The sequence below is a fragment of the Rutilus rutilus genome (assembly GCF_951802725.1).
Source record: "Rutilus rutilus genome assembly, chromosome: 12".
In the NCBI taxonomy this organism is placed as follows: Eukaryota; Metazoa; Chordata; class Actinopteri; order Cypriniformes; family Leuciscidae; genus Rutilus; species Rutilus rutilus.
The window spans coordinates 41,826,784-41,896,947 of NC_140217.1; the positions used below are offsets into that span (position 1 = coordinate 41,826,784).

Here is a 70,164-nt window from a genome sequence, read left to right on the forward strand (position 1 = left end):
TGTTCCAGCAACGGGAGTGTTCTCTGGCTAGAGCGCAGAACAGCGGAGTTTGTGTGAACCGAAGTGCATGCCTGAGCTTGTATTGCTGCTGTTGCTTTGACATTGTGGAAAATAGAATAATAGAAACAAAATGTATTAGACTTTTTACCCGTTATTATCAATCTAAATTAATCTAGTTTTTAATTTAGGCTAACTTAATTTCGTTTTTCTTTATTTAAATTTCGTTTTTTCTTTATTTAAATTTCGTTTTTCTTTAGGCCTATTTAAATTTCGTTTTTCTTTATTTAAATTTCATTTTTTCTGTATTTAAATTTAGTTTTTTTCTTTATTTAAATTTAGTTTTTCTTTATTTAAATTTAGTTTTTCTTTATTTAAATCTATCCTTTACTGTGTCAGTAATTTGTTGGTCAGAAAAATATTAGACTACCTTAAAAGTATTGCTTAATTAACAGACTGTGTGCGTTTTATATCACTAGGGCAGTGTCCGTTCTCGGAGAATATAGCCGCCCTGCTCGCGTGAGGTGCGCCGCTTCCCGCTCGCGCTGTTCTGTAGTCTACTATTAATTCTGAACGTGTCGCGTCTCGCGTGTCTGTCTATATTGCACCAAATGCGACACTGCACTCCCTTGTGAAGTCGATTGGATGAACGGTTCTCGAAATAATCAAAATGCAAATGGACAGACAGACACATAGAGATTACTACCTATCTATGTTCCTTACTGAGCGCGAAGCAGCAGTGCAGCCACAGGTGCGGTTCCCGAGTGTTCTACGTGGTGCGCTAAACTGTGGCGCTGTTACAAAATGGCCTAAATTAAAGCATTTAAAGTTGGGGATAAAACATAGGCTAATTATATTTAGAATACAGTAATATATAACTGCTTCTAAAGGAATAAATATCAAGGAGTAAATCAATGAAAATTTCTTTATTGGTGAATAAAAATAAAAATTCATGCGACTGGTCGACCAATGAGAATGTCAGTCGACCAAGACGGCATCGACCGATTAGTCGACTAAACGACTAAAGATGACAGCCCTACTTTCAAGCACAAGCGTTTTGCGAATCCTGCATTGAACTCCGAGATTTGAGAAGCAGTCGTCAGTGAAATAAAGGGAACACAGCAAAAGTTTAGGATTATACTGCTGTGATACCGTGGTAAAGATGAACTTTAACCTCTGATTCTTCACATGCTCGTCCTTGGGCGGTGAAAAGAAACTGGCTTAACCTTCACATTGTAGAGCACAGCGCCGTCTTCTCTACATGATGCTGTCCAGTGTCCACTTCAACCCTGCGCGCGCAATAAGTGGACGGGTAATATGCTAATGTTTCGTCTTGACGTCACAACGAAAGCGCTTAGGATTCGTTTTTAAAAACTATTCATTTAACTGAATCAGAGTTGACTCTTACTTTTGAAAGACGTGATTTTCTAGGTGTGATTTTCTTTCTTGAGAGAAATTAACATGTATCTACTGTACCTAATACGGATCCAATCTGAATCAAGATCGGAATAAAACCACAAGAATTTAATTGAAATTGTGAAATTTGTATCAAGCATATACCAACTATTGCAAAGAAACAAACTTTGTTGTAATATTTTCATGTTATCAATGTGAAGCTGCTTTGATACAATCTGTATTGTAAAAAGCGCTATATAAATAAAGGTGACTTGACTTGACTTGCACCATGCTGTCACCAAACTCAATAAAATAGTGTTTAGTTTGGCTACCAAATGTTCTGACAATCACAATATCCTATACTTATTGTTTGTGAGTTTCTAGTTAATACCACTCTTATTCATGTCTGTTTCAGCCTGATGTTTCTGATGTTAGCTTTAATTTTTCCTTAGGCTACATGCAGTTTGAAGGAATGGATAGCAGCAGTGCTCAACCATCGACCAGCGCTGATGCGTTATCACAGGAGTCTCCACAAATCACTGAAGAAGAGCCGACTGCAGCCACAGATGCACTTGAGCCAGTGGTGGATTGCGCTCAACCATCGACCAGCGCTGATGCGTTATCACAGGAGTCTCCACAAACATCCGAAGAAGAGCCGACTCCAGCCACCGATGCGCTTGAGCCAACGGTGGATTGCGCTCAACCATCGACCAGCGCCGCTGTGTTATCTGAGATCAAGCCGACAGGTAACTGTCTGAGGACATTAATACTAACCCTAACTCACATGTATGCAGAAATAACAGTGGGACACGATTACTGGGGGACTTCTCACTCAACTCAAACTTGGTAACAGTGTGAATGAACGTAAGAATGCAGATTTGTTATTTTAACTGAAATTAGGACTGGTGTTGAAATTAGGACATTGTCGGTCAGTGTTTCTGAAACAATAACAATAATACTGATAAGATAATATCTATATATCAATAAAATACAACTAACAATAATACTGATAAGATAATAATACTACTACGAATTCTGCTACTAATAAGAATATAAACCGCACTAAGGATTGATGAACTGCCGGGTTCATGAATATTAATCACTGCATTTCGCTAAACTTAACATGCTGTCACTAAACTTAATGAGATAGTGTTTAGTTTGGTTACCAAATGTTTTAACAATCACAGTAGCAATTACATACCCCCCCCCCCCCCCCCCCCCCCCCCCCCCCCCCCCCCCCCTCCGTTGGCAGCTCTGTGTTTATACAAATGGACATAAATACAGAAATTTAAAAGATAATGTCAGCATATCAGGACTGGTAATCTCTCTAGTGTTCTTGGAGATTGGCTGAGCTGGAACATGACCTTACATGCAAAACCTGCTAATTATTCATTTGTGTCAATGTCAGCCTGTGTCCTGATTTTATGTGTAATCCTTCCTAAAATCCTTCCTGATTTTATGCGTAATGTGTTCCTCGCCTGATCTACACAGGTGTGATTAGTCATAAGCAGTTCAGTCTCATGCTGTTGTGTGTTTTCCAGGATCCTTTGACTCTCTTTATGAAGTGGGAAAGAAACTGTCATCGGGATCCCATGGCATTGTCTATGAAGGAATTCGAAGATCAGATGGCACACAAGTATGTAGCTCTTTCTGGATACAGCAAACTTTTTGCCTCTTGTTTCCTTCTGTCTTTTTTATTCAAAACATGTTTTAAAAAAGATTGTAGATTATCATGTAAACAACAAAAATGAGTCAGGTCACTTTGCAAATATTTTATTTTATTTTTTAGGTGATCATCAGATTTTTTACGAAGTTCCAGTTGGATTTCCAGGTAAGTTGACACGATTTTGTTCTTTGTGAAGATTGCTATTAAGAATTATTTATTAAATTCTTATTCGGTAATTGATAATTCTGTATGTAGACAGCATAAGATGTGAAATAGACAATCAAAGAAGCATCAGTTGTAAAGTACATGTAAAGTTCATTGTTTTCTTATTGAAATTCCCTCACTTTTTAGTAAGGAGGTTTGAGGTTAGGAGTCAACTAACCTTTTGTCAATCTCTTCTTTCAGATTGGGGATTCCAAACCTTATTTTCGAGAAGCAGCTTTAATGCGGATAATGGGTCATAGCGACCATGTCGTAAAGTTATATGATTGGTTTGACATGAAAGATCACGGCATCTTAATTATGGAACATCCAGGTGTCAGCATAACCTTGTTTGATTTCATCAAAGTATACGGATGTAGTCTGTCTGAAACAGAAGCAAAAGACATCATGCAGAAACTCATCGCTGCATTACGGCACTGCAGTGAAAAGGGTGTTTATTATAAAGACATCAGACTGAGAGAAGTACTCATCAACCCACTCACCATGCAGATCAAGTTAGCTGGCTTTAACAGAGCACTGTCCATCAAAGAAACACGTGAGCTTGCTTTCTGCGCACAAGTCTCTGATTTATTATGCACAGGATATGGAAATAAGGGCGTTTTACTGAAAACTGAAAACTTACTGCTTACAGGAATAGGTGATAGTAAATCAATAGCAGAGAGGAGAATTCACGCTTTAATGGCAACAAACAAAGGATTATACAGAGCGCTGAAGGGGATGGTCGGAGGAAAGGGTCTTGTGAAACTTCTTCGGAAAAATAAACCGTTGCGCAAAGGTGAGACCAAAAACAAGAACGAAATGGAAATAGCATTGCTTGAAAACATGTAAAGTGACAGTAAAATTACCTTGATGACAAATAAGCAAAGTGTAAAACACAGCGGATTGACAGTGAATGTTTAGCCATGAATAAATGTTCTTGGGCATCCAGAGAATGCCATAGTAACAGCAACATTACCTCACATAAACTACATTTCTCAAAATCAAACAGCACGAGACAGCTTTAATCTGAGAACTTTTACTGAGTGCCTGGATCTACTTCGGAAACTTCGTGACAGAGAGTCAGGGATCACCTTACATAACATTTTAGATCATGACTGGTTTAAAGAAACACCAGACATAGATGCAGTCGCATCCGAGCCGGAAGAAGGTGAGTCTCTAGTTATTATCTCTCTGATTCATGTCCGCTTCAGCCTGATGTTTCTGATGTTAGGCAACATGCAGAAAGTAAACATCATGCATGCAACTTCCCCCGAAGGAATGGATCGCAGCAGCTCAACAGATGATTCGTTCACAATAATTCCTTCGTTAATAATTCGTTACACAGAACTTTATTATATTAAATATTAATCAAAAATGATTCACACCTTCACAAAATCCAAACATTCAGTGTAAGTGTAAAAAAAATGACATAACATTATTTATAATAAGTTTATTTGATTCACAGCTTATGTAGTGTTTTGACCTTGACAACCCAATTGCATTTTACCGCAAACTTGCAACTAGTTATCTTTCTAAAGAAGGCGTAATCGCTTGTTTGCTAAGGGGCCAAAATTCTTGTTTTTCCTGGATCAAAACTGGTCTTCGGCCGACGGACTCTCGTCCTTTCTTGCCCTCTTTCTTTTTTAGCTGTGATTTTACCACTGGATTTCATAGCTTTGTAAGATAAAAATCCTTCTTTGTTAGATCTAATAATTATTTTGGTATATAATCATATCAGTTTCAAAAATAGAATAAAAAAGTAGCATTAAAAAGTTTCTTTTAACTAATAGTCTAATTTTCTACCATATACAATTAGCAGTTAGCTAACAACAACTTGTTTTGCACTTTTTTTTCTTCTGGTTTCGCCTCACTCCAGTCGAAGCTAAAAGATATATATATATATATATATATATATATATATATATATTAGTGGTGGGCATAGATTAATTTTTTTAATCTAGATTAATCTCACTGTGATCTTGGAATTAATCTAGATTAAAATGGCTCATTTGAATTCTGCTGAAGGCATTCAGAATATGTGTGCTACCCAAATAATGACTAAAGGGCACGTGTTTCTTAAATACAAAGTGACATTTAAAAGAACTTGTGAAGAAATGCCAGAGATTTTTTTTTTATTATTAAAACTAACATAATAAAGTATGATTTTTTTTTTTTTTTACTTTGAGCAATGATGGAGATATAATAGACTCTTCTTATGAGCATATAAAACAAAACAGCTCCTTGGAAAAAATGAAATGTAGCCTAATATTGTAGTAGTTATAAACAAAGGTCTATTTTTAGTTCAGATTAACATTTGAGGGCAGCAATTGTATTCATAATGTCAAAATAAAACCAACCTAATGTTACTTGAAAGCATTATAGCCTACTATTCCTGCGAAACTTCCATGGTTGCAGTTAGTGTTACTACAGTAAATGCATGGTAAATGTTGCAGATCTGTGGACACTGGATAGTTCATTCATGGCACAATGTTTCTTCCTGGTTTCCACGAACTGTTTGATCCGTTAATAACGGAGAAATTATAATGTTTCTCACTAGATCTCGCAGCAATGTTATTACTTAAGTAGCGAATTCAAATTATTTATTTACTGGATCTCTTAGTCTTAACTCTGTGTAGTGTTGCTTGATCAAGATCACACTGCTTTGGTCCAAACTGATAAACAACGGTCCGTCAACCGCACAATAACGAGTAGCTCAGTTTCGTTCCGCTTACATTACGTTTGCCATTTGATGTCGGAGAATGTTGTGGTCATGTTGTCCGACCCGCCTACATTTGAAATAACGAAATTTTGGTCGGCAGGAAAAAATGGTCCAACGAACCGTTCGGTTTGAAAATGCGTACCGAACACCGAACCGAATCTGCGCTAAAATATCAAGGTGAAAGTCATCATAGCTTGCATAGTATAGACCCAGCTCCCAACCCAACTTTGAGAATAGATTAACGGTGATATTTTTTTCATCGCCCGATAAGAGTCTCACGTTAACGCAGCACATTAACGCCGATAACGGTCTATCGTTCTGTCTATCTATATTCAAACCCTTATCTATCTATCTATCTATCTATCTATCTATCTATCTATCTATCTATCTATCTATCTATCTATCTATCTATCTATCTATCTATCTATCTATCTATCTATCTATCTTCAAAACCTTTCCATCTATCTATCTATCTATCTATCTATCTATCTATCTATCTATCTATCTATCTATCTATCTATCTATCTTTCTATCTATCTATCCTTTATAACTAATGAATCTTTCTTTCTAAACAATCCATCTTTCTTTGTTTCTTTATTTATTTATTTATTTCTAACTAATCTTTCTTCTTTCTTTCTAACTAATCCATCTTTCTTTCTTTCTAACTAATCCATCTGTCTTTCTTTCTTTCTAACTAATCTATCTTTCTTTCTATTCTTTCTTTCTTTCTAACTAATATATCGATCTATCTATCTATCTATCTATCTTACTAATAATCTTTCTTTCTATTATTTCTAACTAATTTATCTATCAATCTTTCTTTCTAACTAATTTATCTTTATTTCTTTCTAACTAATATATCTTTCTTTTTAACTAATCTATCTTTCTTTCTAACTAATCTATCTATCATTCTTTCTTTCTAACTAATCTATCATTCTTTCTAAATAATCTATCTTTCTTTCTAACTAATCTATCTTACTAATATTTCTAACTAATATATCTATCTTTCTTTCTAACTAATCTATCTATCATTCTTTATTTCTAACTCATCTATTTATCATTCTTTCTATCTTATATATATTTCTTTCTCTTTCTTTCTTTCTAACTAATCCATCTTTCTTTCTATCTAACTAACTTATCTAGCTTTCTTTCTTTCTAACTAATCTATCTTTCTAACTAACTTATCTTTCTTTTTCTTTCTTTCTTTCTCTTTCTTTCTTTCTTTCTTTCTTTCTTTCTTTCTTTCTTTCTTTCTTTCTTTCTTTCTTTCTTTCTTTCTAACTAATCCATTTTTCTTTTTCTAACTAATCCATCTTTCTTTCTTTCTAACTAATCTATCTTTCTAACTAACTTATCTTTCTTTCTTTCTTTCTTTCTAACTTATCCATCTTTCTTTCTTTCTTTCTAACTAATCTATCTATCTTTCTAACTTATCTATCTTTCTTTCTTTCTTTCTAACTAATCTATCTTTCTTTCTATCGATCTAACTAACCCATCTTCCTTCCTTCCTTCCTTTCCAACTAATCTTTTTCTTTCTTTCTTTCTTTCTTTCTTTCTTTCTTTCTTTCTTTCTTTCTTTCTTTCTTTCTTTCTTTCTTTCTTTCTTTCTAACCCATCTTTCTGTCTTTCTTTCTAATCCATCTTTCTGTCTTTCTTTCTTTCTTTCTTTCTAACTAATCTATATATCTTTCTAATTAACTTTATCTATCTATCTATCTATCTATCTTTTTAACTAATCTATCTATCTTTCTAACTAACTTATCTATCTTTCTTTATGACTAATCAATCTAGCTTTCTAACTAATAACTAACTTATCTATCTTTATTTCTTACGAATCTATCTATCTTTCTAACCAACCTATCTATATCTTTCATTATAACTAATCTATATTTCTAACTAACTTATCTATCTTTCTTTCTTACTAATCTATCTTTCTTTCTAACTAATCTTTCTTTCTAACTAATCTATCTATCTCTCTTTCTAACTAATCTATCTTTCTTTCTAACTAATCTTTCTTTCTAACTTATATTTATTTATTTCTAACTAATCTTTCTTTATAACTAATCCATCTTTCTTTCTTTCTTTCTTTCTTTCTTTCTTTCTTTCTTTCTTTCTTTCTTTCTTTCTTTCTTTCTTTCTTTCTTTCTTTCTTTCTTTCTTTCTTTCTAACTAATCTTTAAACTTTAAGAACTACTTTAAACTTCTCCAAACTCTTTGGTCCGGCTTTCTCAAGCCAACTTAAAGTTTGTCTCAACAAACTTTTTTTTCTAGTTATTAAGTTGGCTTGAGAGAGCCAACTTACTGAAATCCTATTTAAACTTATTATTCTTCTTCTTATTCTTCTGACCCAAAAATTTTAGACACTAACTCCTCCTAGAGATTTAACTCTACAAACTCCAAACTAAGGTCAGACCTTCAGACTATTTTGACTCGAGTTGCTATATCTTTTCAGACTGATTTGACTTTTAGTTTTCTTAAAAATTAATATTAAAAACCACAAAAATCCCATTGACTTTCATTGCAGAATGCTCAAATTGAGCCAAGACTACGGTGGCCCATTAGTGCACAAACACAAAGACTAAAATCTAAACTCCCTGAAGCCCTAGACTCAATTAAACTACTATTCTATGTACTAATAAACTTTATCTATCTATCTATCTATCTATCTATCTTCAAACATTTTCTATCTATCTATCTATCTATCTATCAAACTAATCTTTCTTTTTCTTTCTAACTAATCTTTCTTTTTTTCTAACTAATCTGTTTCTTTTTTTCTAACTAATCTTTCTTTCTTTTGAACTAATCTTTCTATCAAACTTTAACCTACTTTAAACATCAAACTACTTTAAACTTCTTCAAACTCACTGGTCCGGCTTTCTCAAGCCAACTTAACCCTTAAAGACCTAGAACATTTTTGGGGCGCCTGACTCACCTGTACTTTTCTTTGTTTTTCTAACCCATTCTAGCAGCAAGCATCAAGTGCCATATATCATTTTAAACAGGAGAACCTAAAGTTTCCAGCTAGCTCATTTAAAGTCCCAGTTTTACATTTCTTTTGTCAGAGAATTTATGAAATTAACAGGATTTTAAGAAAACATGTGGTGTTTTCAGTGTGAACTCAAACAAAACTTCCTGAAGTTTTGTTTTTTTTCTTTTGGAAAGTTAGACTTGGTTGTTTTAGACTTCCAGATGAAATTTTGTCTACATGTAACAATCCCTCAGCAAGTTATAGCCATTTATTATAATATTATTCTAGGCGTTTTTGAGTAAAAACAGGTGTATTACATTTACTGACAATGTAGATGTGTCCAAATAAGTTCAGGAAGTAAAGTAAATAGAAAAGTTGTTATATTACAACAGAACACTGAAGCAAACATTTTTCTTCAGAAAATTATATTATAATTTGAACATGAACAACAAATGCAAACAATATAACAAGTAGTGACAACTGTGCAATATAAATACTAACAATACAATATACAGAGTGTAAATGAACAAATGGTTCAAATAATCTTCACAAACTAAATACAAAAAGAAATAAACAGTGCAAATGAAGAAATGGTTCATTGAGGGTAATATACTGAGTGCTAATGAACAAATAGTGCAAATAATCTTCACAAACTAAATACAAATAGATAAATAAACAGTGCAAATGATTCAAACAATCTTCTGAATCGGAAGGTTCCACCAGGTCTAACGACTCGTTTAAAAAAATGAATTCAAACACATCCTCCGATTTGTACTGCTGTTTTTTTTTTACATACTCATGCTCTTTCGTGTTTTATGCTCTTTCATGTTTTGCGCTCTTTCGTGTTTTGCGCTATGGTCAAAAACTTTGCATCCATTAGTTTTCATGCGTAGTTTTCAATGCATTGCGTTTGTTAAAAATGTATAAAGAAACGTGATTGGTTGTTAAAATCACCAATCACTATATTTGTTGGTTGAGTTGATGACCGTTTGGACGAATCTGGGCATGGGGGTGGGACTAAGCATCAACAATCGTTCCTGTTTGGCTCAGAGAAAGAAACCACGTGTTTCCTTGACGAATCACTGCTGCAGATTTTGATGACGCAATCACCGGCACTACGCAGCCTATGAATGACCAATAGAGACAGCCGTGATAACACGGGAAAGCTGTGAATCTCATCTTTACGGTGCATTTTAAAGCATACAGATTGGATTAGCGACTCAAAAGTTATTAAACATTTTAGAACGATAGTTATTTTATGCCGCGGGCGGCCGTATCGGTCTTTAAGGGTTAAAGCTTGTCTCAACAAACTTTTTTTTCTTGTTGTTTAATAAAATTATAGGCCTTTTATTTTTAGTTTATTAACCCTCTGGGGTCTAAGCTGTTTTTGGGGCCCTTGGGATGTTTTGACATGCCCTAACATTTGTGTTTTTTTCAGTTATTTATAAACTTAGAAAAGGTGTAAATTCACTCTATATAGCACAAACAGGGCTACCATAATATGTGAGCAACAGGAATGTAGATGTTTGTATTTTTAAGAGAATAATGTTTATGCGTGGTTATTGGAAAAAATAAAAATGAAAGTTGCTGAAATAAGACCACAAAACTCATACTAAATATGTGTCAATAAGACTTTTGACTAATGGATGTTGTCGCTTCGAGTTCTGGCTTCAAAATTATGTGAAAATAGTCTTGCTTTATCATTCACATAAAACAATACATTGATTTAAATTGTGTAAAACAGGTTTTGCTTGGAAAGCCAATATGCAAGGGGGTGTAAAGGGGGAGTAGTTTACACCTGAGAATACAAGGTCCCACCCACTCTGCATAATTAGCCATTCATTCAGGTGTGACACTGACTGAGCCACAATGCAAGGACAAAAGATATATTTAGAAGAAGACTTATATTGACCATTTAAGATTTTGCTTACATCTATCTTGTAAATTTGTTTTGCTATTTTATTAAAAAGCTGTTGTTACAATTACAACAATAATTACAATTTCAACAATATTTCAAGTGTACTCTTTCTTTGTAAAAAAAATGATTATAGGCCTACATTTTATCATATGTATTCATTAGTTTGAATATAGCCAACATTGGAACATATGAGCAGAAATTGCTAAACAAAAGCTTATTTGATGTGGCAGTATATTCTACAGTAAAAACTGTACCCAAATCTAGTCAACAAAATGTTGTCTTTCATATTTCGCCTGACTGTAACGTTGTTTTTATGAAATATTAGGGCATATAAATGTTAATTTGCAGTTAAATACGTTGCTTATACAAATAGCCTACATTTTATTTCTTCATATATTTTAGTCGATTTTTACTCATCTCAGTATAGCAATACAGTTTGCTCAGGGTTCGAATTATGATTTCATCTTTGTGGGGGTCTCTTAAAAAAAAAAAAAAAGAGTAGCCTATGAGCAGGCGCGGCGTAGCTTATAAAAATATAAAAATTTGTAAATATAATACAAATTTAATAAAAAAAAAAGCGTTGGTAACAATGTCAATTAAATAGTACATTTGGTTTAATTTGTCGTTTAATGAGGTCTAAGATGTTGTAAGTTGTAGAATTTTCACGTGAGTAAATAAATAGATCCGACAAATTTAAACGTATACTTAAGTGGTCCAGTGGTAGAACTTTTGCCAAGCGTGTCAGAGGTTCAGGGTTCGAATCCGTACTCATATAGTAGTTTTTTTTCTTTTTATCAAATCCGATTATGTTTATCAGTGGTTGTATATCAGGCAGAGACACGTTTGTGTGCATTTTGTTTTGTAATTTCACTGGAACGAATAGAGAGTCTCCACAACGGATTGAAGCGAGTGAAGACTGTGCGCGAGCCACAAACAAACATAGTATCCTCGCCACTGATCGCAGCGGCAACGAGCACTTTGATCACTTGATTTAAGCATAAGGATGTAGTGTGATGACGATCCGAGATCCCGTGAGATCCATGTGTTTGGCATCTTGTCCTATCTTTTAATTCACGCTACAGTAGTCCGAAGGAAAAAGTGCTTTATTTGTAATTTAAAATAATGGTGCTGATGATTTTTAGAGACCCCAACAGGTGTATGATTTTACTGCTTTCATGGGAGCTCATCCTCTCTCTATGGGAGCTCAGCTCCCACTGGCTCTCACGTAATTCGAACCCTGAGTTTGCTAAAACATCATCATTCAATCACACACAGAAAGCGATTTAAATTTAAACGGTCTTTTTGCGAGCTGTGGTAAACAGCGCGCATCCCTGCCGTTCAGTCATTCACAAAACAGAAACGCGATTCACTTGAAAAGGAAAAAAACGTACTACAGTATTCCTCAGCTCAGTCACTTCTGAGGTACATTTTCCATTATTATTCCTCACAGCGCTGCGAGACTGTGTAAACAAGTAATGATCTGAATAAACTTGTGTTTTCTCGAGCTGATATGGGGGCGTTCACAGGTTTGCGTGGATTGCCTCAGTCATTTGCGTTTGAATAGCGCGCGCTCTCCGGGGCATGGTCACATTACATTTGAATGAGCTCTAATGAGCTATTTGTTTTTTATATAAATTACTTAATTTAAAAGAAGAGAATTCAAGCTTCATGCCTGTGTGTCTGTATGCCTGTTTGACTGAGTATTCGCTGAGTTACAGTTCATTTTCGGACGCGTTTCAGAATGGACTTAACCCCCTGAGGTCGGCTATCGCGCCGGCGCGATAGGCTCGTTTTTTTCCTTATCAGTGAAAAAAAAAAAAAAAAAAAAAAAATTACTTTTTATCTTATATGCTTGTGTTATACATCAATCGATCCTGTCAAGTGTGTATTATTTTTGTGCATACTCACAATAAAAACAAAGTGTTGTGCTTTTCGCCAAATAAAGAAAAATAAACATGATGCGAGTTCTGCCTCCTCTCTGTCAGTGTAGTCCATTCTGAAACGCGTCCGAAAATGAACCATAACTCAGCGAATACTCAGTCAAACAGACATACAGACACACAGGCATGAAACTTGAATTCTCTTCTTTTAAATGAAGTAATTTCTATTATAAAAAAATATTCTCTGTTTATGTAATCTTTATGAAAAGAGAGAGATTTCAGTCATTCTCATCTCAGCTAATTACGTTTTAATCTGCCCCGCCCACGGAGAGCGCACGCTATTCAAACGCAAATGAATGAGGCAATCCATGCAAACCTGTGAATGCCCCCATATCAGCTCGAGAAAACACATCAAGTTTATTCAGATCATGGTACTTGTTTACACTGTCTCGCAGCGCTGTGAGGAATAATAATAATGGAAAATGTAACTCAGAAGTGCTGGTATTTCGAGGAGCAACGGATGGAATACTTTAGTAAGTTTTTTTCATTCTCAAGTAAATCGCGTTTCTGTGTGTGAATGAATGAACGGCAGAGATGCGCGCTGTTTACTACAGCTCGCAAAAAGACGGTTTAAATTTTAATTGCGTTTCTGTTTGTGAATGAATGTTTCGCTTTTAGCAAACTATATTGCTATACTGAGTAAAAATCGACTGAAATATGTTGAAATAAAATGTATTTGTATAAGCAACGTATTAAACTGCAAATTAACATTTATATTCCTTATAATAAAAACGAAAGACCTATGTTACAGACATATGAAAGACAACATTTCGTTGACTAGTTTTGGATAGATTACACATTTTTACTGTAAAATATCTGCCACCTCAAATAAGCTTTTGTTTGCCAATTTTTGCTAATATGTTAAAAATAGTATGTTTTGTCAACGTAGGCTGTAATCAAAGTAATGAATCCTTAACTTTGAAATATGTATGATAAAATGTATACTTTAGTTTTTACAAAGAAAGATTACACTTGAATTGTTGTTGTAATTGTAAACTTTTTAATAAAAAATATATATTTACAAGGTAGATGTAAACAAATTTTAAAAGGTAAATATAAGCCTTTTCTTTAAATAATTTTTATTGTATTTTATTATTGACAAATTTGGGGAGAAGATACATATTCCAAAACTGAAAATACAGTATGAGAATAAACTGCACAATTACTAGACATGTTTTCCTTGGATATTATACAATTTGCAAGCACAATTTGTGAAATAAATAAATAAATAATTGAGATGCTTCCAACTGTGAACCAATTTGGTAGAATATATATATATTGCTCTTGCATTCTTTCTTGTGGCTATAGGTGACACACCTGAATTAATGGCTCATTAAGTATGCGGGCCCCATTGTCTCCTCAGGTGTGAATCACTAAATATGCATGATGGTGTTGGATTGTTGATGCCCCTTGCGCATGTTGCCTTTACAAACAAAAAGTGTTTTACAAGATTTAAATCAATGTATTGTGTTATGTGAATGATTAGGCAGGATGATTTTCACATTATTTTGAAGAAAAAACTCTAGGCAACGACATCCATTAGTCAAAAGTCTTATTGGCACATATTTAGTATGTGTTTTGTGGCCTTATTTCAGAAACTTTAGTTTTTTGTTTTTTCAAAAACTATGCATAAACATTATTCTCTCAAAAATACAAACATGTACATGCAAGTTTTTCACATATTATGGTAGCCCTGTTTGTGCTAAATAGAGTGAATTTACACCTTTGCCATTAATATGTTTATAAGCAACTGAAAAAAGCACAAATGTCAGGGCATGTCAGAACATCTCAAGGACCCCAAAAACCCCTCAGACCCCAGAGGGTTAACTGACAGAGAAGGCAGAACTCGCATCATGTTTATTTTTCTTTATTTGGCAAAAAGCACAACACTTTGTTTTTATTGTGAGTATACACAAAAATAATACACATTTAACAGAATCGATTGATGTATGAAACTTGTTTGTAATATCAAAGTCAACAGAGCAAAATTAATCTCTTTTGAACTGATAAAAAAAAAAGCGAGCTGGTATCGCCGGCGATACCGCCGACCCCAGGGGGTTAACAGCAACAACAACAACACATACTTCTCTGCATATCTTCAGACGAAATAAAGATATCTGATGAAACAAGGAAGATATTTTACAAACCAACTGCCAGGGACGTACAGATAGTTCCTCAGAGCCAGGCGCTGGGGCTCAAAAGTACAAATCCATCACTATAATTAATTTATATAATTCAAATTCAAAATATAAATGCACAATATCAGTTTCTGAAGACAAGAGTTCTGGTGCAAGCATACCGATGCGTTTCTTGTTGAATTTAAATGAAAACAAGCTGCTTTGCGTTTCATATTAGTTAGCTACCGTCTGTGTCTGTCTCATTGAGCTTGCTTGAAAAGCTTGCGCGCCAACGTCATTCATTTCATTGGATCACTTGCTGGTGACGATGCAGCCTGTGGGCAGGCTTAAGAGTCCACACGTGGGGTAGAAGCCGCTGATTGGCTGAGGAGCTTTCGCTCAAAGCTTTCCTCGGCTGCTTATTGGATGAACGGCTAGAATGAAAATCACTCACTACTCACTATAGGCCTGGGTCAAAATGGACGGGCTTGGACCTAAAATGGGCGGGCCCAGTGGTAGCGCCGTGGCTGCCCATAAGCATCAAGGGACCCCCATAAGGACCAAAAAAATGACCTTGGGGGTCTTTCAAGCACAAGCTTTTTGCGAATCCTGCATTGAACTCCGAGATTTGAGAAGCAGTCGTCAGTGAAATAAAGGGAACACAGCAAAAGTTTAGCATTATACTGCTGTGATACCGTGGTAAAGATGAACTTTAACCTCTGATTCTTCACATGCTTGTCCTTGGGCGGTGAAAAGAAACTGGCTTTACCTTCACATTGTAGAGCACAGTGCTGTCTTCTCCACATGATGCTGTCCAGTGTCCACTTCAAGTTCTCCCTGGTGTCTCTGCACGCACAATAAGTGGACGGGTAATATGCTAATGTTTCGTCTTGACGTCACAACGAAAGCGCTTAGGATTCGTTTTTAAAAACGATTCATTTAACTGAATGAGAGTTGACTCTTACTTTTGAAAGACGTGATTTTCTAGGTGTGATTTTCTTTCTTGAGAGAAATTAACATGTATCTACTGTACCTAATACGGATCCAATCGGAATCAAGATCGGAATAAAACCACAAGAATTTAATTGAAATTGTAAAATTTGTATCAAGCATATACCAACTATTGCAAAGAAACAAACTTTGTTGTAATATTTTCATGTTAATGAAAATATTACAACAATTTATTGGTTGTAATAACCCCCCCCCCCCCCCCCCCCCAAATGGACATAAATACAGAACTTTTAAAGATAATGTCAGCATATCAGGACTGGTGATCTCTCTAGTGTTCTTGGAGATTGGCTGAGCAGGAACATGAACTTACATGCGAAACCTGCTTATTATTCATTTGTGTCAATGTCAGCCTGTGTCCTGATTTTATGTGTAATCCTCACACTGGTTGGTTCCTCACCTGATCTACACAGGTGTGATTAGTCATAAGCAGTTCAGTCTCATGCTGTTGTGTGTTTTCCAGGATCCTTTGACTCTCTTTATGAAGTGGGAAAGAAACTGTCATCGGGATCCCATGGCATTGTCTATGAAGGAATTCGAAGATCAGATGGCACACAAGTATGTAGCTCTTTCTGGATACAGCAAACTTTTTGCCTCTTGTTTCCTTCTGTCTTTTTTATTCAAAACATGTTTTAAAAAAGATTGTAGATTATCATGTAAACAACAAAAATGAGTCAGTTCACTTAAGTTTGCAAATATTTTCTTCATTTTTTTAGGTGATCATCAAATATGTTGATAAGATCCAGTCGGATTTTCAGGTAAGTTGACACGATTTTGTTCTTCGTGAAAATTACTATTAAGAATTATTTATTAAATTCTTATTCAGTAATTGATAATTCTGTATGTAGACAGCATAAGATGTTAAATAGACAATCAAAGAAGCATCAGTTGTAAAGTACATGTAAAGTTCAATGTTTTCTTCTTAAAATTCCCTCACTTTTTAGTAAGGAGGTTTGAGGTAAGGAGTCAACTAACCTTTTGTCAATCTCTTCTTTCAGATTGGGGATTCCAAAGCTTGGTGTCGAGAGGGAATTATAATGCGGCTAATGGCTCATAGCGACCATGTTGTAAAGTTATATGATTGGTTTTACACGGAAGATCACGAGGTCTTAATTATGGAACATCCAGGTGTCAGCATAACCTTGTTTGATCTCATCAAAGTATACGGAGGTAGTCTGACTGAAGCAGAAGCAAAAGACATCATGCAGAAACTCATCGCTGCATTACGGCAGTGCAGTGAAAAGGGTGTTTATTATAAAGACATCAGACTGAGAGAAGTACTCATCAACCCATTCACCATGCAAATCAAGTTAGCTGGCTTTAACAGAGCACTGTCCATCAAAGAAAGACGTGAGCTTGCTTTCTGAGCACAAGTCTCTGATTTTGTTATGCACAGGATATGGAAATAAGGGCGTTTTACTGAAAACTGAAAACTTACTGCTTACAGGAAGAGGCTGTAAATCAATAGTAGAGAGGGCAATTCACTCTTTCATGGAAACAAATGAAGGCTTATACAGAGTGCTGAAGGGGATGGTCGGAGGAAAAGGTCTTGTGAAACTTCGTAGGAAAAATAAACCGTTGTGCAAAGGTGAGACCAAAAACAAGAACGAAATGGAAATAGCATTGCTTGAAAACATGTAAAGCTCTTACACAAGTGACAGTAAAATTACCTTGATGACAAATAAGCAAAGTGTGAAACACAGCAGATTGACAGTGAATGTTTAGCCATGAATAAATGTTCTTGGGCATCCAGAGAATGCCATAGTAACAGCAACATTACCTCACATAAGGACTAATCAGCTCTCTTCTGAAAACTTTTACAGAATGCCTGGATCTACTTCGGGAACTTTGTGACAGAGAGTCAGAGATCACCTTATTTAACATTTTAGATCATGACTGGTTTAAAGAAACACCAGACACAGATGCAATCGCGTCCGAGTCGTCAGACGGTGAGTCTCTAGATATAACCTCTCTGATTCATGTCCGCTTCAGCCTGATGTTTCTGATGTTAGGCAACATGCAGAAAGTAAACATCATGCATGCAACTTTCCCCGAAGGAATGGATCGCAGCAGCAGGGACGTGTTCGAATATGGGTATATCCCAGAAGGAATGGATCGCAGTAGCTCAATAGATGAATCTGCGCAAAACATCCCGACAGGTAACATTAATACAAATCAATACTCACCTGTATGAAATAACAGTGGGACACATGGGGGTGTGCGATATCACAATATTCGATCGCGGACGATTAAAATGTCTCCACAATCTGCTTTTGAAGAAATGTCGTAGTATTGTGTTACTGCACACATTCTATCAGCATGCTACTTTAAAGGACACAGTTTTAGGTAATAGTGGCCCACAGCTGATTAGCAGAATATTTCAGTAAGAATAATAACATGAGTTAGCCAGTTAACCCTCTGGGGTCTGGGGTGTTTTTGGGGTCCTTGAGATGTTCTGACATGCCCTGACATTTGTGCTTTTTTCAGTTGCTTATAAACATATTAATGGCAAAAAAAAATTACACACTATTTAGCACAAACAGGGCTACCATAATATGTGAGCAACAAGAATGTACATGTCTGCATTTTTGAGAGAATAATGTTTATGCGTGGTTATTGAAAAAACTAAAAACTAAAGTTTCTGAAATAAGACCACAAAACACATACTAAATATGTGCCAATAAGACTTTTGTCTAATGGATGTCATCGCCTAGTGTTTTTTCTTCAAAATGATGTGAAAATCACCCTGCCTAATCATTCACATAACACAATACATTGATTTGAATTTTGCAAAGCACTTTCTGTTTGGAAAGGCAATATGCGGAGTGGGCGTCAACAATCATGCATATTTAGTGGTTCACACCTGAGGAGACAATGGGGCCTGCATACTTAATTAGCCATTCATTCAGGTGAGTCACTGAGCCACAAGAATGCAAGAGCAACAGTTGGAAGTATCTCAATTCTTTTTTATTTTTCCACATATTGTGCTTGCAATTTGGCCTATAATATCCAAGGAAAACATGTCTAGTAATTGTGCAGTTAATTCTCATACTGTATTTTCAGTTTTGGAATATTTATCCTCTCCCCAAATTTGTCACTAATAAAACACAATAAAAATTATTTAAAGAAAAGGCTTATTACCATTTAATAGTTTGTTTACATCTACCTTGTAAATATATTTTTTTATTAAAAAGGTTACAATTACAACAACAATTCAAGTGTAATCTTTCTTTGTAAAAACTAAAGTATACATTTTATCATACATATTTCAAATTTAAGGATTTGATTGATTATTTGATTACTTTATTTTTGACAAAACATACTATATTTAACATGAGCAAATATTGGCAAACAAAAGCTTATTTGAGGTGGCAGATATTTTACAGTAAAAATGTATAATCTATCCAAAACTAATCAACGAAATGTTGTCTTTCATATGTCTGTAACATAGGTCTTTCATTTTTATTATAAGAAATATAAATGTTAATTTGCAGTTTAATACGTTGCTTATACAAATACATTTTATTTCAACATATTTCAGTAGATTTTTACTCAGTATAGCAATACAGTTTGCTAAAACCGAAACATTCATTCACAAACAGAAACGCCTGACTGTAACGTTGTTTTTATGAAATATTAGGGCATATAAATGTTAATTTTCAGTTTAATACGTTGCTTAACAAATAGCCTACATTTTATTTCAACATATTTCTGTCGATTTTTACTCAACTCAGTATAGCAATACAGTTTGCTAAAACATCATCATTCATTCACACAGAGACGCAATTTAAATTTAAACTGTCTTTTTGCGAGCTGTGATAAACAGCGCGCATCTCTGCGGCTGCCATTCATTCATTCACAGAAACGCGATTAACTTGAGAAGGAAAAAAAACTTACTACAGTATTCGGATCCTCTCTCCTGCAATACCCGCACTCTGAGGTAGATTTTCCATTATTATTATTCCTCACAGCACTGCCAGATGGTGTAAACACGTAGGCTACAATGATATGATTAAACTTGTGTTTTCTCGAGCTGATAAGGGGGCGTTCACAGGTTTCCTTGGATTGCCTCAGTAATTTGCGTTTGAATAGCACGCGCTCTCCGTGAGCGGAGTCACATTACATTTGAATGAGCTCTAATTAGCTCGACTGGAATCGCTCTCTTTTAATACAGATTTCACAAGATGAGACTATTTGTTTTTTATATAAATTACCTCATTTTAAAGAAGAGAATTCAAGCTTCATGCCTGTGTGTCTGTATGTCTGTTTGACTCAGTATTCGCTGAGTTATTGTTCATTTTCGGAGCCTTCGACAGAGAGAAGGCAGAACTCGCATCAAGTTTATTTTTCTTTATTTGGCAAAAAGCACAACAGTTTGTTTTTATTGTGAGTATACACAAAAATAATACACATTTAACAGAATCGATTGATGTATGAAACTTGCTTGTAATATCAAAGTCAACAGAGCAAAATTAATTTCTTTTGAACTGAACTGAAAAAAATCCAGCAAAACGCGCGGGCGCGTTTGTCGACCTCAGAGGGTTAACAGGAGACCTACACAATATAAAACTCAAAACTAAGTATTTTGAACACCGGTAGAAAATATATACATCAACAGGATTAGTCCTACTTACAGGTTGCCCTGGTGAAAAAAAAGAAAAGAAGCTAAGTATACTTGCAACCAGACTAATGATCAGTATACTCAAGTGTGTTAATGATTAGTTAACTTGAAGTGTGCTTTTTTTTAAAACAACTAATTTTGTACTAAGTATATTTTAGTAGTAATTGTAATTTGTAGTAAAGCATAACTTTAAGTTTATTCAGTGTACTTTTGTTTACTAAATTGGAACAACTATATTAGTATACTTAGTATACTTTAGGTATATGCCTATGTAGGGACTAATTACATGCTTGATTAGTGATATTAAAGTGTACTTTATATGTGTTACAACAAGTACATTACAAATTCATTATGAGTGTCTTCGAAACATACAAGAAAAATATACCCAGGTGAGAAAGAAATATATTTAAAGGTGTGGTTGATTTTGATTTTACTATTTTTCTTTAGTTAGTGTGTAATGTTGCTGTTTGTGCATAAACAAAATCTATTATTTTGGGGGTATTTTGAGCTAAAACTTCACATGCACGCTCTGGGGACACCAAAGACTTTTGAAAAGGCCATTATACCCCTTTGTAAATTGTACTATACTAAGTGTGTATTAAATCTGCAAAGATTTGTATGTATAATGCTGGGTACACACCAAAAGATAATCGGGCTGATTTTGGGCCGATTTCCCCCCTTCCGACAATCGTAGTTGTGTCCCGATTATCTTGATGGTTCTATAGATTATCTTATCAGATTTTCCCTTGGTGTGAGGTGTGTTAAGAGCGTCTGAACCTGATCGGAAGAACGTTGGAACCGCCCTGATCTCGAATCGTAAATATTCAGTATGTTTAATATTTACGATCAGAAATCATGATGTGTAGGGGGAACCCCGAGAACAAACGCGCTCACGCTCTGGAGGTTATCACGTGAAACGAAACAATATCCAATCGGAAAGCGAGATGATGGAAGACGGAAGCATAACAAATGCAGTCATGGCGCAGCACAAAGTGAAATTGATGTGGACAGCAGAGATGGAGGATCAGCTTGTTGATTTGTGGCAACAGCACGAATGTTTATACAGCGTGTTCTGTGAAAATCATTCCAAACACTATCATCGCAATTTCTTCCTGCATATCGTCCGCCACGCTTATTCTGAGGTCTCGCAAGATTTATCGAGATTTCCTGTGTTCACAGTCGAGACTCTGGTTTAACATCTGTTCGTCTGTGCTGTCTTTGTCACATCATGGCACACCACACATTATAGGAGCAAAACGCTTAAATCTAGGATTTTTTGTCCTCATGTTTGTGATCTATCACATTTTGTAAAAAATCTTTTGGTGTACCCAGCATTACATGTATTATTTTGAAACCACATCAAGTATATTAAGTGTATTTCAAGATATTTGAATATATTTTAAGCTATTTGCACTATATTTAGTTAAACTGTGCTAAAATGGAACCACTTCAAGTACATTTAGTGCATTTAAGTGTATTTCTTTACAGTTCATTACAAATATACTTTCATATGTCTTAAACTAGTTATAATATATTTGAAGCTTAATTGTAATTTTCCTCAAGAACACTTAAATAGCATTTCAGCTCATTAAAAAATTTATTATCTTTACACTAATAGTTTATTATAAAGTTTTATTCAGTATTCAAAATGCTATATTAAAAGTGCAAAAATAAATCCAAATGTTAAGACACACAGACTTTGAAATCAAGAAAACTTTAATATAGTATCTTGTTTAAGTTGCAAAATAAAACAGGAGAACATTAAAAAAGTATAACAGCATATATAATCTCTTGAACAAAATACTTAACAAAGATCAGTGAAATGCTATGGCAGAGCTATATTTATACTTTTTGCAGAACATTTCAGTTATACCTGTATTACTGAAAAGTACACTGAATATTACATCACTAAATAAATAAGCATCACAATGCAATTTTCTGGAAAAAAAAACAAAAAAACAAAGTTACGGAAAAACAATGTGCAGAAGTGAATAATGCATTATGTACAAACTCAGGCCTACAAACGGCTGAACCAAAGAAACAGAGGAGTTAGAGTGTCACATCTCCATCTTCAAGTGGACGATCACTTCTCTGAGTTCGACTCATTTTCCACAACTGAGGGCTTGTGGCTCAGACTAGGGGTGTAAATCGGACAGTTCATTACGATACGATACAATATCGATTCTCTCAGCCAGCAATACGATATATGTTTAGGGTTCAGTCAGTCTTGTCAGGCGTCTATTTCAGATGAGGAGATTAACGTTATAAAGACACACCGGCAGACAGTATGGTTGGTGAGTAAACGAAAATGTTGTGTTCAACTTCACAATGCAATGCAAGCGAACGCGGCGCATCGGAGCCTCCATGTCACGGTTATTGTCTCCTATATTTGCTTTTTATTTATTAAATACATGCAATTGGTTTTTATTAAATACATTTATTTATTAAATACATGCAAATGCATTTATTAAAATTAAGATACAATTTGTACATAACGAAATTCGCTTTAAAGAAAGGCTTTCTACAAAGCAAAACTTAATGAAGTGGTAAAAATAATGTCTGATGATTTACAAAGCAAAACTTCATTACGTGGTAAAAACCATGTCTCCCGATTGCAAATGTTCATTGCTAATGTTTATTATTGCAAATGTTTTTCATTTGTTTAATAAATCTCATAATGATGTCACATCACTATATCATAGCTTTTATTTCTATCTATCTATTTTATTTTCTATCTCAAATGATCGGTCGGTCAAGGGGTAGGCCTACTTAGCAAAGAAAAGAATCAAATACAGTTGGAAACGACGTAGACCATTAATAACACAGACGGTTAACAATTGTTTTTAATTAGTATTTAAACATTCTCTATGATAAAAAATGTTTGTAAAAAAATATTTTAATAACACGGTTTTGGCGGTTATAGAGTTGTAATGACGGTGTTCAACTATAACCGTCGGTCTCACGGTTATATACTAACCGTCACACCCCTATTGTATACCAGGACTAGGACTAGTGACTTGCAGCTTTACCAAAAAAAAACAATTGATTTTAACATGAATGACCCAAAGGCAGCACACATTAGACACCTGAAATGGACACGTTGCTAACATTTTCCTAACTGTCAATCACCTTTCAATAGGCCTCAAAAATCTCTATACCAGAGGTGATATGAGATTAAACCAGACTTACTACTCTCTTCTTGACTCGTCTCTGCACTCAGACTTCAGTTTTTCCTTCTATAGCAGTGGGGCTGAAAAACAGCAAATGTGAAAAAAGAGAAATTGTATATACACATATAAGGCAGGCAAGTTATGACAAATGATTTGTTTTCTTTTTAAGAATGACAGCACGCTGAGTACAATGTACTTGGTGGGTGATATAATCTAAACCCTTCAGACTCAGCAGTTTCAGATGTATACTCTCTTATAAGCATCCCTTTTAACAATGTAATCTGGAAAGTAATCAAAAAGGCAATAAGGTTGTCAAGCTTGAACAGATATAAACACCAATCAACACACACTATATTTAACAATATAACAATATAATGACATTCCAAATGTCACACACCATGCAAACCTGAAGAAGCTGGGTAAAATAAAAAATTAAAAAAATTAATAAAAACAAACAAAAAAAATTATATTAAAATCTGTCATTATTTGCTCTAATGTTGTTCCAGACCTGTATTCATTTCTTTCTTGTGCTGAACACAAAATAAGATGTTTTGAGTAATGTGGCGATCCAAACAGTTGCTGGTCTTCTGGGAAAAACTATACTATGGAAGTCACCGGTGACCAGCAACTGTTTGGTTACCCACATTCTTCAACATAACTTTTATTTTCAATAATCACTGCCAACTTTGTTTGCTTGTGTTATTGCTCTTGTTTTCTGACCTGATATTAAGGATGAAAACACATCAAAATAACATTAAGCACGTGACTACTTGTATCGTGTGGCAGAGCAGTGTAGCGAAAGGATAATCATATTATCCTTACTTGTAGTAACATACAAAAATAGAAAAAGGGAAAACCGCGCTCAGACGGGAACCGGTTCTCACCGTTCTTTTAAAGCAGTCGCTCATTGAGTCGAACGACACGCAGCACTACTGTTTCGGTGACGGTGTTTCATTTACTGTTGGTTACTAGGTTACCAATACCACGTCGTCCGCTCAAACAGCCTGATGGAAACGCACCTAATTTACATTTTTTGTTTGAAAAAGATTTGCTTCACGTTTGGATGGAAACCCAGCTACTAAAAAAAAAATAAATAAAAAAATAATAAAAATAAAATAAAATAATTTACACGAAGTCTATAACCGATGCTTCTAGGCTTTGGCTGTGTAATTCAGTTATATCTCATACTATCTACATACCCAATTTAACAAATCAATTCTTACTAGAGAATTTCATGAAGAATAAAGTCTTGTCAACTTACCTTTCTTGCCAAACGTCTCTCCCATCTTTTTTCTTTGACACTATAATCAGAGACACTATCATCATCTCCCTGTTTCACCTAAGGACACAGCGTTTGGATGCCACTCTTTACAGCAGCCAAACAAGAACGGCCTTCCCTCCCTTGTGTGTGTTTTTCTGAAAGCAAAGAATATTGATTAGAAACATCTTTTTTATTAGCACAGGTTACAGCTGAATGATTAACGTAAAACTGTCCTGCAGGTTTAGCATTGAAGTTCACGTGACTAGAAGAGGCACGGAGCTGATGCTGGGCTGCACAGAAGCCACAGTAATCGAGTCCCTAGTGGTGGGCCATATGGCAAAAATATCATATCACCATTTTTATCTAGAAAATCATGATTCACGATTTAATCACGATTCTATTTTGCATGTTGGTTTTATTATTTTGCCAGTGACTGAGCACAACAGCCAAACTAATGTCCCTATTTTAAAAACAGAGTCTTAAAAGGTAACAACATATAAAATAAAAAAAGAATGGCAGACATTTGGCCCAAAGTAGCAAAGATAGTAACTTTGACGAATGAGCAAAGTGTAAAACACAGGGGACTGATAATGAATGTTAGCAGTGATTAAATGTTCATTTGACACAACAAATGCTTTGTATGTCATGGTAACATTCACCTTACGTATAGTCTACTACAGAAAGGTCAAAGGTTATTAATCCGCTCTCTTCACAGAAATATTCACAGAACATCGGCTTGATGCAAAAGACTACTTGACTTCAGAGAACCTGTTAGATCATCCCTGAGATTGAAGAAGAAAGAAGCCAAAAAAGTAAGAAAAATAGATGTTTTTTCTTTTTTTTATCAATTCAGGCCTTTAAATCAAAAAGTCATTATTTGAGATAAAACAGACTCAGACCTGCCAACCTGTACGTATTTTGAGCTCAAAGTACGCTGGTATGATTTGTCATTCTAAACTACGCAAAAACCTGGTGCACATACTGTACTCGAATCAGTTAGACCGATCATAGTGCTGGTTCATTCCCCAAATAGCAAGCCAGGATGATTGACAAATGCGTAAGGCTCATGACTGAAAAGAGACAGCAATACAGAATCCGGCTCGATCCCCCTTCCACCCCCGCCGTCGGGTGGATTTCTGAAGCGAGGACAGGACAGTAGTCTCGGTGCTTCTGACTCCTTATGGTAAACAGGCTGGGGGAGATTTGTTGAAATATAGAATTGAGTTTACTTAATCCTCTGCGTGATCGCATGGATTGACTCTAAATTACTCTCTGTCATTCATAGTCACTTTGAACAATATAATCTAAATAAACTTGAAATTGCTATGGCTTTATGACAGTGCTCTGACTTGTGGATGACCGACAAGCATTTATTTGTTCATTCTCAGTGTTGAGAAATGTAGCATGAATGTGTAATGTCATTGTGTTAAAAATAACTAAAGTACCTAATTTCTTTACATATTCATTTAGTATGAAAACTAGCGTGGGTCACAGAGAGTGATGAAGCAGACAGGGTGAATATATAGTAACTGAAGTTTGAACAGAAGCACGGAAACCAGCAGATGTAAATGATGAGTTGAACACAATGAAGATAGTTGAATGGAACTTAGCTGATGAATAACAGTATTGTCCTTCACAGGTAGAGAACGGAACAAGGCTGATGGCAGACGTGGATGAGAGTCACTGACGATGATAGCAGGTTCGTGGATCGGACGACGAGGATGACAGGTAAGGATGACAGGTAAGTATGACAGGTAAGTGGAACAGGTAAGTCCATGGAAAGACGAGATCAGACAATGAAGAGTGGTGCAAGTGAGTGTATATAGTGAACAGGTGACGAGGTACAGGTGTGGTTATTAGTAATCAGGGGAGAGTGAACAAGTGGGTGGAGTCTGTAGATCTGGTGGAGCCGTGACAGCGTGTTAATTACTTATGGATTTAAAAGTGCCATTGTCTCAGTGCTGTGCAAGCTCTCTCTCACAAACGCGCACACAGAGAGAGAAGACGGGCAACTGGAAGTCTAAATTTTGTTCTTGCTTGTGTTTTTTTTCTGTCAAAATGTTAGAAAGCATTTTGTATTATCCATCATCCATCATTATCCATTTTAAAAAATCGTTAAAATACTGTTAACAGAATCCCTCATTATATAGGCCTACTAGATATTCTTTTTAGAATAAGTGATTCGTTTTGCTACTATTGGTCCTGTCTATTCATTGTCAACAGTTTTCTATAAATATGCAACCCTCAACAAACCACCTGTCTGGTCTTAATTTTCACCGCTTCCGCATAGCCACGCGAACTGGAATTATCCCTACAATGTTTTATCTGTAGAGAGGTAAAGGGAAGAAGGCCTTCTCAGGGGAGAGACTAGTGACACTTCAGGACTGCGCTGTCGTCACCTCCAGGCGCAGGTCCTTCATCAGGTCTGGATTGTGGTAAACCTCGGGATAAACAGAGAGACTAAAATTAGCGTAGATGCCATTCTTCTTATGATGTAACGAGTACATCAGGATTTGTGGAAAGTGTTCCCGGTTCCGGCTGACCTGATCTATGCAGCCTAACATTGAACTATAGAAGTCTGTAATGTGTTATGTGTATGCTAGCTCAAAGAGATGTGTTTTTAGTCTAGCTTTGAACTGACAGAGTGTGTCTGCTTCCCGGACAATGTTAGGAAGACTGTTCCAGAGTTTTGGTGCTAAATAGGAAAAGGATCTACCGCCAGCAGTCGATTTTGGTATTCTAGGTATTATCAACTGGCCGGAAGGTAAATTGGCCTAGGCAATACCAGCTTTTAGAAAGAAATGATATCTGCGAGGATTTCCAGTCTCTGGATTTAGACCGTACCATAGTACTGAGACTGCTCTCATTAGAGTTACAAATGATTTGCTCTTATCATCCGATCGTGGTTTTATCTCTCTATTAGTGTTACTTGATCTTAGTGCTGCATTTCATACTATTGACCACAACATTCTTTTAAATAGACTCGAAAATTATGTTGGCATTAGTGGAATCGCATTAGCATGGTTTAAATCATACTTATCTGACCGTTATCAGTTTGTAGCAGTAAATGAAGAGATGTCTTATCGATTGCAAGTTCAGTATGGCATACCACAAGGCTCAGTACTAGGACCGCTGCTGTTCACTCTGTACATGCTACCCTTGGGAGATATCATTAGGAAGCATGGAATTAGCTTTCACTGTTATGCTGACGATACTCGGCTCTATATTTCTTCACGCCCTGACGAAACTTACCAATTCACAAAATGAACGGAATGTATAGCTGATATAAAAAATTGGATGACTAGTAATTTCCTACTACTTAATTCTGAAAAAACTGAGATTCTAATTATTGGACAAAAAATGTCCTCAAGTAATAATCCAGAATACTGTCTAACACTTGATGGCTGCTCTATTAAGTCTTCGTCGTCGTTTAGGAACCTGGGTGTGCTCTTTGATACCAGTCTTTCATTTGAAAGTCACATGTCTAGTATCTGTAAAATCTGTTAAAAGAAAAAAAAGGCCCTTAAGAGAGCATCCAGAAAAATGGAGCGCAAACTGGAGGAAAACAAAACTAGAGGTATTTCGCATTTCATGGAAAGAGAGCTCGACTGCATACAGAGAGGCCTTAAAAGCTGCTAGATCTGCTTATTTTTCAACCCTATTAGAAGAAAATAAACAAAAGCCTAGGTATTTATTTGAAACAGTGGCTAAACTAAAAACGAAAAATAAAGCTTCAAGCCTAGAAGTTTCCAAGCAGCACAGCAGTAATGACTTTATGAACTTCTTCACTTATAAGATTGATAATATCAGGGACAAAATTATAACTATGCGACCGTCTACTACAGTATCGCATCAGGCAGAGCATTGTAGTGTCCCTAAGGAAAAATTCGATTCATTCATTGCTACAGGAGAGGAAGAATTCGTCAAACTCGTTAAACCATTTAAATCGACAACATGTATGTTAGACCCTATACCGACTAAGCTACAGTAGTTACTCATCCAAACTGCCTATTACCGCCGCGTCAGGCACCGCGGCGAAATCACCGCGGCAGAATTATTCAAGTGGGATTTCAAAGTTGTTCGCGAAATGACCACCAGGTGGCGCAAAGGGATACTGTGGGATACAGCGGGATTTTGAAAGCAACTGCGTTTCGAAACGTAAGTGGGCTTAATATCCATTAACACTAAGGATGAAATACTACAAATGAATTAAACAAACATTTTAGGACAGAAAAAAATAAAATCAAAAGTTATAATCAAGAAGAGAATAATGGACCTATTAGCTAGTAGCCTAGTTCATATTGTAGGCCTGTAGACGTTGGCAACATACAGTACGCTTATTCCCAACATAAGCCTATTGAATGAAAAAAAAAAAGAGAAATAAATGAGGTGCAATGATAGCTGATTATTTTTACTATTCTAAAAATACAGCGTGTTCACACGTAGGTTATATGCGAAATCAAACGGTGCTCGCTGTAGAAATCAACGTTTGGGCATTTATCAATTGAGTACACTCGTAGCCGAGTGGTAGAATTTACGTTGTAATCATTTAGATAACATGGGTTCGAAACCCGCACAATCAAGGAGTTAATTTATATGAACCTATTAATGCATTTAGCCTATTATTAATGCAGAGAGATTTGGGTCTAAAACTGTTAAAACATAGGCCTATAGATTCTATTTGTACAAATTGCTGCACATTAATTTAATTAAATGAAACCTTGTAACGAATTCACACTGTAGGGTAGACTGTGTACAGCTGAGACACCTTAAATAACTTGCGTTCGCAGCAAGCACAAGTTGTGATTTTTGCTGTGCACTTGCATATTAGTGTCAGCTTGGGAAGGAAATATAGAGACCAGACCTCTTGGAACTTTAATTGAATACATAGCGTTGGTAAAGCATACTGAAATTACATCCCTACAAATTTATTAGGCCCTACTGAAAATAAATGTATCGAATTTAAGCAAAGTAGCCTAAATGTTAAGACATAAGCCCTTTGCTTTTTTACGTAGCCTATAAAGGACTCTTATAGCCGACTTTGTGTTAATTTAATTTGTAGAGGATTTTTTTTTAACTCAAACATTAACACTGAAATAAATTAAACTAAATTATTGTAAAAAAAAATTGGCACACAACGACGAGTGGCGCTATGTATTGTTCTAAAGCCAGGTTTTATTCTGGCATGTTGAAAAAGGCTGTGTTAAAGGCCAGTGTTCAAGGCTAGTGTTCGACAAACGCGGCGGCGCGTTCATTTGAATGAAGAGACACTGGAACGTTAGGCCGTGTCGCATCGAGTGAAGCGTGGCCGAGTGGTTGAACTTACGTTACGATCATTTAGATGACACGGGTTCGAATCCCGAACTAACTTGGACTACTGATAATTTTATATTAGCCTATGAATGCATTTTATAGTCTATTGTTGATGCAGAGAGATTTGTCTAGTTCTAAACCATATTTTTTTTGCTTATAGCCTATTTACAAAATAAAATCACCACGCATTCCATTTTAAGGAACAAATATTATACAATGACTTTACTTCTGTAGCCTATCATAATTCCAATCGTATTTCAAAAGCAGTTCTGTTAAAACAAATGATAATATATATATATGACGTTTAAACGACAAACAATAAAATCAGAACCAGTATTCTGTTGCGTTCATGGTTCCAGTGGCAGTAATGCATCCACGGCTTTTCAAAATGTCAAAGCGTTTTGAGATTGTTTTGAATGAAATATTGAAGTTAATAATGAAGTGTTTTGGCACACCACGATGAGTGGCAAACTCTTTGTTTTGTTTTGCAAACTCAGCTAGCCTGTGGGGGGTTTGGAGAAGTTGCTTTATCGTGGGGGTGCAGAGGTGTTAATGTTCCGTCTTTCATATGTAGAGTGTCGGAGCCATAGACTGTAAAAAATAGGTCGGAGCAGGCAAAGGAGTCTTGCGAGAGGGGCAAAGAAAAATACATGTTTTGTTGCTTTGAAGTATTTTCGTGTTGTACTGTTTTATTTGTTTAATTTAGCTGCAATTTCTTTGGCTAGTTTCCATCGCAAAGAAAATGAACTGCAACTCTGTTTTTTAGCCTAAATAAATAACCTGTTCAGGCGCTTTATTTAAACCTTGAAATGTTCCGATTTTTTCAATGTATGGATCTGTTTTGAAAAATACCGTCCATGTCCGGGTACCACTGTCAGTCATCTCAATTTCGTGAATGATTCATAAAAAAATAATTTAGAGGAGCTTCTTCATCTTCTTCGCAATCGGCTGACAATCATCATCAGTTTACTGGAATTTAGCAAATGTATGTTGTAATGTGACATAGGCCTGACGCTTGACTTTAATAAAGAGTTATAAGCCACGAGAACGGTAAGATATAAACTCTATTGGCCACCGATTCGATCACGGGTCTCTTGAAGACCCGTAAGGCTCGTGTCATTGCCTTATCCATTGAGCTAACTGTCTGACTGCTGTAAAGTAAACATCTGACGCGCATGTAAAGCTTCATAGATTAGCCTAATATGTTTCCATTGCAATGTTCTATGTTGAAAGGTTTTCATTGATTTTTCGATTTAATTTTAGTATTGTGATTATAAATCAGTTTAACTAGAGTCTTTCACTTGAATTTATCTGTTACCAGCTTTCAATCGCTCTCAATGAGCTGTGATGCCGCGGCAGATTACGCAACAGAGAGAATAAACGGACACTTTTCAAAGTCTGCTAGTGTAGCGCCTCTTAGCGGTAAAAGGCAGCAAATACACCCCCGAAAACTGCCGCAATAAAAATACCGCGGCAGCGGCGGCGGTAAAAGTATTATTCTGGTTGAGTACCTACTGTACTGAAAGAGATGCTTCCAGAGGTCATAGATCCTCTTCTCAATATCATTAATTCATCTTTGTGATTAGGATACGTACCAAAAACTTATTTAGCTGGCTATGATTAAATCGTTTGTTAAAAACCGCAATTTGATCGTACAGAATTAGTCAATTACAGGCCGATCTCGAATCTTCCTTTTCTGTCAAAGATACTAGACAAGGCGGTATCCTCACAACTATGTTCCTTTTCAGTCCAGTCAAGTCAAGTCATCTTCATTTATATAGCGGTTTTAACAATGTAGATTGTTCCAAAGCGGCTTTACAGAGATTCAAGGATAGTTTAAAGTAACAGAGATTGTTTTGGCTTTATAGCAGTTCTTGAATAAACTTATTTTCCAGCTAAAGTTAATTTGATTGATTCACTTCGGTCGCAACGATCATTAGTTATTAACTTGGGGGGCCGCTGAGACGACACCGTTTTAACAGGAAACTCTACACAGACTTTAAACGCGAAACCTGTGAGAACGCTGATGGCGTGCACATGCGTATTACGTGTTCAGTCTATTGGTATGCGCGTTTGAATATATGTGCGCAGGTTTGTAATTCCCTACAAACCAAGCCTTAAAAAACGACTTGTCTGGCCTTAACATTTTGATACAGAATTATATCACTTCGGGGTAGATAAGCGAACCGAATTTTCCCGACAACGCTTTATCTGTAGAGTGGTAAAGGGATCCTCCATAAGGAGAAACTAGTTGGCACTTTAGCACCCCACTATGACATCGGGTCCAGGCGCAGGTCCTTCATCAGATCTGGATACGGCCTGGATCCGGCAGGCTGCGGGAAAACCTTGAGATAAACAAAGACACTAAAATTAGCGTAGATGCCATTCTTCTTATGATGTAACGAGTACATCAGGATTTGTGGAAAGTGTTCCCGGTTCCGGCTGACCTGATCTATGCAGCCTAACATTGAATTATAGAAGTCTGTAATGTGTTATGTGTATGCTAGCTCAAAGAGATGTGTTTTTAGTCTAGCTTTGAACTGACAGAGTGTGTCTGCTTCCTGGACAATGTTAGGAAGACTGTTCCAGAGTTTTGGTGCTAAATAGGAAAAGGAACTACCGCCAGCAGTCGATTTTGGTATTCTAGGTATTATCAACTGGCCGGAAGGTCAATTGGCCTAGGCAATACCAGCTTTTAGAAAGAAATGATATCTGCGAGGATTTCCAGTCTCAGGATTTAGACCGTACCATAGTACTGAGACTGCTCTCATTAGAGTTACAAATAATTTGCTCTTATCATCCGATCGTGGTTGTATCTCTCTATTAGTGTTACTCGATCTTAGTGCTGCATTTCATACTATTGACCACAACATTCTTTTAAATAGATTCGAAAATTATGTTGGCATTAGTGGAATTACATTAGCATGGTTTAAATCATACTTATCTGACCGTTATCATTTTGTAGCAGTAAATGAAGAGATGTCTTATCGATTGCAAGTTCAGTATGGCATACCACAAGGCTCAGTACTAGGACCGCTGCTGTTCACTCTGTACATGCTACCCTTGGGAGATATCATTAGGAAGCATGGAATTAGCTTTCACTGTTATGCTGACGATACTCGGCTCTATATTTCTTCACGCCCTGACGAAACTTACCAATTCACAAAATGAACGGAATGTATAGCTGATAAAAAAAATTGGATGACTAGTAATTTCCTACTACTTAATTCTGAAAAAACTGAGATTCTAATTATTGGACAAAAAACTTCCTCAAGTAATAATCCAGAATACTGTCTAACACTTGATGGCTGCTCTGTCAAGTCTTCGTCGTCGGTTAGGAACCTGGGTGTGCTCTTTGATACCAGTCTTTCATTTGAAAGTCACATGTCTAGTATCTGTAAAATCTGTAAAAAAAAAGAAAAAAGAAAAAAGGCCCTTAAGAGAGCAGCCAGAAAAATGGAGCGCAAACTGGAAGAAAACAAGCCTAGAGGTATTTCGCATTTCATGGAAAGAGAGCTCGACTGCATACAGAGAGGCCTTAAAAGCTGCTAGATCTGCTTATTTTTCAACCATATTAGAAGAAAATAAACAAAAGCCTAGGTATTTATCTGAAACGGTGGCTAAACTAAAAACGAAAAATAAAGCTTCAAGCCCAGAAGTTTCCAAGCAGCACAGCAGTAATGACTTTATGAACTTCTTCACTTATAAGATTGATAATATCAGGGACAAAATTATAACTATGCGACCGTCTACTACAGTATCGCATCAGGCAGAGCATTGTAGTGTCCCTAAGGAAAAATTCGATTCATTCATTGCTACAGGAGAGGAAGAATTCGTCAAACTCGTTAAATCATCTAAATCGACAACATGTACTGTATGTTAGACCCTATACCGACTAAGCTACTGAAAGAGCTGCTTCCAGAGGTCATAGATCCTCTTCTCAATATCATTAATTCATCTTTGTCATTAGGATACGTACCAAAAACTTATTTAGCTGGCTATGATTAAACCGTTTGTTAAAAAACGCAATTTGATCGTACAGAATTAGTCAATTACAGGCCGATCTCGAATCTTCCTTTTCTGTCAAAGATACTAGACAAGGTGGTATCCTCACAACTATGTTCCTTTTCAGTCAAGTCAAGTCATCTTCATTTATATAGCGCTTTTAACAATGTAGATTGTTCCAACACGGCTTTACAGAGATACAAGGATAGTTTAAAGTAACAGAGATTGTTTTGGCTTTATAGCAGTTCTTGAATAGAGTTATTTTCCAGCTAAAGTTAATTTGATTGATTCACTTCGGTCCCAACGATCAGTAGTTATTAACTTGGGGGGCCGCTAACACGACACCGTTTTAACAGGTAACTCTACACAGACTTTAAACACGAAACCTGTGAGAACGCTGATGGCGTGCACATGCGTATTACGTGTTCAGTCTATTGGTATGCGCGTTTGAATATATTTACATTTACATTTACATTTAGTCATTTAGCAGACGCTTTTATCCAAAGCGACTTACAAATCAGGACTAAATTAAGCGAGTCATCATGAAGAGGCAAAAAACAACAACAACGCAAGAAGTGTTCAGAATACGAAGTTTAGGCATTATTCAGAGTAGCATAAGCATGATAAGTGGGGTTTTAAGGGAAAGGTTTTTTTTATTTTTTTTTATGAGTTTAGGTGCTCATGGAAGAGATGGGTTTTCAGCTGTTTTTTGAATGTTGTCAGGGATTCAGCATTCCGGATGAGGGTGGGGAGAGTGTTCCACCAGCATGGAACTGTGAATGAGAATGATCTGGAAAGTGATTTTGTGGCTTTCTGTGATGGAACCACGAGACGTCGCTCGTTGATTGATCGTAGGCGTCTGGTGGGGATGTAGGCTCGTAGGAGTGAGTGAAAGTAGGAGGGAGCTGAGCGTGTGATAGATCTGTAAGCAAGCGTCAATGCCTTGAACTTGATGCGAGCAGCGAGAGGTAGCCAGTGCAGAGAGATTAACAGAGGAGTGACGTGGGCCCTCTTGGGCTCGTTGAAGACAAGACGAGCTGCAGCATTCTGGATCATCTGAAGAGGTTTGGTAGCACATGCTGGAAGTCCGGCCAGAAGAGCATTGCAGTAGTCAAGCCTAGAAATGACCAGGGCCTGGACGAGGAGTTGTGTTGCGTGCTCAGTTAGGAAAGGCCTGATCTTCCTGATGTTGTGCAGCGCAAACCTGCATGATCGAGCTGTCTTTGAAATGTGATCTGTGAAGGTCAGCTGGTCATCAAACGTTACTCCCAGATTTCTGACCGACCTTGATGGGGTGATTGATGATGAATCAAGCTGGATGGTGAAGTCGTGCTGTAGAGACGGATTGGCAGGGAGGACGAGCAGCTCAGTCTTTGCCAGGTTGAGCTGCAGGTGATGTTCGTTCATCCATGTGGAGATGTCTGCCAGACAGCTCGAGACCCGTGCAGCTACTGTGGGATCATCTGGTCGAAATGAGAGGAAGAGTTGTGTGTCATCAGCATAGCAGTGGTAGGAAAAACCGTGTGCCTGTATGATGTGTCCCAGTGATGTAGTGTAGATGGAGAAGAGGAGGGGACCAAGAACTGAACCCTGGGGAACCCCTGTGGTCAGTTGATGTGCTCTGGATACCTCGCCTCTCCATGCGACTTTGAAGGACCTACCTGTGAGATAGGATTCAAACCAGTCGAGTGAAGTTCCTGTGATGCCCAGTGATGAGAGGCTGGACATTAGGATCTGATGGTTCACGGTGTCGAAGGCAGCAGACAGATCAAGGAGAATGAGGAGTGAAGATTTGGAAGCAGCTTTTGCAATCCGTAGGGCTTCTGTGACCGACAGTAATGCAGTCTCAGTTGAATGCCCTTTCTTGAAGCCAGATTGGTTGACATCCAGCTGGTTGTTTAGAGACAAGAAGGATGTTACTTGGTTGAAAACAGCTCTTTCAAGTGTTTTTGCAATGAATGGTAGGAGAGAGATGGGTCTGTAATTCTCTACAAAAGATGTGTTTAGCGTTGGTTTTTTAAGCAGTGGAGTGACCCGAGCCTGCTTGAATGCTGTAGGGAAGGTGCCAGTATGGAGGGATGAGTTGATGATGTGTGTGAGTGCTGGTAGAAGTGTGGGAGAGATGGCTTGTAGAAGGTGTGAGGGGATGGGGTCTAGAGGGCAGGTGGTAGGGTGACTGGAGAGGAGAAGTGTAGATACTTCTTCCTCTGTTAGCGGCGAAAAGGAGGACAGAGGGGTATTGGCTGTGGAAGGGGTCGGTCTGGGTTCCTGTGTGTGTGGAGCTGAGAATTGACTGCTGATAGTTGTTGTTTTGTTGGTGAAGAAGTTTGCAAAATCATCGGCAGTTAAGGAGGAGGAGGGCGGTGGTGGAGGTGGACAGAGGAGTGAGTTGAATGTCTTGAAGAGTAGTCGTGTGTTGGAGGAGCTGTTGATCTTGTTGTGGAAATATGAAGATTTTGCAGCATGAACATCAGCAGAAAAGGACGAGAGGAGAGATTTATACATACTCAGGTCAGATGAGTCTTTTGATTTGCGCCATTTCCTCTCTGCTGCCCTGAGTTCGGTCCGGTGTTCACGAAGAACCTCAGATAGCCAGGGGTTAGAAGGAATAGCGCGTGCTGGCCTGGAGGAGAGAGGGCAGATTTTGTCTAGAGTAGAGGTTAGTGTGGAGCATAGGGTATCCGTTGCAGTATTCACATCCAGAGATGAGAATTGTGAGGGTGGGGGAAGAGAAGATGACACGGCAGAGGAGAGATGGGAGGGGGAAAGTGAGCGTATGTTTCGCCTGAGGGTGACTGGTGGTGGGGTTGGTGGCGCAGGGGTAGCGAGTTGTAGACTGAAGGTGATGAGGAAATGATCTGAAACATGGAGAGGCCTCACCAAAATGTTGTCTGTGATGCAGTTGCGTGTGTAAACCAGGTCCAGTTGGTTGCCTGATTTGTGAGTACCTGTGGTGATGTGTCGTTTGAGATCGAAGGAGGCTAGTAGAGAGGTGAAGTCTGTTGCATGTTGTTTTTCGAGATGAATGTTGAAGTCACCGAAGACTAGAAGTGGGGTGCCGTCCTCAGGGAAAGAGGACAGCAGCACATCCAGCTCCTCTACGAAGTTACCCAGCTGACCTGGGGGGCGATAAATTACTACAATATGGATCTTACTGGGAGTTGTAAGTGTGATAGCATGATATTCAAATGAATTGTTGTTGCATAGAGAAGAGAGCGCTGAGTATTTCCAATTGTTGGAAACGAGAAGCCCTGTCCCGCCACCCCTCCCAGACTGGCGAGGGGAGTGAGAAAAGGAGAAATTGCTAGAGAGAGCAGCGGGGGTTGCTGAGTCTTCAGGACGAATCCAGGTCTCAGTCAAGCCCAGGATACTGAGAGTAGAATGAGATGCAAAGGCTGGAATGAAGTCAGCTTTGTTGACTGCTGACTGACAATTCCATAGACCCACGGAAAGAGAGAGAGGAGTGTGTGAGGATGAGAGAATGGGACGCAGATTACCAGTATCGCGCTGCCTTGTGCACGTGATGAAAGGGCGTTGTCGAACGATAACAGGAATGTGTTGAAAACACATGCTGATTCGGGAGAGAGATAAGATAAGAAGTGGAAAGGGAAAAGGCGAATTTTAAGTGCCTTTCTGGTGTCCTTGCTCGGTGGAGTCGCGCAGGTAGAGTCGATGGTCTTTACCCGAGTCGGTCTTCACACGAGGAGACTGAACACGAGAGCTGACGCTTCCGCTGACGCTTCCGCTGACGCTTCCGCGACAGCGCGCAAAATACACAGATATACAGAAAAATGCTTTCACCGCTTGAGTGAGTACAGCTGTTTCGGTCTTGCAATTAAGTGGATAACGCGATAATGGGCCAACTTTCGCTTTGAAAGTGCTAGGAGCAGAGGCTTAAAGTGCAAATTAGACTTTAACAATAATAATTTTCACTCGCGGCTGCTTGTTTAATGTGGCAACGCGTCTAACTAAAATACACAATTATGTGAAGTTAAAAATATAAGGGAAGCTGAGAATCGAAGATGGGCTTACCTTGACTACAAAGCAACGTTGAAAATAACAAGAGAACAGAGTATTCCAGAAAACACACAGTTGTGCGTTCCAGTCGAGCCTCTTGTTGCTCGCTTGTCCTACGGGAGTGAACTGAATCTCGTCTATTTAAAGGTATTCTTACAGATGCTGTTTCGGTCTTGCAATTAAGTGGATAACGCGATAATGGGCCAACTTTCGCTTTGAAAGTGCTAGGAGCAGAGGCTTAAAGTGCAAATTAGACTTTAACAATAATAATTTTCACTCGCGGCTGCTTGTTTAATGTGGCAACGCGTCTAACTAAAATACACAATTATGTGAAGTTAAAAATATAAGGGAAGCTGAGAATCGAAGATGGGCTTACCTTGACTACAAAGCAACGCTGAAAATAACAAGAGAACAGAGTATTCCAGAAAACACACAGTTGCGCGTTCCAGTCGAGCCTCTTGTTGCTCGCTTGTCCTACGGGAGTGAACTGAATCTCGTCTATTTAAAGGTATTCTTACAGATGCTGTTTCGGTCTTGCAATTAAGTGGATAACGCGATAATGGGCCAACTTTCGCTTTGAAAGTGCTAGGAGCAGAGGCTTGACTACAAAGCAACGCTGAAAATAACAAGAGAACAGAGTATTCCAGAAAACACACAGTTGTGCGTTCCAGTCGAGCCTCTTGTTGCTCGCTTGTCCTCGAGCTTGTTGCTCGCTTGTCCATATATGTGCGCAGGTTTGTAATTCCCTACAAACCAAGCCTTAAAAAACGACTTGTCTGGCCTTAACATTTTGATACAGAATTATATCACTTCGGGGTAGATAAGCGAACCGAATTTTCCCGACAACGCTTTATCTGTAGAGTGGTAAAGGGATCCTCCATAAGGAGAAACTAGTTGGCACTTTAGCACCCCACTATGACATCGGGTCCAGGCGCAGGTCCTTCATCAGATCTGGATACGGCCTGGATCCGGCAGGCTGCGGGAAAACCTCGAGATAAACAAAGACACTAAAATTAGCGTAGATGCCATTCTTCTTATGATGTAACGAGTACATCAGGATTTGTGGAAAGTGTTCCCGGTTCCGGCTGACCTGATCTATGCAGCCTAACATTAAACTATAGAAGTCTGTAATGTGTTATGTGTATGCTAGCTCAAAGAGATGTGTTTTTAGTCTAGCTTTGAACTGACAGAGTGTGTCTGCTTCCCGGACAATGTTAGGAAGACTGTTCCAGAGTTTTGGTGCTAAATAGGAAAAGGAACTACCGCCAGCAGTCGATTTTGGTATTCTAGGTATTATCAACTGGCCGGAAGGTAAATTGGCCTAGGCAATACCAGCTTTTAGAAAGAAATTATATCTGCAAGGATTTCCAGTCTCAGTACCGTACCATAGTACTGAGACTGCCCTCATTAGAGTTACAAATGATTTGCTCTTATCATCCGATCTTGGTTGTATCTCTCTATTAGTGTTACTCGATGTTAGTGCTGCATTTCATACTATTGACCACAACATTCTTTTAAATAGACTCGAAAATTATGTTGGCATTAGTGGAATCGCATTAGCATGGTTTAAATCATACTTATCTGACCGTTATCAGTTTGTAGCAGTAAATGAAGAGATGTCTTATCGATTGCAAGTTCAGTATGGCGTACCACAGGGCTCAGTACTAGGACCGCTGCTGTTCACTCTGTACATGCTACCCTTGGGAGATATCATTAGGAAGCCTGGAATTAGCTTTCACTGTTATGCTGACGATACTCGGCTCTATATTTCTTCACGCCCTGATGAAACTTACCAATTCACAAAATTAACGGAATGTATAGCTGATATAAAAAATTGGATGACTAGTAATTTCCTACTACTTAATTCTGAAAAAACTGAGATTCTAATTATTGGACAAAAAACGTCCTCACGTAATAACCTAGAATACTGTCTAACACTTGATGGCTGCTCTGTCAAGTCTTCGTCGTCGGTTAGGAACCTGGGTGTGCTCTTTGATACCAATCTTTCATTTGAAAGTCACGTGTCTAGTATCTGTAAAACCACATTTTTCCATCCATTTTCCAAATATATCTAAAATACGTCATATGCTCTCATTGACAAATGCGGAACAATTAGTTCATGCGTTCATGACATCAAGGCTAGATTATTGTAATGCTATTATGGGTGGTTGCCCTGCACGCTTAATAAACATATTACAGCTGGTCCAAAACGCAGCAGCTCGAGTTCTTACCAGAACCAGGAAACATGACCATATTAGCCCAGTTCTGTCAACACTGCATTGGCTGCCTATTAAACATTGTATAAATTTAAAAATATTGCTGATTACTTACAAAGCACTAAATGGTTTAGCTCCCCAGTACTTGAGCGAGCTCTTAACGCATTATAGTCCTTCACGTCTATTGCGATCTCAAAATTCCGGCCAGTTGATAATACCTAGAATATCAAAATCGACTGCTGGCGGTAGATCCTTTTCCTATTTAGCACCAAATCTTTGGAACAATCTTCCTAACATTTTCCGGGAAGAAGACACACTCTGTCAGTTCAAAGCTAGACTAAAAACACATCTCTTTAACCCTCTGGGGACCAAAAACGCGCCTGCGCGTTTTGCTCGTTTTTTTTTTTAGCAATGAAAAATAAACACAAAATGCTCTGTTAATTTTGATCTTTCATTTTCGTGTAATACATCAATCGATCCTGTTCAGTTTCTATTTTTTTTCTGTATACTCACAATAAAAATAAAGTGTTTTGCTTTTTGACAAATAAAGAAAAACTAACATGATGCTATTTCTGCCTTCTCTCTGTCAGTAAACTCCCATTTGAAATGCGTTCGAAAATGATCTATAACTCCGCGAAAATTCAGTCAAACAGGCAAACAGACCCACGGGCATAAAGCTTGAGATCGCAGCTTTTAAATGAAGTAATTTATATAAAAAACAAATATTATCAGCTTCTGTAATCTGTATAAAAAGAGAGCGACTCCAGTCGAGCTCATTACGAGCCATTCAAAAGTAATTTGACCACGCCCCGGAGAGCGCGTGCTATTCAAACGCAAATTCTGAGAACCATTTCAGTCTGTGAAACGCCCCCACATCAGCTGTAAACAAAGAGGCATAATATAGCCTAAGTTACCTTATGGAGAAAAGTTTCCGTGCTGATATGAGGAGCAATATGAGGAGCAGATCCCGCTGAGGAGTGAGGTAGGCTAAGTTATCCTTTCTCAAGTGTTAATGTGGAATAACGTTATGGAATAACGTAAACAAAAAGATGAATCGCGTTTCTATAATATGAATCGCGTTTCTGTGAGATGAATGAAGGGTACATATTTGTAAAGACTGTTTAGCCTAAATATGAATCGCGTTTCTGTGAGATGAATGAAGGGTACATATTTGTAAAGACTGTTTAGCCTAAATATGAATCGCGTTTCTGTGAGATGAATGAAGGGTACATATTTGTAAAGACTGTTTAGCCTAAATATGAATCGCGCGTCTGTGTGTGAAAGAATAAACTGCTTTGCTATTGTGCTAGAAATTTTACATTTAGATGTGTTCTTTTTTTACTTTTAGATGTGTTTTTACATTTAGATGTGTTTTTTACTTTTAGATGTGTTTTTTTACTTTTAGAAGTGTACAACTTGTATTAACATCTTTCATTTTATTTGTACTCATAAGCATTTGAAGAAATATATTCATATAAGCTAAAGCACGTTATTAAAAATATATTTAATCAAGTGTTTTAGAAGGCATAAGTTAAGACAAGCTTGCAGGGACAAATGTTCTAAGTAACGAAGAGACTATATGCACTTAAGTGACCCTTTGTACTTCGAGTGTCCTTTTGAGCTCCCAAGTGTGAAAGTATGTGCGTAGCTTTTGAGTTTCCAAGTGTAAAAGTATGTGCGTAGCTTAAGATCAAAAATAGAGATAAGCAAAATGTGTGAAGAGCTGCAGCTAAAAACAGGAACTTGTATCTAGCCACGATATTGTTTTCTGTCTAAGATATAACATACGGTAGACAAAGATTTTGAAGAAGACATATATTACCTTATAAGGAATTGATCCTTTGACACAGATGAAGCCTAATGCAGGATGTGTTTTAGGGGTATATAACGTGGGCAAGGGGATTAGCCCTTTGCCTTCTCATACCAGATGCGTTCTGTATGTGAATGTCAATTAGCTTGCAAGAAATAAACCTTTTTGATACTTTGACTTTTCAAAGGTCTCGACTTGTCTTCTTCCTCCTCTTGAATAGAATTATTTCCACAACAAATGGCGACGAGGATGGATCGCAAAACTGATGACCTCCGTGGATGAAAAGCAATTGACTGATCATCCCAAAAGACAAGAAGTCTATGGCTCCATACCCCGACGCTAAACTGCAAAGGGAGGGGAGAATTGTATACACCACGGCAGGCCTAGGTGGACGCGATCCCGAATAAAGAACCAAGCTGCAAAAGCACGGTGAGAGAGAATTATTTACGTGGTAAATAAGAAAATTATTTGCGTATTGAATATTTTTCCTAAAAGGGTCAGGATTTTTGGAATAAGCCTGAAAGTAAGTTTCCAAAAGGATTTTGAGAATAAGTTTGAATTCTTAAAATGCCAGTGTTAATTCTTTTTCCAGAAAGGCCAGAATTTTGAGAATAAGACTGAAAGTTTTTCTCAAAAGTCTAGACAAGTTTGCGTTTTTGGGAATAAGCCTGAAAGTAAGTGTCCCAAATATTTAATAAGGCACTTGTCTGGGAAAAAGACCTAGCATCGACGGATGTGGGCATTTTTGAAAGTCCTAGATTGACGGATTTAGGCAGGGCGTGTTGGCGACGCTAGGCAGGAGGATTAACACAGTAAATAGTACGTGGTGACCACGTGAGAGGAAAGATTTTAAATACGCAAATATAAATATTATAAAGTAGAATCAATGGGAAGTAAAAGTTCTAAAGGAGAGGAGGAACGGGTTAATTTCTCTAAAAGCTCGTACAAAGCCATGGATAGAATAATGGGAACTTGGTACCATGCTTATGTGCCGTTTTTAATAAAACAATATGGATTTAACGGGGGTTTAAGTGTGTCACAGTTGACTCAAACCAAAGTGAATTGGGTTACTCATATTGTTAAGAAAAAAGACAAAGAGAATTACAAGAAATGTGGTGAAATCATAGTAAAATGGTTAGAAGAGGCAACACGCAGACAACAAAAACAAGTCTGTCGAGCCATCGCACCATTATACTCTGATACAGAAAGACAGGATGCTTCAAAGAAAGCACTACAGAATCTTAAAAATGACTGTTGTGATATTGCTGACTCTTCTTCTCCCTTTTTCGGTCAATACGTGAAAATGACGGTGGAGGACGGGGCGTATCCGGCTCATCACCCACCTGCTCTCAATCCTACTCGGGACGGAGCTGCTGCAGGAGGAGTGCAAGCCAGTGAGCCAGCTGAACCGCCGCCCACATATGTTGCAACAGAGGAAAAGAGAGGTGACACATCGTCAACGCGCTCTGGGGCTCCATATCAAACAGGAAGGCGGCCGAGATGCAACAAAGACCTAGAAGAATTGCTAACTGCAAACATGAAAGACTTAACTTTGCACTCACGAAGACATACAAAAAGAAAACTTAACCAAAATTCGACCAGGTTGATGGGCAGACGGTATCAAGCGCCGCGACCGAACCTGCGAAATCAACGCAAGAGCCAGCAGACTGATGATTCAGAAACAGAGATAAAGAGTGAAAGTGATGATGACGATGGAGATTTTCAGGCACCGATGCTCGAAGTAGCCGGACCAGATGGAGCAGTTCTGGTAATGCGTCCATGGACCCAAGGGGAATTGAAGCAAGCTTCTGAACACCTGCCAAACATCGAAGCAGGTGGGGCAAAATTAGGTGCTGATTTAGTTGTTTTCTGCAAAGAATTCAGACCGACTCTTGGTGAGCTGTGGAGACTAATGGTTTTGAAATATGGACCAGTGCACATGGCTAAACTGTCAGACTATTGGCCAGAAGATTCCCGTCCGATACACGTCGAATACGACCATCAGATGAACAATGACTACGCAAAGAAAGTCGATGATATAGTCAAAGCTTTAAAGAAAGTATTTCCACGTACGATGGACATCCACCAAGTTCGTCAATGTACTCAAGGAAAAGATGAAACTACTGAAGCATATTTCTTACGACTGAAAGAGTGCTTTGACCGCCATGGTGGTATAGAGAAAAGACAACCGCCAGCGGACCCGACTACGGGGGCTGTGGGATCTGATCCTTATGACGACTATTTAAGAACTTTGTTCATGGATGGACTGGACAGAGAGATTTCGAAAGAAATTGAAAAAAGCTGTGTTGGATGGCAATTGGCTTCTACAACAGAAATCAGACGACATGCGAGACATCACGAGGGAATCATCAAGAAGCAAAAGACAGTCAAAACCACCAAACAAGAAAAAGATCTTTCTCTGGCTCTGATAGCGCTGCACATGAACGAAAACAACAACCCCAAACCAAACCACTACCAACAAAACCAAAGAGGTGGTGGAGGAAGAGGCAGAGGACGTGGCCGTGGAAGAGGTAGACATTTTCCGCAAAATCAACAACGCCCAGATCGAGACACTTGTTTCATCTGCGGACAAAAAGGACATTGGCGAGACACTTGTCCACAAGCAGCCTACAGACCAGAACAAGCAGATTGAGAGGAGGGGGGTGCGAGCAACGGGTCTCCTGTCTCTTCATCAGATGAGTATCATTTTCCTTTCGTTTTTGACTCTGCTCTCTGCAATGAAGAAGTGCTTGCTAATGTTTTCTATAAGGCTCATAATTCTTTACCTATGATAGAAGTAAATGTTCTTGACAAGACATTACTATTTTTGCTGGACACAGGAGCTAGTAACTCATTAATTAAAGAAACAGAATTGACAAAACCCATTCCACTTTCTGGAAAAACAACCTGTTCCAGAAGTGCAACGGGTCATGTGGTCACAGAACCATTCTCAACGCTGTTTGAGTGTTCAATTGATGAGAAAAAATTTGAGCATTGTTTTTTGATTACTCAGACGTGTCCAGTTAATCTTATGGGTAGAGATTTGCTCTGTAAGCTGGGTGTTTCTGTTCACTGTACTACTCAAGGGCTTTTTGCTGGCATGAGGATGTTGCATGTAGATACAGGGGAAACCCCTTTGTTTGTCTACGAATGGCAAGTTTCTAACACGTGTCTAACCACAAAGGCTCATGACAGGGTGTTGCCATCGTCTGAATTTATAAATGACACAGATTTGCACTGTACTTCACATGTCAGCACTGAACCGGATGATGAATATGCACAGCGTTGGTTTAATGTTGATGTGGAAAATGTAAAGACAGATTATCTGTATTGGACAAACCACTGGTGTGTTTTGAGTGTGAAACTGACTGACAAACAGGCAATGTTTTATGACGTGGAAAATGCACAGCCTCATATATCACTGGCCAAACCAGTGAAGGCTGAATGGCGTGACGCAGGTCCCTTCATGGCCAAATGCCATGAACTGACCGACTGGGTCATAATAGATCAAAAAAGACTGATCTGCCAAAGTGAAAGTACCGGATGGTTTAAACAACCATGTCATAAAACATTGAGAGGTTTGAGAGCAGTCACAGTGTGGGAAGAGGAAACAACACTTGATAGTCTGACCTTATCGCACCTCCCAGTCATCCCAGAGGGGTTGGAGGGAGTTCCGAGTTGTCTATGGGCTAAAGATAAATATGATGTGGGTCTGATTGCAGGCTGTGAACCGGTTCAAATTAAACCCAAATCTGACTATAGACCAAAAAAGATGCAATATCCATTGAAAAAGGAAGCGATTGAGGGCATTACTCCAGTGTTTAATTCTTTGTTGGAAAAAGGGGTCATTATTGAATGTCCGGACTTGCGTGTCCGTACACCTATTTTTCCAGTAAAGAAAATACGTGATTCAAACCAGGCCACTCAATATAGATTCGTTCAGGATCTCAAAGCTGTTAATGACGCAGTACAAGCCAGAACTCCGAACGTTCAAAATCCTTATACGATCTTATCTCAGATTCCGGCTGACACCAAATGTTACACGCTGGTTGACATTGCGAATGCATTCTTTAGTGTTCCAGTACATCCTGACTCACAATTTTGGTTCGCATTTAATTTCAATGGTAAAGCGTACACCTTCACACGTTTACCGCAGGGTTTCTGTGAAAGTCCGACCGTTTTTAGCGAAGCTTTAAAACGTAGTTTGGAAGATTTGGTACTTCCACCTGGCGTGGCTCTGTTGCAGTATGTTGATGACTTGTTACTTTGCTGTCCAAATGAACAGATCTGTAAGCAGGCTACCATCACATTGTTAACCTACTTAGCAGAGCGGGGACACAAGGTCAACCCGAGTAAAATAGCTGTAAATCAAACCAAAGTTACCTTTTTAGGTCACGTGTTGACAGCAAATGGGAAGTCATTATCTGACAAAAGAGTCACAGCCATACAAAACATTCCTAAACCGATCACAAAGAAACAAATGATGTCATTTTTAGGAATGACCTCGTATTGTAGAACATTCATTCCTAGCTACAGCGAAAAGGAAGGACCTTTGTCAGCGTTAATTTATGGTCAGGAAATGGCAGCCTCTGACAAACTGACATGGACCACAGAGGCAGAGAGTGCCTTTTGTGAAATGAAACAGGCATTGCTGAGTTCGCCTACCCTCGGTATTCCGAACCCAGATAAAAATTTTACACAGACAGTAGCTGAAAAAGATGGTTACATGTCCTCTGTTTTGTTACAAGAACACGGAGGAAAGTTGAGGCCCGTGGCGTTTTTCTCATCGAGATTAGACGCAGTAGCAAGAGGTTTCCCTGCTTGTCTAAGAGCTGTGGCTGCAGCAGAGCGAGCTGTGATAGCCTCTAGAGATTTTGTAGGTTTTAGCGACCTAACACTATTAGTACCACATGCAGTGTCACTAATTTTGTTAGAACAGAAGACTTCTCATTTATCTGCAGCCCGGTGGCTGAGATATAATTTTGTGCTGTTGGAAATGCCTAACGTTACTGTTAAACGTTGTAATGTTTTAAATCCAGCAAATCTGCTCCCAACGGAACAGGATGGTGAACCACACTGTTGTGTTTCAGCTTTGGAACAGATATGTAGTCCAAGACCAGACTTGAAAGACGAGGCCTTACTCAACAGTGACATGATCCTCTTTGTGGATGGGTCTTCCAGTAGGGATGACCTTGGCAAAAACAGGGCTGGATACGCGGTAGTTTCATTAACTGAGGTTCTTGAACAAAAATCACTGCCGTCACATTTTTCTGCACAAGCTGCTGAACTGGTTGCTCTGACTGAAGCATGCAAATTGGCAAGTGGCCAACGTGTTACAATTTACACTGACTCCAGGTATGCTTTTGGCGTTGTGCACGATTTTGGCTCATTATGGAGACATCGAAAGTTTCTGAAAGCAGATGGTAAACCAATATTGAATCACCTGCTTGTGAGTGAATTGTTGGATGCTTTGCTATTGCCAGACGAGGTGGCAGTTTGCAAGTGTCAGGCCCATACTTCGGGTAGCGATGACGTTTCCAGAGGAAACAGATCTGCAGATTTAGCTGCAAAGGCTGGGGCTCTGCTTCCTGTTCAGATAACCACAGCAGCACGGCTGAATGAGGAACTAGGTGACATAGAGGCCATGCAACAGCACGCCTCTGAAACTGACAAGCGAAAATGGAGAGAGGCAGAATGTGTTTATAAGAATGGACAATGGTGGGGCCCCAATAATAAACCGTGTTTACCTTCTCATTTCTTTCCAGCATATGCTAAACTAACACATGGTTTGGACCATACTTCCAAGACGGGAATGTTTTCTATTATGCAAAATAACTGGTTTACTAAAGGTTTTTCCACAGTGGCAGCAGATTTTTGCAGCAGATGTCTGATCTGCGGAACTAACAATGTCGGCAGGGGTCAGGCAATGAGACAGGCGGGGCATCCCAGGCCGCCAAGACCATTCTCACATGTAATGCTTGATTATATTGACTTGACACAATCAGATAAAAAGAAATACTGCATAGTTGCCGTGGATCTTTTCTCAGGTTGGATTGAGGCTCTGCCAACAGCAAAAGCAGATGCACAAGGAGTGGCGAAATTACTCCTGCAAGAAATTGTCCCACGATGGGGAATTCCTGAGAAATTATCAAGTGACAATGGCTCACATTTTGTAAACAGTGCAATTTCAGCAGTTGAAGCTTTCTTGGGTACTCCCTGGAAGCATTTTTGTTCCTATCATCCGGAATCAGCCGGAGCGGTAGAAAGACAGAACCAAGTTCTGAAAAACAAACTGGTAAAAATTTGTGATGAGACAGGGCTTTCATGGCCAAAGGCCCTGCCCATTGCTTTGACTTATATGAGAATGAGAAAGAGGGGGCGAGCACAACTCTCACCATTTGAGATTCTGTTTGCTCGTCCACCTCACATGGGCTGGGAACCTCAAAAACCTAGACCACTGCCTGACACCACTCTATGTGAACATGACATGTTGCAATATTGTGTTGAACTGGATAAGGTGTTCTGTGATATCTCAAAACAGGTCCAGGCAGCAGCTCCAGAGCCAGCTGAGACAGCCCTGCACAGCATCAGGCCAGGAGATTTCGTACTGATAAAGGATCTGATATGAACTAAATGACAGTTACCGTGGAAACCAAGGAGTGGCGGGAAAACAGAACAAAGGAAGACATGTGATCAGTGACAACAATACTCAGACAGAACACAACTGTGACAGCATCTGTGCGTTCATTCATTCACGCACAGAAACGCGATTCATATTTAAACAGTCTTTTTGCGTGTACAGACACTTTGCGATTAGAACAAAGCATAGAACTGACCTATTCCACAGCGGGATCCGTTGCTCCTCGAAATGAAACTTCCAGAACTTCTGAGGTAAATTTTCCAGGATTATTATCAAGATAGTATTATTCCTCACAGCGTCGTAAAGTACATGAGTCTGAAAGTAAACTCGCAGTGTGTGTTATCCAGCTGATGTGGGCGTTTCACAGGATTGCAGGATCGCCTCACATTTGCGTTTGAATAGCGCGCGCTCTCCGTGGGCGGGGTCACATTAAAACTTAATGAGCTGAGATGAGAATGACTGACATCTCTCTCTTTTCATTCATATTACATAAACTGAGAATATTTGTTTTTTATAAAAATTACTTCATTTAAAAGAAGAGAATTCAAGCTTCATGCCTGTGTGCCTGTTTGACTGAGTATTCGCTGAGTTATGGTTCATTTTCGGACGCGTTTCAGAATGGACTTAACTGACAGAGAGAAGGCAGAACTCACTTCGTGTTTATTTTTCTTTATTTGGAAAAAAGCACAACACTTTGTTTTTATTGAGTATACACAAAAATAGTACACACTTCGGATCGAATGATGTATGAAACTCCTATGGAAAATCAAAGTCAACAGAGTATTTTTGAGTCTCTTTTACACTGATAAAAAAAAGCGAGCTGGTATCGCCGGCGATACCGCAGACCCCAGGGGGTTAACCTGGCATACACATAACACATTATAGACTTCTATAATTCAATGTTAGGCTGCATAGTTTAGGTCAGCTGGAACCGGGAACACTTCCCATAAATCCTGATGTACTCGTTACATCATGAGAAGAATATCGTCTACGCTAATATTAGTCTCTCTGTTTATCCCTAGGTTAGCTGCAGTCTGCCGGATCCAGGGCGTATCCAGATCTGATGAAGGACCTGCGCCTGGGCGCATCGACAACACAGTCCTGAAGTGTCAACTAGTCTCTCCCCTGTGAAGGCCTCCTTCCCTTCTCTTTTACCTCTGTACAGATAAAGCATTGTCGGGATGATTCCGGTTCGCGTGGCTACGCGGAAGTGATAGAAATTCTGTATTATAAATTTTAAGGCCAGACAAGTAGTTTGTTGAGGGTTGGTTTGTAGGGAAGGACTACACGCCTGCGCACATATATTTAAACGCACATACCTATAGACTGAACTCGTAATACGCATGTGCAAGCCATCAGCGTTCTCACGGGTTCGCGTTTTTGAAGTTTGCGCAGAAAGAACTTAAGAGACTTCTTGATCTCCTCCATCTCATCTGGTAGGTTTGCATTTTTCTTAGGCGGCATATTCCAGTCGTTTCGCGCCGTCACTCAAATCATTAGTCAAATAAAAATAATTCCCTTGGATTACTGTTTCTCACAGTAAATGCCTTTTGTTTTTGCAATATGCTGTATTTTATGATTGCTTGCAACAATAATTAAAACAAATACATGTACAAACACAGTTTCACCAAAGCACAGCGGTCAGCACACAAGAAAAAAAAGAGAAAAAGCACAGACTTATCAATTATGAAATTATGGTGTGGTTAAACAGGTGTAACAGTCACAAATTCCTTGTGAGTTTTTTCGGGACCCGTCGGGCTCGGGTCGGGTAGCAGACCTCCACGGGATAATAATTTCCCTTTTACCCAGAGAGCAACATAATGTTAACCCTAGATCCGGCCCACATCTGGTACGTGTGGAATCCATGTGTACCAGATATAGGCCGGATCTGGGCTGACACTACAGTATGTTGCTGTCTGTGTATGCATCAGGTGGGGTCGTGAAGCACCAATTTTTTCAAACTAGCTGCCCCGACTTTCCAATACTGCATGATGTTCGAAGCTTCAAACGTCATCAATCACATTATATTGTCATTTTGATACAAGCATCGGTATAGTGTGTGATACAATAGTGCTTTGAAAACTGCGTTGAAGCATTGGAGCCTCGGTATCAACTAGGGGTGCATCGATCCGATATTAGGATCGGATATCGGCCGCGATACTGATAAAATAGCTGGATCGGGGATCGGAAAAAATAACAGATCCACGGGCCGATCCAGGTTTTTTTTTTTTTTTTTTTTCGTCGTCGCAACAGAACCTACGTCATTCGTCAGCTTCACGCGTGTCGCATGCTAGAAGCAACATGGAGCGAGCCAGAGGCCGTTTCTCAATACCAAGTACGCAAACTTCGGACTTGCGTCCTCCTTGGTAGTTCGGACTTGCCAAGTTCGACTCAGGAGAACGAACTCCCGAGGACGAGAGGACGCGAGTCCGGTTATTCTGCAAATGGAACAGCATGCGTTCTTGATCGCGTCACTCAGCTCGCTCTGGCTACTCCGGTAATCTCTTTATGTATATTTTAGCCAAAAATAAAACGAAGTATGTTATACAACACCACTCTGCCTCTTTTCATTTAAAAAAAAAAAATCTTAAACATATTAATGGCCACATAAATGTGGTTCAGGCAAACGCGTACATTGATTATCTTTACTGCATATTAACAACACGAAATATAAAACACAACCCTGCTTCTTTTTGTTTTCATTTTTTAAAATATGAAACATAATGATCATTAAAACTGACATTTAAATTTGCCATTGCTGATTAAGTGAGCATTCACAGGTCATGTTTGTGATGGTGGTGTGACACACATTACAATGTTTGGTTATTATTATTTGTATGTGTGATCAAGTTGTTGTTCGACCAACTTTTTATTTTTTTAATCTCAGGTTCAGCTGCTATGTTGCATTTTAAATTCCTGTTGCAGGACTTTGCACTTTATATTTTTACATGTTTACAATTTTTGGAAACACAGTTTTTTTTGTTTCCACCGCTACATTTTAATTTGATTTTTTTTACATTTATTTAAAGAAGTTTGATTATATTCTATTTTCGATTTGAATGCACAATTGTTTTTTAAATAAATAAGAATACAACACATTACATACATCTGTTATTTTGTCTTAGTTATGTTTAGTTAGTAAAGTCTGGTGCCTTTAGTCTCTTCAAGGAAGGTATAAGGTGGAAGGTATACAGTTTATTATTAATTAAACTATAGTATCGGATCGGTATCGGGTATCGACAGATACACAAAGCCCAGGCATCGGTATCGGTATCGGGACTGAAAAAGTCGGATCGGTGCACCCCTAGTATCAACCATCCCATCACTAGTAAAAACTAAAAAAAGAAATCTGTTTTATAAGAACACACACCTTGAATCCTCTGATCAAAGTGATATGGTGCTGTATACACAATACTTGTAATGGGATAAAAATGTAAGAATTACAGTACATGTTAATAACTTTGTGTATTGCTTCTATAAATATTCCATTACTAATAGGTTATGTAGATTTAGATTTAATGTGAAACATACTGTATCAATGTACTGTATCAGTTTCTGTATCCGCCCCCCTAAGTTAATAACTAATGATCTTTGCAACGGAAGTGAATCAATCAAAACTAACTTTAGCTGGACAATAACTTTATTCTAGAACTGTTGTAAAGCCAAAACAGTCTCTGTTACTTTAATTTCCTATTATCACTGTAAAGCTGCTTTGAAATAGTCCATATTGTTAAAAGCGCTGTATAAATGAAGGTGACTTGACTTGTATGTTCATTAATGTTGAGTTGTTTTTAGACAATTTGATTTTGTTACAGACCTAGTAGCATAAATGAGGGTGTTGAGCGTATTAGCAGCTGGTCTATGGCGATGTTCCACCATTCTTTTCAAGTTTATCTTTTGTCTTTCTCTTTTTCTGCTTTCACACAGATTTTGGGAAATGTATGGTTTAAAAAAAATGGTTGAACAATGGTATCATGCTAACTTGTTTTCTCTATATAGGTCTGAGATCTAATGGGGTGTATGTAATGGCAATCTTGCCTTGCTGAACCTCTAGATTTGCCATCATGCACAGGTAGGAGTGAAGTTTTTACGCAGACACACAAAGATTTTCCAGAGATTATTGCAGTTGAGGTTTGTGGTTTATTGTAGTAAATTGTACAAACAGATGAACATACCGATTGATTTCTTATCTTGTTTCCAGTTGTTTGCGTGTACTCTGATCTGTAATCTTTACTTGCTTTACTAAAGTAAATTTACTAATCACTTGTAAATGACTTGTAATGGAATTTACAAAACATACATAAAATGTTAGTATATCACTTGCTAATCATTTATGAATGTTTTGCAAATGATTAGTTCATCATTAACTAACCACTTATACATGACTTACAACTGAACGTTATTATAAAGTGTTACCTGTTACAGTTCCCCCATCTGCTGTTCCCTCATACACTCCATACTCCATTCACACACACAGAGTCCAGTATATCACTCAAAACTACAATTCCCAGAATTCCTCCTGCTCATCGCTTGCAATTACTCAGCCATCATCTGCACCTGCACCTGATCAGCCCACTCATCACCACAGTATTTAAGCACACCTCAGTCACACACTTTGGCTGTGTTTGAAACTGCATACTTCCCTACTATATAGTAGGGGAAAAGCAGTAGGCGAGCGAAAAAAGTATGTACATAATAAAATGTGTTTTTACAGCAAAATCTCAACTATACTATACTATACGGTCTAATGTCTTTACACCAATACTTTTAGAAGATTTTCCTATCAGATGTAAATAGACATTTAAAATGAGCGTCTTTAAGATGTATATGGTTTATGTAAATCCACTTTGGAGACGTAAACGTGTGTTTACTGGAGCTCCCCTGATAGCAAAGACGCTCATTTTAAATATCTATTTACATCTGACAGGAAAATCTTCTAAAAGTATTGCAGATGAGCACATCACAACATGAAATAGACATCTGAGTGATGAATGTGTGCTATTATGTAAGATAATTCACTGTTGTCAACACGGCCTTGCCTTGCCTATTTTATTTGTACTGTTGACAAATTGAGGAACGTTTATGTTGGATAAAAAGTGATTTAACACATCAGCAACAACCTCAACATATAAATGTAGTATTGAGCTCTAATCACAGAGGTAACGTGAATCTTGTCTGGATGTTACAGGGACAGATGAACAGGTGTGTTTATTGAGCTCATAAATCACAGAGGTAACGTGAATCTTGTCTGGATGTTACAGGGACAGATGAACACGTGTGTGTTTATCCGGTGGAGAGTGACTGAAGAAGGCTTTGAGTGAGTATACTACAGAAATGAATAACAAAATCTATTTAAATATTAAGTTGTAGTTTATTTTAATTATTGTAATTTCAAACAGAGCTATTACAACACTTTTCTGATTCTTGATTTCTGTGCATTTGCTGCAGATCTTTTGTGGTGGAGCAGGACCTGCAAGGAAAGATGATGGCTGCATTTGTGGGGGGGAAAAAGGGTATTTTAGGGATCTTACTAAAATATAAAGTAAGATAATGTGTTACTTTTGTACTTCTAATACAATCAAATGACACTGTGCTGTTAAAATGACTGCTTTTGTATTACGTTTGTGTATTTTTATAGGATCTGAAATCTCTGCAGACTGGTGTAAGCACTGAGGATGAGGAGCCCAGAGCTGAATCCTGGAAACGGTGCCATGGACGAGACCCTCCATCACTCCACCTGCCCTTATGAGACCCTCCATCACTCCACCTGCCCTTATGAGACCCTCCATCACTCCACCGGCCCTTATGAGACCCTCCATCACTCCACCTGCCCTTATGAGACCCTCCATCACTCCACCTGCCCTTATGAGACCCTCCATCACTCCACCTGCCCTTATGAGACCCTCCATCACTCCACCTGCCCTTATGAGACCCAGCATCACTCCACCTGCCCTTATGAGACCCTCCATCACTCCACCTGCCCTTATGAGACCCTCCTTCACTCCACCTGCCCTTACGAGACCCTCCATCACTCCACCTGCCCTTACGAGTCCCTCCATCACTCCACCTGCCCTTACGAGACCCTCCATCACTCCACCTGCCCTTACGAGACCCTCCATCACTCCACCTGCCCTTACGAGACCCTCCATCACTCCACCTGCCCTTACGAGACCCTCCATCACTACACCTGCCCTTATGAGACCCTCCATCACTCCACCTGCCCTTATGAGACCCTCCATCACTCCACCTGCCCTTACGAGTCCCTCCATCACTCCACCTGCCCTTATGAGACCCTCCATCACTCCACCTGCCCTTATGAGACCCTCCATCACTCCACCTGCCCTTATGAGACCCTCCTTCACTCCACCTGCCCTTACGAGACCCTCCATCACTCCACCTGCCCTTACGAGTCCCTCCATCACTCCACCGGCCCTTATGAGACCCTCCATCACTCCACCTGCCCTTACGAGTCCCTCCATCACTCCACCTGCCCTTACGAGACCCTCCATCACTCCACCTGCCCTTACGAGACCCTCCATCACTCCACCTGCCCTTATGAGACCCTCCATCACTCCACCTGCCCTTACGAGACCCTCCATCACTCCACCTGCCCTTACGAGTCCCTCCATCACTCCACCTGCCCTTATGAGACCCTCCATCACTCCACCTGCCCTTATGAGACCCTCCATCACTCCACCTGCCCTTACGAGACCCTCCATCACTACACCTGCCCTTACGAGTCCCTCCATCACTACACCTGCCCTTATGAGACCCACCATCACTACACCTGCTTTTATTGCCTCAGATTGTGAAGCACAGTGCAGCACGTAACAACCTCAGGCACGAAGGACCGGCTCAACTCTGGCGGTCAGCTGATTCATCAGAATAAAGCCACAGAATGGGAACCGCTGTATTGAGATGGCAGTAGGATGTGGGGTTCACCGCCTGTAAATACATGATTGTAGTTTGAATAAAGTTTCATGTGTTGTTGACTTGAATATGCATTTGTTTATTGATAGATACTTTTATTTGTTCTTTTACTAACTTATTCATGTTTCTTATTGTTGTCAGTAAATAAAATATAATTATTTAATTAATGCATTAATTGGTTTCACTTTATTTTGATGGTCCCTTTAACACGTTCTGTTGACTATAAGTAACGCTGCACCTACATGTCTACTAACTCTCATTAGAGTGTTAGTTAAGTATTAATAGACTGGTAGGGTTAGGGTTAGATTAAGTTGACATGTAGTTTGTTGTGTTTCTATACCGCTGTAACATCCAAATCCTTCTATAACAATCCCATAACCTATTTCAATCAAAGATTGTCCTTACCTGCTGGTTAAAGATGTTATAAGTGGCTTCAGGGTCCTCGGCGGTGTCCGATCCAGTTCAGTCCGGGGTCCGTTTCACTGGGCTTTTGCTTAGTATTAATATCTTAACTATAACAAAGTAAAGATATCTCTAGGAAAAATCACTCTGAGACTTATTTTAAAAGTTTTTCGAATCACCAAAAATTGGTTTCGTTTTACTTAAGAAAAAGTTTCAGAACAATACAAAGACAATAAATTCAAAAAGGAAAAAATAACAGAAATGCGTATAGGTCTTCACCTCGAATTGCGGCCCCGAGCAACTGGAAACAAAACCTTTTATATGGTTTGATGGGGGGCCGTCTTAAACATTTAGGGCTGTCCCTTACAATGAAGCAATTCTTAGAAGAATAAAACAATTGATCTGGAATTTTCCATGACCTTAAAGCTGTTATGCAATAAGCATGCGTGTATAGGTTATCTCATCCGCACCACCTACGCTAAAAAGCTTAATATACATTTTGACCGTTACTTGGCCTGCAGGTGTTAAAACCACAGCTCGCTTCTCGCCTCATCTCTAACTGTGGGAGGCATCTTTCCATCTTCTTGAACTGTGTTAAAGGTCAACTAAGCGGGCATAGCCTTAACACCTGTTGTTCCACTGAACTCACTCAGAGAGATCAAAGAAAACCACAAACACTGTGGTTGCAAAGCAAGCTTGCAACATGCATCTAGCGTTGCAAGCTTCTTTTGCAAGCAATGACACTTAAACTACAAAACGTTATCACAGGGCAAGTTTGCATCGAGCAATTCAAACTTCTCCTGTAAACAGGATATTTCACAATTTGGACATTTAAACTGATTCTCTAACATAACTCCCCTTACAATACTAAGTAATCTTTTATGCAATTTCTCCATCTGTCGGAGAATCCTCATTATTCGTCGACTTTGATATGTCAGCTTGTTCCGTGGATGTTGGGTCCTTCTTCTTCCTCTTCTCTGTTTTCTTAGCTTTATGAAGTTTTCTGGCGTGGTCCTTCTGTAGTTGTGCAACTAAAAGATCGTCCATAGATATTTCAATTTTATCAGTTACTTTTGAGACACTGTCAGTTCCCTTTGAAACATGTAAATCATTTAGGAGAGGTTCCAATTGAAGGGATTTATCAGAAGATTTCATATTAGAATCTAGCAACACAACAAGTTGCAAAATTACTTAAAGTCAGTAGAGTGTCTGTTGGAGGACCATCACAATAAAGTTTTTTGCAGATATTAAGCAGACAGTCTACTTATACTCCAATGAACGTTAGTTGACATATAGTTGCAAAGTTACTTATAGTCAACAGCACGTTCAAAAGGGACCATCAAAATAAAGTGTTACCCATTAATTTGTAAGGCCCGCTATATTGGCCCAATTGCCGGTTCGCCAATATACGGGGAAGGAATCACGTGTTCTGTCCTCACTCAAGCAAAGTATTGGTTGGTTAGATTTGTAATACATTAATCATATGTATTTACTCGTTAATTCATCTGACTCCATAAATGAAAGGTTTTAATAATATCTGTGCCTCACTAAAAGTGAGCGAATGTTTGACTATTCCTTTTAACCATTAAATGAACGATGTCAAGATCAGTTAGAATAATCACATGTAAGGATTTATTATGTCAGGTAAATGTATCATGCCAATTTCATAATCAATTCAAAGATAATCGATACAAAACATCAAATGCTCTGGAATAGAGAGAAGATGCAAACCCAACTTTAAGAAATACGTGAGGCTGAGAGATCTATCTCGATCTATCTCTCAGCCTCACGGGCCAATCTGAAGTACAGAAAAGGGCCCCGAACTTTCTGCTGCATCTCATTAAATAGTCAGACCTCTTTCACATGGAAACATGTGCTAACAAAAGAAATTTGCATGCAGTGGTCGCACCTTCATGGGGGTGGGTGACCATTTGCTTGAGAGACCACCTTCCTTTGTAAGTCAGTTATCCATAAACTCTTAAAACCTTATTACCTTTTATTTTATCTATCTGGATATGAGATATCTGTACCACTCACTTTGAGACATTTCAAATGACACCAAAAACATAACAGTCAATGATAAACATTCACATTAAACCATATTCTTGTGTGAGTTCTTAGTAGTTTGCGGAAGTGAGGTCGTATGGGGGAGGTCAAATGGTAATTAGCCCTTTGTCTCAGACCAGGGCCTCAACCAGTATTTTCAGTCTTACAAATTCATTGCTTGACTGAAAATTGTAATGTTTCACTGCATTTATCTACAGTGTATTCATGCATGTCATATGACAAAACAAATTACATTTTGCTTGTTTTATTAAATTCTATAATTTTCAGTAAAACAAAAGTGGTAACACTTTACGGTAAGGGTACATGAATTATCATGAATTCATGTATAAATTCATGCATGAAATATGCATTAATTCATGCATTAATATCTCACGAATCATCAGGAACTAACACGAGTTCAACGTTTTTCATTCATGACTTCATGGATGAACAACACCTTAATTAAAACATTAACTAAGATGAGTACATCATCATGAATTATGATTTATTACGCATGATCATGATGTTTTCTTTGTTCACACAAAAAAATTGGTATTTACCACCCACTGTGGATAAAGCTATGGTTATGGTACATGAATCATCATGAATTCATGCATAAAAAAGTATTAATTCATGCATGCAAGACTACTCTTCGAATTATTAAAGGAATGTACAAAAATCCACATGATCTAATGCATGCATACAGGCTAGAACAGTATATCAATTAATGTGAGAACTTTTTTTCTGAATTATGATCTGAGTTATCCAGCATGTTCATGTCTTCTTCATAGCCTGCAGGTAAATGGACAGACCCCAAAATTGGCCAATCACAGCACATAACATACGAATTCTGTTGGCGTTCAAATACTAGTCATCATTAACTAAGCATTATTTATCAATGATTTCATCATGTGTGTGGCCCCTCAACTAAAGTGGTGACTTGGTGCTTTGAAACACTGATGAACAATGTGTTTTCATTATGATCTGAGTTATCCAGCATGTTCATGTCTTCTTCATAGCCTGCAGGTAAATGGACAGACCCCCAAATTGGCCAATCACAGCACATAACATACGAATTCTGTTGGCATTCAAATACTCATCATTAACTAAGCATTATTTATCTATGACTTCCTCATGTGTGTGGCCCCTCAACTAAAGTGGTGACTTGGTGCTTTGAAACACTGATGAACAATGTGGCATAACTGTGAAATGACATGAATATGAACATGAAAGTTCAAGTCTTTGCAAACAATGTACTGTGGACACAAATGGACTTTGATCTTAACTTGCAACGTGATCTCATGAGAATACGTGTGTATTTTTACGTAAAGTGTAGTTCTACCATACGTACATTTATTTATGTTTTATACACACAGAAACGTATAATACTGACAGTGGACAGCACAAAAACGTAATTTATTTACTTATAAACAACTTATACAAACAACGACGTACAAATTTAGGCGTATTCCTATTTAACTTATGCATATTAAAATCGTGGCATTAATATTTTGACACATAATACACTAAAACACAACATAAATTCACAAAAGAAATCAATTTTATTAGCTTAATGTGATCCAAATCTTTAGAATCCATACGTTGTTTGCAAGAAACAGATCCAAATGCAGCCCTTTATCCAGTGATCTTCATCTCCATTTCTCGGCAGAGACCGTCAACGTCATATCCCGGCATCCCGCGCTCGTGGTGAATTCAAATTCAAAAATTGCGCCCGAAGCGTTACGACATGTTTTACGGCAGTGATATCAAACGCTCATTAGGCGTTTCTCAATGTCAAGGAAGGATCCTCGGAAGCCAGAATTTCGAGGATGCTACGTCATCGACATCCGTCGAAGGACTGTTCCAATGTCGAGGATCCTCGGAATTTCCACCAAGGACTGAGTCCTTCGTTCGAAAAATATCCCATATACAGGAAAGGATGCATATGTGTAGCCTTCGCGCTCTTCGCGCTCTCAAATCACCCACAATCCTATGCGCGCAGCTTTGCTATCTTGTTCAAAAAATTCAAAATGTTAGACGTTAACGGAGTCGGAGCGTTAACGGATCAATATGCTTTCAAATGTAAATATATTTACGTTACCAAACATTTGTTTAAAAAAATAATTACATCCATTATGTTATGGGTCAAATTGACCCGCACTGTTTAAACACACTTAACAGTCAAATAATCAATATGATTAAAAAGGAGTTTATTGATTTAAAAACGATTATATTGCCTGAGTGAACAGAACTGCGTCCATAGCAACGCTCTGTTTTTCATTTTCACTGACGTAATGACGCACTGACGTGCACTTGCTAGCCTGTTCCATTTACATGTTCTCCGAATGCTAAAGAGGAGCCTCGCCTAGCCTCTGAAGGAAGTGACTTGGAAGGACCAGTCCTGCCAAGGAAGTATCCTTGACATTGAGAAACACCTATTGGCTCTCGCATGCTTCGTCACAGATTGCGACATGCCGTGTTTGTTGTGTACTACATTTGAAATGGAGAAGCGCGCGCGCCTTCACAGAGCGAACAGCGAACCGAAACCGGATTAACATTTTCATGGATTAATAACTTAAATTCTGCTCTGTAACGTTACCTCATACATAACTATTATATATTGCCAGAGAGGACTGCGACACATCGTCATGTGAACGACTTTTGGTACCGGTTTTGACATTTTCTCAATAAATAAATGATTGTGATTGTCTGTCTGTTGTTTTAATTTATAATTGTAGTTACGTAGTTTTAAGAAATGGTTAGGTTTAGGGGAAGGGGTAGGATTAGTGGCTCAAACTATCTTTTAATGTTACATTGTTAATAAAGCTGCCATTTCCCTACACATATCTGTCCATTACGTTTTATCCTTTTAATATTATCTATAAAATGGGTATGTTTAGGTGTGGAGTTAGGGTTAAGGGATCGTACATTTATAATCTATTAAATGGTAAAAGGGAAATTATACAGATATCTTTATGATATGAAATATTCGTAAATAGTTTAACGTACGTTTTTTTAGCTGTAAAATCGTAATAATGTTATGTAACTTTACTGCTTTATTCTGAGACCAAACGGTATAAACCAGTTAAATCAACAGCTGGAAAGAGCTGAGAAGGAATTCAGTACATACACCATGAACTTTATTTTAAGTGCCTGTATATCTGAAAACTCTTTACAAAACCATAAAGCTGTTACAATTTCATGATATGGAGGAGTCACATCAGTTGCTTTATACGTTAGAAGGTGACTCTTTACCCAAATAGAGATCAAGCTGTTTGTGAAACTTTTTTTTTTAAACAGCTTTATGGTTTTTAACTGGTTTATGCCGTTTAAGAATAAAGCAGTACAGTTAAGATCAAAGTCCATTTGTCCACAGTACATTGTTTGCAAAGACTTGAACTTTCATGTTCATGTCATTTCACAGTTATGCCACATTGTTCATCAGTGTTTCAAAGCACCAAGTCACCACTTTAGTTGAGGGGCCACACACATGAGGAAGTCATAGATAAATAATGCTTAGTTAATGATGACTACTGTATTTGAATGCCAACAGAATTCGTATGTTATGTGCTATGATTGGCCAATTTGGGGGTCTGTCCATTTACCTGCAGGCTATGAAGAAGACATGAACATGCTGGATAACTCAGATCATAATGAAAACACATTGTTCATCAGTGTTTCAAAGCACCAAGTCACCACTTTAGTTGAGGGGCCACACACATGATGAAATCATTGATAAATAATGCTTAGTTAATGATGACTAGTATTTGAACGCCAACAGAATTCGTATGTTATGTGCTGTGATTGGCCAATTTTGGGGTCTGTCCATTTACCTGCAGGCTATGAAGAAGACATGAACATGCTGGATAACTCAGATCATAATTCAGAAAAAAAGTTCTCACATTAATTGATATACTGTTCTAGCCTGTATGCATGCATTAGATCATGTGGATTTTTGTACATTCCTTTAATAATTCGAAGAGTAGTCTTGCATGCATGAATTAATACTTTTTTATGCATGAATTCATGATGATTCATGTACCATAACCATAGCTTTATCCACAATGGGTGGTAAAGACCAATTTTTTGTGTGAACAAAGAAAACATCATGATCATGCGTAATAAATCATAATTCATGATGATGTACTCATCTTAGTTAATGTTTTAATTAAGGTGTTGTTCATCCATGAAGTCATGAATGAAAAACGTTGAACTCGTGTTAGTTCCTGATGATTCATGAGATATTAATGCATGAATTTATACATGAATTCATGATAATTCATGTACCCTTACCGTAAAGTGTTACCACAAAAGTAATATAATTAATTATTGGCCAGCATTTATCATTATTATTGTGTGTAAGTTTTGGGGTGGGCTAGCAATACAATTTGTTCTGGGGTAATATAAATTTTTAAGGAGTGATACTTACAGTTTTCTCCAAAGGCGAGATTTTCGAGCAGCTGCCCGTCTCCTTTGTGCAAACATTAGAGACACTTTGGAGAACCATTCTAGGTAGGGCTGTCGAGTTACTGATGTTGAGGTGTTAGTACACCTGTCACTCATATAACATTTTTTTATTGCCAAACTTAGTTACATACAAGATCAGGTAAATATATCATGGTTGTATATTTAACAATGAACAATCATAATGATAAAAAAAAAAAAATGAACAAAAAGAATTGGTTTGCATAAATCATTGTTCAAAAAAAGAACAATGACAAGGTTAAATATCTTTAAATAATTCATCATAATACATAAAAACCTTTTTGTGTGTGTGTGTTATTTGTTATTTATAAGGCTGAGGGATGAAATGAGAAGTAAATTTAACAAGAAAAAGAGGGAAACAGGAGATTTAAACCACTTTTGCTTGTGGGTGAAAAATTGTGGATAAAATAAAGAAATAAACATATTCAAGAGATGACGATTTTGGGTTTTCGTAATAAAAATAATATCGTTAAGGATAAAACTGGGTCACATTAGTAGGGTTTAAAATATAAGAACTCAAATCAACTCTAAATGTATTCACAAAATAAATGGGCAGCTGTTTCTTCAACAAGACACAAAATTAGCCAATTTTGTCAATATCAAGGTATTTACAGATAGATTAATTAAATCTGTCGCTCATATCTTTTCAGTTGTTGCGCTTGTGATAACGTTGTAGGTCACGTGAAAATGTCAACATGGCGGATGATGTACGGCTCACATTCATACTTAACGAGATCTGGCTATAAAGTACCTACTCTTTTAGCGCTCATTAAGTAAGTACTTATTGAAATTAAGTACCTACTCAGTGAGTATGCGGTTTCGAATGCAGTCTTTGTCTGGTCTAAGACTTGTCTTGGACTGCGAATTACTTATCTTTCTATTACCTGAGTTATTTACCCTCTGAGATTTCTCCAAGATGCTGTCACCTTGTTTCCTCATCTGTTCTCTACTTCCAACTTTCCACAATCCCTTTAAGTCAAAGACATTGTTTATTCATTCACTATCATGGCAACAAAAAGGTGTGTGTGTGTGTGTATATCCTTACCATTTGAAGTCATACCTTCTATATTCACCTGCAAACCCAACAACTGAAGCATTATACTTGGATTGCTTATTGTTTGTTGTCTATACTCACCTGTTTCGGACACTGTGCAATAAAGCATTGGATCATAGCTGTGTATTGATCTGGTGTAACTTTGTTGTTTAAGTGTTGCTTTTTGTTTTAGTTTAAAGTGCTGGACTGTCCTATTTGATCACTCATGCACCTAAATGATTAGCACTGATGCTGAAGTTTAAGCCTGTCCTCTGAAGCACTCTGTGAGTGTAGAGGCGATCTGAGCAAGGGTGCAGATCAGGCACTTGAGGGTTTTTTTGTGCACCCTTCTACTTTTAATGTCTTGTTAAGCTACACTTTGTATCTCATCCCTCATTGTTTTACAGCTGTCTGATGGTTACAAAGTCCCAAAACTGACTTGGTCAAACCCAAAACGAGCCAAGTATGACAATTGGGTAAAATTGAGACCTGGATTTGATCAAAGAACAAAGTGACACTACCTCCCTCTACAAACTCAACCAAACCTTGTAGGGGTTTGAGAGCAGGTGAATTCTCTTCTGTATAATAATTTTCTTGAATTCATGCTGTTACTAATACTAACAGAGGTGTTTTTGACAATGTGACTGTTAAATTTTTGGGGTGGTTATTTATTGATGTATATGTATATGTATATGTATATGTATATGTATATGTATATGTATATGTATATGTATATGTATATGTATGTGTCTTAAAGTTTGTACTTGTTAATGTTGTGTACTATGGGTGAATGAGATTTGTAATTTGTAAGTTTGCCTGTGCTCATCTGCATTCTTTGCATTTATTTAATCTTGCAAGACTTCCATACTTCTGTTCCTTTTCCCCTTTAAACTCTTTGTATTTATGCCTTTGTCCTATTTGTTTGAGTCAATTTTAGTTGTATAGTGCTTCTCAAAATGGTTTTTAAGTGTCTTTCTGCCACTTTATTTTAGCCTTTGCTTCTTTGAACCATTTTGTATTTATGCCTGTGTGCCCTCTTCAATGCACTCTTTAAGCTTATGATTGTCAGGTTTTTTTTTGTCTTTATGGTCCTTTCCTTTCCTTTTTTTATTTTATTTATTTATTTATTTATGTTTGTTCTGGGTTAGGCCTTAATTATGCATTTTATACCCTTTTTGTATTCATTAACACTTTAACTACTACTACTACTACTACTACGTTTTACTTATTACTAGTTGTTGGTTTTGTGCCCAAGTGCTTTTACCATTTCAAGTGGTTTTGTGCCTCATAGCGTTGCTTTTAATTGTTGTCTTAGTTTAATTTTAATGACAGTTTTGGACTTTATAGCCCCTTCATTTGTCTTTATGCTACTCTCTGTGAGCTTTTTTTCTTCCCCCTTTTTGTACCTCTGCCTTTTATGCCTCATTGTGTTTTTTTTTTTTTTGTGTGTGTTTTTTAATATACCATTACATTTATTCAAACCAGCTATAAGTAATTATAAATGTAACTTAACCATTGTTTTAGTATTATGCGCCTTTTATATTTATGCCCCTTTCTTCCATTATACTTATACAAGTTGTATACATTTGACTAGAGTACTGTTGTGTCAATTCATGGTTACAAGTTGTACTGAGCACTCCCAAACTGCAGGGGGCAACCAGTGTTGGTGGAACCAACTTCTAGGAAGTGCTCTTGGGACCATATTTACCTGCGCACCCACAGGGAGTGCATGGCATTTGAAATGTTTGGTAAGAGCTCTGTTGGCTCTCTCACCTGTTCCTGAAGAAAGATACTGTGACCACAGCTCCTGAACATCCAAAGACACAACTGGTAGGATTGAATGTGTTTGAATGTGTTGAGTTCATGCTTCTACAGTATATGACTTTTTGTATATAGTATATGACTTTTTGTGAATTGTGAGTATATGACTTGGTTGTAACGTGCAATTTAAATTAAATAGTGCAGACTTTATTATGTGAACGTAGAACTTGACAGAAGTAATGTTACTCTAAGCATGTGTATTGTTTAATTATTATACATTTAATTATGGGATCATGTGTATTGTTTAATTATTAACTATTAGAGATCCTAGGTTTAGAGATCTAAATTACTTTGTTTGGTTTGAGGATTCAGTACCATTTTTGTATTATTACTTTGAGAAAGTGTTATTGAGATTTATTTGTAACTAATTCATGTTTTGTTTGTGTATCTTAAAGGTTATCAACCTATTCTGTTTCATCCCAAATCTATCAAACCATCTTTAAGAAAATTAAAAATCATAAAGTGAACAGATTTGAGTTGTCCTTTGCGTTCATCAGAGATAAAGCAGTTTTCAAGTTTGGGCAGAGCTGTGGTCAATCAGAAAACACACAAAACTTGACAAGTACTTTTTTTTTTTTTGCCTTTTGTATTATCTTATGTATGCTTTTTTTGCCTTGTGCATTCCCTTTATGCCACTCTGTATTATAGCCTTTTTCCCTTTTGTATTTATGAAGTTGTCCTTTTTTATGCTTCCAAGCTGGAATGCCATTTATGCTCTTTGGTTTTCTTTCTCTGACTGGCTTTTATTTGTACTCTTATTTATACTTTTGTATTGGTTTGCCCTGTTATTTCTGCTTTGTAATATTGCCTTTGACTGCATCAGGCACACATACAATTTATCACATTTCAATTTAACCTGTTTGAATTTACTCCCTCCTTGATGGAATGGCCACTCTGGTTATTTGGTACTTTGTTCATTTGCTTTGACCTTCTGGAAGTGTGAAGAACTAAGTGACAACGGTTTAACTGTATTTGCACAAACTGTAACAACTCAGGCTTAGCCTGACAGTTAGTCTGCCCTGGACCATGTTAGTTTCCCAGCATAAGTTGCCAGAGTAACTGAGTTTGAACTATTTTAAGTTTGCTTTATGAAACAGAATCAACCAACTATAAGTTTAACTCCAGCCCTCCACTTTGGTATATATTGTGTTTGTCTATATTTCTGTTCTTGTGTTTCTATAGTCTTCACTGGTTTGTTTTATTTTTCCTGTTAGTCTAATGTTAGTCTAATTGTGGCTTGTTTTATACATCATCAATGTGTGAATCTGAGGAATTGGTTAATTGCTTTTTCATTGTCACTGGAAAAGGGTGAGTAAAAAGCAGCTACAGTACATCCCACACAGAGCTTGTATGGTGTTTATCCTACAGCAAATTAATGTGTGCCAATGAGGCCACAACTCGTGTGTGTCACGGTTTCCAGCTAGTCACCACCTCCTCACTACATTTCCCATCATCCTCCCTGGCCCTCACCTGCATGCAGTTCCCAATCACAGATCACCATCACCTGTCACCAATCTTCACTGATCATCATCCAGCACTATTTAACCCTTCCCTCTGCAGTTCACTATTGTCTGGTCTTGTCGTTCCCTCAGAGAACTCTACCTGACTCTTTCCCTTTGAGATACCTTTTACCTTCAGTCAGCGGCTTCCTTCATCCATCTTCAGTCATCTACTTCGTTCATTAGTCTTCAGTCTTCAGCTTCGATCTCCATTTCAGAACCTACATCAGATAAGACTCTTTAACTTCCACATTCATGCAGTACTCTACATTCTATAGTACTTACCTGCTTCCTTCGCTGTGATATAATACTTCTGCCAAAAAAACTGTTATCCACTTTACCTGTGTGAATCCTTCTGTTCCATGACAGAGTGATGTGTAGCCTGGTCAACAGATTCACATACTGATCAATGATATAAAATATACAAGTATGTGATCATAATTAAAGGGTTACTTCAGGATTTAGCATTAAGCTTTGTATTAGTAGAAAACCTGTAGTATTTTCGAATTACCGTGCTTTCCACCCTCATATCCCCCTGAGACAAGAGATTTATGTATTTTTTGTCTGGAAAAAATCCTCCGATGACGCAAAAATCGTCATTTTGCGTCATCGGAGGATTTTCTGGTCAGAGGCTAAAGACTACAGCCAGTAGATGGCGTTGTTCCGCATGTTTTCAGCCCGCCCATAGAGGGTGGGATCTCACTCACAGAATGTACACACAGTGTCAGCTGTCTTTCTTTGGAAGCTAAGCTAGCAGGCTCTTGTTCTGTGGAGAAAGCTGAATAGTAGGAGAAAGCTGAGTGGGTAGGGGTAAACAACAACATCCTCCTTTTCCCGGACTTGTCCGACGGGCGAGATCGTTCAAAATGTACAGGATTCAGCTTTTGCGTTCTGCGGTCGCCATTCATTGTTTACATGCACATGCACCTTTTGTTTCAATCTAACTGAATTCATTCCGATTGGTGAATCTGAATGTAGTGTTTACATGAACGCTAAACAAGTGATCGGTTGATGTGCGTTTTACCATTGCTAAGAAAATTCCCGCTCCTCCGTGAGAGATGCGAGATCCGGCGCGTCTCAGCAATGACGCCACCGGCCTCGCGCCGTTCTCCCGCGGCCGTCAGCCTCATCCTGCTCGCCACAGTAAACATGATGAATGGCGACTGTAGAACGCAAAAGCCGAATCCCGGACATTTTGGCCCATCTCTAAATCACTGGCAAACTCATCACGTAGGCTAGCCTTGTTGTTTTCAACTACGCACTCTTACCGGTAGGCGTGGCCTCCTAAGGCAGCGAAGCAAGTGCATTCTGGGAGTTGTTGTCTTTCATCCACATAAGACAAAAATGCATTTTCTGGCTTTTCTCGGTCTAGAAAGCTCCAAATTCAAAAATTTCTTCACATTTCTTCTACTTAAATGACCTATTTTAAATACACATTCATCTTCCCAGAGGTGAAGTATCCCTTTAAAGTGATTGAGAAATATTTTGGGTGTTTAAAAAAAAAATATATATATATATAAACCAGCTGTCCCGACCATACGATACTGCATGATGTTCGAAGCTTCAAACGTCATCAATCACGTGGTATTGTCATGTCCCAAGGGTACAGTGTGTGATACAATAGTGCTTTTAAAACTGCGTCGGAGCATCGGAGTCCCGGTATCAACCATCCCATCACTACTTAAATGTAATGACCTAATCAAGAGTTGTTTTATTGAGGACTGTGAGGAGCTGCATCAAGAGATTGAAGACAAACTGTCTGAGGATAGGAACTGTCCAGGTTTGGCATAAATTGTGTTTGTCTATTTTTCTGTTTTTGTGTTTCTATAGTCTTCACTGGTTATTTGTTTTTATTTTTCCTGTTAGTCTAATTGTGGCTTGTTTTATACACCAGTGATGTGTGAATCTGAGGAATTGGTTAATTGCTTTTTCATTGCTACTGGAAAAGGGTGAGTACATCCCACACAAAGTTTGAATGATGTTCTGTTTTTTAAAGCCTTTGTTAACCTTTTTGTTTCTACCCTTTTTAATTATTGTACTTGTGCCCATATGCCACTTTGTGTAATTTGTAATACCCCATTTGTAAAATTTTAACCCTTTTTTCTTTCTTTTTTTCTTCAAAATTACTTTAAATTACTTTAAAGTACTAATCAGGTTTATATTCTGTTTTGATTTATTTTGTGTTTCCATTATCCTGTGTTGGCCAGTCCCTCCAGCTGTTTAGACAGTCCAGTCCAGTCTGATGTCCTTCCCACTCAGCACCTCCAGCTTCCACTCCACCTTTGGCTTCCAGATTACCAGCTCCGTATATGTATTGGTCCTTTGTCTTCGTGCCAAGCCCCGTACTTAACTTTCACTCAGTCAACATATCAGCTCCACCATGGGCAGTTATCCCTCAAGCTGTATCCGGCTCCCTCGTCCCTCTGACTCCACCTTGGTCAGGGTTAGGTCCCGATCCTACGGCTATGCCTTGTCCCTCCACCCCTATGGTTCTGCATTTTCCCTTCAGTGCAGTGGTCTTGCCTTGAGTCTTCGGCTCTGCCTAGGTCTCCACCTCTAATGGCTCCCTCTGAGTTGGTTGTCTCCCAGGTTCTGCCTGGCCCATTTACCAAAGGTCCACCTATCCTTTTATCGATTGTGCCGTGGCCCTACATCCTGGTGAGCATGTTGCGGTCTCCTGCCATGTTCTCCTTCACTGTTCCCTCCATTATCTCCTCCGTGGTGGTTCCCTCTGTTACAATCAGCCTTGGTCACAACTCTCTCCAGCTCCACATTGTCAAGCTACCACTTATCCTCTTTTGCCTCTTTATTCATACTACTTTCAACTTTTTAGTGGTTTAACTTTGTACAGTTTTGTATTCCTGCTTAAGTCTGTGTAACTTCATGCTCCTTTTGTTGACCCTTTTGTATAGATGTTAATGTTTTGTATTTATGCTGTTTGACTTGAAATGTATTTTTTTTTATTG

The 70,164-nt window shown here is 38.2% G+C and overlaps 1 protein-coding gene and 1 long non-coding RNA gene across 5 annotated transcripts; one reads left to right on the forward strand and one right to left on the reverse strand.

Annotated features, from left to right (window-relative positions):
- Positions 1-22,138: 22,138 nt before the first annotated feature.
- Positions 22,139-56,877, reverse strand: LOC311301491. The gene is made up of 4 exons (XR_014629468.1): positions 56,318-56,877; positions 24,982-25,136; positions 23,740-23,800; positions 22,139-22,685 (listed from the first exon to the last, which is right to left on the reverse strand). It is a non-coding gene; the product is annotated as an uncharacterized lncRNA (long non-coding RNA).
- LOC311301490 (uncharacterized protein) lies at positions 50,894-55,926 on the forward strand. 4 transcript variants are annotated; one of them, XM_084426667.1, is made up of 3 exons: positions 50,894-54,299; positions 54,431-54,524; positions 54,621-55,926. In XM_084426667.1, exon 3 carries the CDS (start codon positions 54,658-54,660, stop codon positions 55,792-55,794), a length of 1,137 nt encoding a protein of 378 aa, XP_084282793.1. In that variant the 5' UTR covers positions 50,894-54,299; positions 54,431-54,524; positions 54,621-54,657; the 3' UTR covers positions 55,795-55,926. The 4 variants fall into 4 exon arrangements, with proteins under 4 accessions (XP_084282793.1, XP_084282796.1, XP_084282794.1 ...); XM_084426670.1 differs by having other exon boundaries at positions 54,431-54,495; XM_084426668.1 differs by having other exon boundaries at positions 50,894-54,141; positions 54,215-54,299; positions 54,431-55,926.
- Positions 56,878-70,164: the final 13,287 nt, after the last annotated feature.

Bases quoted from the DNA above. Each gene is read 5' to 3' on its own strand.
- LOC311301490 (XM_084426667.1), top strand. From the start codon at position 54,658: ATGAGGAGCCCAGAGCTGAATCCTGGAAACGGTGCCATGGACGAGACC.